Below are 72,089 nucleotides of genomic sequence, written 5' to 3'. Positions count from 1 at the left end.
ACATTTAGACATTTTAGCAGAGTTAAGGAGTCTGAAACAAATGTACCATACTTCTTTATTACGACTCAAGAGGAAAAGACCTTCCCTGGCTAAATAACCCAGCCCTGTTAATACGCCTGCGATACCACCCCTAATGATCTGTACCAAATCATCATCGACAGGAGCCAGTCCAGACGTAGGCCTTGGCCGTAGCAAAGGCGTAAGGCAGCTAAAGACGATTTTACGTTCCGTTACTGAGTTTGTTTATTAAACAACCAAATAACCAACGGTCCTTTTCATGGCCGCCCAATTCTTTCGAAAAGATATATTATTTAAATTGCCAAATTCATGTCAACCTCAAAAGCCCTTATTAACCCATGATGTACGTGTGTGAGTGCATGAGTGTAGGTCCATATTCTAAAATTCAAAACCAAGAGAAACTTACGTTTTGTGTATGGGTTATTCTGGTACAAATTTTACAACCCAACGCACAACACAATGCAACACTTTATAAAAGTTCACAGAATTCTACTGTATCTTTGTTCACTCGCTCTGTTTTCTTTTTTTAATTTCTTCACTTTCACATTTTTGTCTTCTTCTTCCTCGCTTTCTCCTTTTCTTCTTTCCTTCTCAGGTTTCTCTTTCTGCGCGTGTCTGGGTTCTTCATTTGGTGAGGGTACCTCTTCTTCTTCCAGTTCGGAATCCTTTCTTCTGCTTGCTCCTGTTGTTTCTTAGGGCATTCTGAAGAACAATGTCCTTTTTCTTGACAATGATAGGTATCTTGACTGTTGTCTCTGCCAGCAACTGTTTTGCTTTATTGACGGTCTGGACACTGAAGACCAATGTCCTTTCTGCTTACAGATATAGCAAGTATCTTGAGTTTTATCTCGCCAGGAGGGTGAGTAGTCTGTCGGCTTGTCGGAAGAAAACTTTCTTATGATACCACGCAAATCTCTGATCAGAAGTTCGATCTGTGTATGCCCCTCCATCGTCTTGCTCGATTTGAGGTTTAAATTAATATTGGAAGGGATGACACACACACACACACACTATATATATATATATATATATATATATATATATATATATATATATATATATATATATATATGGGTGGGTGGGTGTGTATATGTTGGTCTGACATGGATATAACGTGACCCATAGTGTTTAAAATGAGGTCATTTGACTTTTTTCAATGAAGATGAAACAATCGCATCATACCGCAGAGAACGGTATAGAATGTATAAGGTAAAAACGTGATTTATTGCCTCGTAGAGTAGCTGTAGTCCTCGCACAAATTCATGCCAGTGATTTTAAAGATGACACGAGTTGACCATAATCCCGGCCCAGAGTTTCAACACGCAACCTAAGTTCACCAACGTTAATAACCCCTGAAAACTACTATCAAATTCGAGAGACAGAAAAGGGCTCCTCAAGAAAATTTAGAACGACATATTACACGTACACGGTGACGTTTAATGATTGCAGGTCTAATGTACCACTGGAGAAAGCAGAGGGCTTCTTCACTGACGTGTGAGATTCTTTGTTAACCACACTGAAACGACAATATGAAGCCAAAAAAAGACGATCGCTTGAGACTTTCCATTCAACACGACATTTTGAAATCCACCGTTTGGATTCAGTTTAGCAATCCAGCGGAACTGACCCTTTCCAAAGTCATCGACAAGATTCAACACGTGCAGAAATCCAACGATAATTTCACATCATCGATGGCAAAGCGACATTGGTCATGAACAAAGTGTCTCTTCCCAAAGGGACAGGACGCAAAAGGTGTTATTGGTGGACGACCTTCCTAGCACCGAAACAATCCTCGTCCGAATTAACAATCCTCAAGACCACATGTGTTTAGCCCGTGCTATCGTGCTGGGACAAACGTATGCCGACAAGAACGGCACGTTAGAATGGAAAATAGCTTGGAAGACTATTCAACGGTCGGACCGAGCCAAACAACGAAGAGAAGCAGAACCCCTGTTACAGTAAGCCGGGGATATCCAAAGACAAACTCTGTGTCATTTCTGAAACGCAAACATTGCAAGACGTCTTGGCTCCACGCTACGCGTTGAAAGTGCATCCTCAAGAAGTGCTCGTCCTCTGCTATTTCGATGCAAAGATTTCAAAGACAGAAATACATTCACGTCTATAATCACTATGACCATTTCGATAGAATCACCAGTATCGCCGCATTCCTAGAATACGTTTATTACTGTGAGACATGTGACTACGGCTATGCCAACCGAGAGCGATGCAAGCATTGTGAATATAAATGTGAGGGATGTGTGACCTCTAAACTCTGTCTGGAACAAGGACAACAACGAGTGCATTGCCCTGCTTGTCAACGCACTTTCGTCAGCCCTGCCTGTTACCAACAACATCTGAAGACACAAGGTTCACAACAGAAAAGTGCTTGTCAACTGCTGAGATTGTGCCCTAGTTGTGAGCAAGGCATATGTACCAATAATGCCAAGGTATACGTATGTCGAGGAAAGAAAAGATGTCACATTTGTCACTAAATCGTGGACTTGAACAATATTACATTGTATCATACCATTCCAAACAAGAGGAGGAAAATGACCAGAAGAAAGGTAATTTCATCTTCTTCAATTTCGAATGCATGCAAGAGACCAGCACTCACATTACTAATGTCTGCGTGGCTCATAGCGTGTGAGAAGTGCATTCAAGAGCCTATATTTACACATTGCCCTCACTGCAGCAAGATTCATACAGGACGTGAAGAAATATTTCGGGGACAGAACACGCTAACCGATTTCGCCCAACAGATCTTAGACACAATCGAGTAGACCTGGAGCCAAGAGGACATCGAACTCCATACGAAAGTGATGGTTCGCAATTTTTCTGGATACGTTGGACAGTTCTTTAGAGATCCTATACGGATCATGCCACCGAACGTTCTAAAGTCACTTTGAACGGAGCCAAAATCATTTCCTTGCAAGTGGGACAAGTATACAGTTTAAAGATTCGATGAGATGCTTGGTAATTCATTTGAGTCTAATGCCTAAAACGTTTGGAATGACATAAATGGCCAATGTTTGTCCATGCAGGTGGGTCAAGCATCGTTTAGATATTATATGACTTACTTGGACATGTCTTTAAATCGAATGCATAAAACGTTTGGAATGACATAAATGGACAAAGGTTATTTTCCTCACTTTTTAAATATCGAATCCAATCAACACGCCGTTCTACCCCAACGGCCTGAAGCTCATCAATACAACCCCGACAACATGCTTACCGAACAACGAGAAGCTTTCTACGGTTGGTACCATGTTCAAGCATCGGATTCCTTCAACTTTCAGGAAGAAATGATAAAATATTGTCGTTCCGACTTGGACATTTTACGACGTTGCTGTGGTAAAGTTCGATAACTGTTTATGGAACACGGACGGGTCGATCCTTTGAAAGTAGCCTGCAACATTGTCAAAGCGTGTACCGACAACGAGTCATGCCCCAAAACACCCTGGCTGTCGTCGGTCCACAAACGACGAACTTTGTCAAACGTCAGTACTCTGTCAAAGCCCTACCATGGCTACATGTCTTGTGTGACAAGGAAGACAAATGCATCCAGCACATACGCAACGGAGGAGGCAAGAAGACCATCGGAACGTATTCAGTGGATGGCTGTGACTTAGAAAACCCCAAGATCGTGAACGAGTTCAACGGTTGCTTATTTCACGGTTGTCCAATCTGCTACCCTGAACGTGACACTAAAAATCTGTTTTTTCAACGGACCATGGAAGACTTGTACCAGGCCACTTAACAGCGACGCTTAAATTAGAACAGCAAGGATACCACGTAGTAGAAATATGGGAACACGAGTAAGATCACCGTTTGAAACGTGATCCGAGTTCAAACGCATCGTGGAAAGTTGCAAGTTGATATGCCCACTGAACCCGAGGGACAGTTTGTACGAAGGATGGACGAATGCCACATGTTTGCTGTATCAAGCCGACGAAGAGAAATGAGAATAAATCAAATACTTGGATATGTTTTCGTTGTATCATTATGTGTGCAAATACTGTCGCTTTACCACAAGTCACCCGCACTTGCTAACATAACACATCGACCTGGAGAACATTCGACAATACGAAGGCTTGGTCAAGTGCAAAGTCTTGCCTCTCACGGATTGGTACCATCATGTATTACCTCACCATTGCAAAGGAAAACTGATGTTTCCCTTGTGCCGTACTTGTACCGAGACGTGCAACCAAGACCAGCCTTGTTAGCACACCCATAAAGACCGCACTTTGACGGGAGCGTGGATCAGCATGGAATTGTGCAAAGCTCTGGAACTGGGATACCAACTGTTAGAAGTGTACGAAATTTACCACTTTCCCAAGACAAAAATACCACAAGGGCGACGAGACTCAAAAAGGCATTTTCGCAGACAACGTGGATGCCTTATTGAAACTAAAACAATAAACCAGTGGCTTTCCTCCCTGGCGCGACACTCCCGAAGATCAAAATAAATTCAAAGAGAAATAATGGGAGCAGGAAAGCATCACTTTAGACGACATCGAGAAGAACGCTGGAAGGCCATCGTTTGCCAAAGTGATGTTAAATTGCTTGTGGGGCAAAATGGCATAACGACCGTGTATATCTAAGTCGGAGTATTTGACAGAACTTTCCTGTTACTTCCAGATGATTCACGACAAAACCGAATACATGAAACACGTTTACGTCGTTTGTGACGAGTTAATCTAAGTTAATTACGACGAATAACTGGAATTTGTACAAGACGACCAATTTGGAAATGTCATCATTGCGGCTTACGTGACAGCCCATGCTCGCTTAAAATTGTACGAAGCTTTAGAAATGTTAGATGTTTGACACGGACAGTTGCATCTGCATCGATCGCACGGGTCAATGTCACCCAGGCATCAAAGGAGATCGTTTACCACCTCCACCAACACTACATTCGACAACTACTCCCGAGGCCCATCGGACACGTAAAGCCTTTTCCAAACCACCCTTTCGTTCCGTACAAAGTAGCATTAGCGAAGTTTGGGTGACTTATTAACAAATGAAGAAGGTGTTAGCAAGCATTTACAACGATCCATCCCATCCTGCAGTTCAGCAATGGTATTGTGCTGCCAAAACCCTTCTGAAAAGTCTCCGTGTATCTGAAGTGCAACGATGGTTACAGGAACAAACCACCTACACTTTACACAAACCTATTCGACGAAAGTTTTCCAGAAGTCGCACTCAAGTGGAGGGCATCGATCAACAATGGCAGGCCGATTTAGCCGATGTCTCTCGTTTTGCCACCTACAATCGTGACTACAACAATTTGTTTTGTGTCATCGACGTCTTTTCCAAATTTGCATGGGTCGTACCATTGACTTCCAAATCGAGAAGTGAATTAGTGCCAGCCCTCCAACTGGTGTTGAAACAAAGTGGTTGTCACCATCTTCGATGGCAAACCAACAAAGGCAGCGAATTTCTGAAACAAGTTTTCCAAAAAAAATTAAAGAAACGTAACATTCATTTTTTCACTACTGTGAATCTCGAAACCAAAGCAGGCATCGTGGAATGTTTTCATCACACTCTCAAGTATATCAACGTCTTACAGCACCAGTTTCAATCGTACAACCAATCTGACCATCGAAGCCTCCGACATGTACCCCAAGAAGTGACTCCCGCCAACGAAGTGGCCGTTTCTGAACTCCTGTTTCGTACGTCCCCGACGGTGGCTGTCCCCACGAAAAGTGGAGTGTTGGCAGTAGGAATTTAGGTGCGCATTGGCAAAACCATAAGCACTTTCGACAAAGGTTACTTACTCAACTGGACCACCGAATTATTTATTGTCCCTGGATGAGTGCATGGTCGTCATCCTGCCGTATTTGAATTGGAAGTCATGAACGGTGGAGTGTTAAAATGGACGTATTTTTTGGCCCGAGTTACAATGAGTGACTGAAAAAGAAAACGACGTGTACGACATCGAAAGCATTTTCCAACGAAGAACCCGTAAAGTGGGAACACGACGTGTCAAAGTGCATTGGAAAGGATATCCTCCCAGTTTTGATTTATGGATCGAAGTGACCATCATACCCATCCACACAGCCTCAGCTACCGCTACCACTGCAGTGACCACTCCTTCACCCAGTTTGTTCTGCGAGATCTACAAAAACAATCATTGTGTTTGTGGTGTGGTAAACGTGTGCCTAAAATGCAAATCGTCTTTTTCTGCCCAATTGTTGTAGAGTACTTTGTCATCGGTGCGGACATTGCAAATTTGAGTTTGCAACAATGCCACAAACCATTGTGCACCATTTTATTGAGCAGTTTTATCGGTTACCTTCTTCCTAATCCGTCGCTGAAATATTCCTCGAACGGGAATAATGGGAATCTTGAGTCCAGTATCAGTGTCAGCACCACTCCAACAACAGCTACCACATTTTGGGCGGAGACACTCCTCTGATTTCTAGTGACCCCTCGGACAGCAGAACTCTGGACTTATGAACAACAATAACCAATTTTACTTGAGGTTACCCAGTGACAGTTCCATGGTGGTGTTTCCCAACAATACTTTATGTTGTTAACCTCACGCCATCACATTTGATCACGAAGCCGATTGGGACGTGGCTTTAGTGTAAATAATTAATCCTACACAAATCCAAAACATCACTGAAACGCAAAATACTTCTGAGGTGAAATTAAGAACAAACAATTTGAACAATTCATGAATGAAATGGGCTTTCAAGTGGCACAAGACCAGCAAACAATCCATCATTCGGTATCTACACTGTGAAAATATCGGCAGGCTATTAATTTAATGGTCAACATTTGAGGGAGACTTTTGTTTTCAGGATCGAGTTAGCCTTTGACAAAGCGCTCTGAACAGAGTCGAAAAAGTGTCACCCTCAAGCACCATAAGGTGTATCGTCGCTTACTGATGAAATTTCAGGATACCAAAAGTTGTCCATCAGTTTTAAAATGACCTGTTTGACATTTTAGGTGGAGACACATATTTCTTAAGAGCAAATAAATCTAACTACTTTCGCTGACTAAATTTCGCGAAACCAAAATAATTTTTTTAAAGGCGTTGTATCATTTATATTAATTTTTATATATTTTGTTTTAATTTTATAGGACACGTCTTTCTTTCCAAATTGAGAAGAAATAGTATGTTCCATACATAATAAAAACAAAACAGATTCAACCCAATCACATAACTATTCACATATCCCTCGCTAGCCACAACACATTTACTTGTTACAAGCCAAGGGTCCTTACCTGACCGAGCGGTTGTCAAACCTTGGTGCGATTCTCGCTAGAAGTCATAAGTTTACCCCAACTTTCCAAACACGTCCATACAACTTCATTTGTAAATTGGAAGGCCCGACGTGTCCATTCTATACCTAAATTTTACTATAATTAATGTAAAACCACAGATAAAACAACCTGCTAAATATATATCAACCGCACATCTGCATGATTTAGCTTCGTCATGTTTCCGTACCGCCAACAGTTCACACCTTAGAAATTATGCGACTATCCCCTAATATTGGGAACTATTTTAACTCCACCATCTTAGGCCAGTCAATATATGCTTTCCAGGCACATTTCGCCAATATAACTGCATCACATTTGCCCCCATGGCGACATAAACCGTATCTGCCAAGTCCCTTCTTATTTATTCCCTTTTGATAATTTGCCGGTTTCCTACTGCAAATACTATCACTGCAGTCACACCATCAATGTACACCGCTAGATTTTAATATGGACTATCTTACGACAGGGACATTCAGTTGGTTTTGGCCGGAATCCACTACTAGTGAACAATGACATCATGGAAACTCAGTAACACTTCACTCCGTGACTAATATATTCGGGCTAGGAATTCAAATAATCACAAAAGTAATCACATGATTCTAAGAATTCCTTGAAACGGGGCGTTATAACCAAATGCCCATGCTCTAAATTTATTACATTACCCCCGCCTTTATAAAGATCATTTGACCTCGAGTGACACAAACGTCACACTTCTGTGGTCTAACCAAAATTTATGATTTTACCCCGAAATCAATCACCAAACCCTATTAATGATTCCCAAAGATAATTAAAACAAAACTCCGAATCAATGGACTTGTTCCTACTAGCCCCTCACTCCATATCCATAACAACTTTTTTTTCCTTTTTCTTTCTTTTCCTTTTTGAATCACTGCTTGCTTTTAAGTAATCTAAATGGCAACAAGAAACACAAATTAACCAAGCTGAATCCAACATCAAAATGTTCCACAAGTTATTCGGGTTTAAATTCTCTCAAAACAATTTTTGGAATTCGCTGCAGGAAAGACTTTTCTACACATAGGTCTCTAACAACAAGACAGTAAATATAACACAAGACAAGTTCTGTTTACCCAAAAATAGCTCACTTCTGGAGTTTGCGTTTCTACTAGGATGCATGTCTCCAAATAGACCTTGTTACGCATGTATACATAATTTTTTTTTCGGCTTAGTCTGTGTCAGACGATCTTATCTCCTTACAACTAACTCACTACTAATGAACCAATGCCACAGCGACCAAACATAGCAATAAGAAAACCTACTCCCAAAAGCAAATGTTTGGAACACCATCTTATAAACGATTCAACTGTAATGTAGTGTGCAATGCCATTACTTCATGCTGCTAATTAATTGACATGTGTTATGAATTGTCCATCAGAACTTCCCAAATGGACACTTTTCCATCCAAGCAGACAATTCAAACTACACATGATGGAAACCACACTGAATCATTATGGTTGTCAAGATGGTAGCGAACAATTTTTAATACACACAATACGAAGCAATTCTCAACTGGCAAGTCGCTAGCAGTTCAATGACAATAAAACACAGAAACCTTCCTGTGTACAACGAGGGTAGAGAATGCGTTTTTCAGAGAATAATGCGTCTCTTACGAACCTCAATACAAGTCAACCATGACTTCAACGCCCATCTGGCGCGACAGATATTGTCATCTACAGAACGCTAAACGTGAAACTGCCTTTTCAATCATCTATTCACCACTTGTACAAATTCTACAGGGTCAGACAAAAACAGTCCACTAACCTCCAAACAATTATCATAAAATCACCATCTTGTCTTAATAACGTAGTTCTGCTTAACTACAAGCACAACCCAAACAAATATATCTAATTTACCAAGCTATGGATTCAAGCAGCAAACAACTTCTAAAATTATTTTGAATTAACTCTGCACACGATCAATACATATATCTTATTTATAAAAACATTTAAAAAAAATAGATATCTGTGATCACACAATTAATTCACTACAATCAAACTATTTACACAGCTGACGGGCGCAGATCAATATAATTCTAACTGCGTGACATTCTCTTTCAAACCCGTTTCACCATTTGTCTTTTACCCAAGCAATTAACAATCACGTGGAACCGATTATTAACCTCCCATCAAAATCTATATCGCCTCTTCTGTCGGCTAGGCAAACGTGCCTGGTATCAAATTTTCATGTTTCCATGCTGAACGTTTTGCTCTAAATGACGTTTATTTTTATTATAAAAAAATCAATATATAGCAACGAAACTGAACTTTTGTAGGTTTTTCGATTTGGATCAACGTACTAAAACGTTTTAGCAATGCACCGAGAGCGCGTGCATTTTTGTTTTAAATGGGCACTGTCACCCAGAACAATTTCAAGGGACTGATTTTCACTGTCCATTACAAACAGTTTTTCGATGCTTCAAAGGAATATATTTTATGGCGACACGAGTCGCCCTTTGCAAACCCTGATACTAATGTACCCATTACAGCGCACTATGCACAATTAAAATTCCAACCCCCAATAGTCATTTTAATTACCAGGCGATCCCTGGAATATTCTCCTCTTATCACTCTCAACATCAATTAATGTTTCGAATCAGGCGCAAATAATTGTTGAAACCACGCTATTGTTATTGTCGTTATTGTTACTACCAAATCTGTTAAGAAATTTCAATACATTCAGTATTAAACTCATCGACTTAACACAATACAGCAGGATTAGTGTGTCATATAAATTTGTTTTTTAATGGTTATTAGTCACAAGTACGCACACCAATATATATAGTTTTCAGTTCGCTGAGAAAGGAGCAGGTCTGTCAAAACTGAAATTATGAGATTTTGATGAAACGAAAATAGAACGAGATAAACAATTATTTTGGTCAAATCTGTGTCTATATAACGTATACTATTTTAATGGGGGGAGGGTATTATCAAATACGCGTTTTTATTTACGGTTCTTCTCTTTTTAATTAAAAAGTATACATAAAAATTAATGAATCGGGAATGCACTGAATTTCATGGCCAATAATTCTGATATTATTAGATCATTGCAGCTTCGGTAGAAGAGTCAGTCCTTTTGCCCAATTATATTTTCCACGTGTCTATAAAGTGAAACACGCAGCTTCTCCCTCCCGTCTTGAATATCTGCGCCGCCCTCGTTGCATCATATCCTAGATAAAATATTCTTGACTGGACATATGCACTCAAATTAACATAGTTCTTAAGAGCAAATAAATCTAACTACTTTCGCTGACTAAATATTGCGAAACCAAAATAAATTTTTTAAATGCGCTATATCATTTTTATTATTTTTTTTTTTATTTTTTTATTTTTTTTCTACATTTTATAGGACACGTCTTTCTTTCCAGATTGCAAAGGAATAGTCTGTTCTATAGATAATAAAAACAAATCACTTTCAACCTAATCACATAACTATTCACATATCCCTCGCTAGCCACCAGACATTTACTTGTTACAGCCAAGGGTCCTTACTTGACTTAGCGATTGTCAAACCCAGGTGCGATTCTCGCTGTAAGTCATAAGTTTACCCCAACTTTTCAAAGACTTCCATACAACTTCAGTTGTAAAGTAGAAAGCCCGACGTGTCCATTATATACCTAAGTTTTACTCTAATTAATGTAAGACCACAGATAAAACAACCTGCCAAATATATATCAACCGCACATCTGCATGGTTTATATTCGTCATGTTTCCGTACCGCCGACCGTTCACGCCTTAGAAAATATACGAGTATCCCCTAACACTGGGAACTATTTTAACTCCGCCACCTTAGTCCAGTCAATATATGCTTGCCATGCACATTTCGCCAATATAACTACACCATATTTGCCCCTGATGGCGACATTTGCCAAGTCCCTTCTTATGTATTCCCTTGTGTAATTTGCCGGATTCCCACCGTAAATACTGTAACTGCAGTCACACAATCAATGTACACCACTAGATTTTAATATGGATTAACTTACGACAGGGGCATTCATTCGGTTTTGGCCTGAACTCACTACTAGTGAACCATCGTATCATGGAAACTCACTAACACTTCGCTCTGTGACGTTTGCTCCTAATAATTGGCTAATTATTTCGGGCTAGGGATATTTCCATTGCGCATAATTCCAATGATCTCACAAGTAATCTCAGAAGTCTTTAAAACGGGGCGCTATAACCAAATGCGCATGCTCTAAATTTATTACAGTAGCAAAGAAGGTGATACGAATTCTATAATGTGCATTGCGTTTTTCGTCTAATACGATATTCAACTTTTACTGGCAGATAGTCAAAATCTTTTGTGATATTTTACAAATTGAAATTTATGCCAAGATCGTCTGAGCCAATGCGTTATAATTAAATAATAGCTTAGGATGGATACATTGATATATTGAGATGGGTGGATATCTAAACGATGATGCATGTAAGGTAATAAACTGATTTAGTTTGACAAGGTACCGGCCACTGATTACGCCATCGGTGAACAATCAGCTGCAACATACAATTTCATTTATTCTCAGATCAAATCAGGGGTATTTGCTCTGACCGATTGGTGTCAAACCGTGGCGGGATTCCGCTAGAAGGCATACGTCTCCCATAATATAGAGACTTCCACACAACTTCTGTTGTAAATTAGAAAACCCAACGCGTCCATTCTATACAAAAATATTAATATAATCAATACAAGGCCACAGATCTCATAACTTTCCAACTGTCCATTAACCGCACATTCATGGCTTTTCTTCATCAACTTTCTGTACTTTTATAATTTCGCGCCGTAAAAACATAAAACTGTCGCCTAACGCAGAGGACTATTTTTACTACGCTTTTTAGGTCAGTCAAGTCATGAATTTGAGTCGCATTTTGCCTGTAAAATTGCATCACATTTGCCACCATGGCGACATAAACGGTATCTGTCAACGACGGAACGATCGCTTCTTGTTCATGCCATTGTGTAATTTGCCAGTCTCCAACCATAAATACTGTACCTGGAGTCACATGACCAAAGTACGCCACTAGATTGTAATAGGGAATATGGAACGACAGCTCTGACCTGAATTCCACCTAAAGTAAACCGTGGCATCATCTAAACTCACTGATATTATACTCCGTAACGTTTGCTATTAGTACTTGGCTAATTATTTCGAGCTAAGGAATATCTCTAATGGATAAAGTTCTCATAATTATACAAGTAATCAAAAAAATCTAAGAATTCCTTAAAACGGAGAGCTATAAACAAATGCGCATACTCCAAATTTATTATAATATTTTTGTGACGCTTCATTGTTGAGACTGGTGCCCCCAATATTACAGCAATGAATAAAAACGAATTATTGTTTCCAGTAAGCCGTTCATGTGCAAATATAGAATGACCTGGAGTTTGTAAATATATATATTCGTATACCTTTATTTTGATTACATCTACTTTTTTCTTGATTTCAGCACCTTACAATTTCGTTGAGATCTAATTGCGTCCCAGACCTCTGATATCGGTAAGGTCAGCTCATCTGATCAGTTTATACGGTCTTGGAAATGCAAATGAAATTCTCAAGAAATGTCCTTGTTCAAAACTTATGTAGGAATACAATAATATTTCCAGAGAAACGAATTAATCTTTTAGAGTCTAATTAATTTCAAGATAAATTAACAATAACAAGAAACTCAAAGATTCAATACGGGTCACAACAGTAGAAAACGTCTTGACATCAAGTATTTAGAAGCCCGGACTCTCAGATTTCTCTCTCTCTCTCTCTCTCTCTCTCTCTCTCTCTCTCTCTCTCTAAACGTCACTATTAATACTAAATATTTCGCAATTTTGGAAATGCCTAATTGCGAAATAGAGGATCACGTGATCATGTTTACATGTAAAAATCACATAGCTCCTGCATGTCCTTGATGAAAACCAATCAATTTCCTCCGATAAAAGGTTGTTTACTTGACCCTCAATCAAGGCCAGGAACAAAGCAAAAATAGAAACAACTTTATCTATTGTTAGGTATTTATAGAAAGATTCAGGTCAAACTGAATTTTCTGGAAAATATATAAAACCTTGTAAACGAAATTACATTACATTGACACGTAAAGAAAAAAAAAATATTTAAAAACCCATAAACAATCAAATCAAATCAAACACAAATTAAATTAAATATAAATTAAATCAAATATACGTAACAATTAATATGGGTGGAATCCGAGCTGAGTGTAACGCTACCCCGCGTTATATTGACATGTTAATGTCTTGAGTGCAATACGAACGAACATTTTAGCTAGTCATATGAATTATATCCAACAATTATAAATTAATACGAGTTGAATTAGCCTCGTACTTCCAAATTGTTTCAATGTCATAGATGGTCCATTCCACGTTGTTTATCTTGTTCAATAGTTAGAGTAATCAATTTATATTTATGTAAGGTTAAATATATATATATATATATATATATATATATATATATATATATATATATATATATATATATATATATATAGTTCAGAGTTTAGACTCTTACAGCACTTAACAAGACAAAAGTAAAGACAACTAACTTTCTATAATTTAACGAAGAATTAAAAAGTAGAAGTCCTAATAAAAAAAATGTCCTAATGAAACTGAGTTCGAATCCCGATGAAATCCAAAATGGGAGGCGATGACGTATGCTGTGGTAATTTTTAAATGGTCATATATATATCTGAGGTGGTAACTAATAAAATATGGTTTATGGATGTACAATTTAGCACATGTTTATTTCTTCAAGATGACCTATAAAACTCGTGATTCTGTTCATGCATATAAAAATGTCCAGTGTCATAAAAAACTAACTAAAATAAATGAATAGGCGGGCACGAGCAATCCTCTGATAATGATTTATGAGAAAAATTAAAAGGAATAACCATTAAGATGAGATATAATGTAGAATTAAAAGACACTACAGTGTGTCACGTGCCCAATATGCACTCTATTCCTTTCATCTGTCACATTTTAAATATATTTTCAACATGTATACGGTCTCTTCGATGCCAATCGGATCGGCATGGAGATAACATTTCGAATACACAGAGATTTAAATGAAGGTAATGCCTTAAAACTGACATAACTATTCAAATGCACATTGATTGGTACGAATGAAACTGTTTGGAATTACGAGTGTTGCATACTGCGGCAAGAACGTCAGTTTGGAATTAAGAATGATTCACATATTGAGAAAGAAAGACAGTTTGGAATTAGTAATCCTTCACGTATTGGGGAAGAAAGACAGATATGCTCAGGTCTTAACAGATATACGGTAACAAAGGATATTTGAAACCTGATTTACGCAACGGACAACAGTTCTATTCATTTTATTGTTGGTAATTACTAGGAGGTGTGCCAATAACGATGTAATGTACACACACGTCACGATTATAAAATAACCAAATAGTTATTCTTCGAATGGCCTCGCGTTATTTATTGCAGAAGGGTGCCATGAGCTGGTAGAGCGAAGGACTCGTCAACAATGTGTCCCTTTTTCGATACCCGACCAGGCCAGTCTGGATCTGCTGCCTCAGTATGTCCTTATGAAAGGCACATAACTACCGTTTACTCTTCACGATATAGCAAATAATGTGTTTTAAATTGTAAAAAGATAACAGCTAACAACATTGAAGAAATTTCGAAACATCGTAGACCGACTCTCTAGTAGTTTGCAGTCATGTTAGATAGAATTACGCATGTTCGTTTGAGACTGATCATGAACAGCTTGGCGTTACGTGACGAAAACTCTGAGCCAGATAGTTCTTTGATGATTTGTCGTTATAGATCTCAATAATTATCATCATTAGCCTACTGCCCATCTCACGATTAACACAATTAGCCTCCAGCAGAGTCTCACGCTTAGCACAATTAGCCTCCGGCCATGTCTCGCACAATTAGCCTCCAGCCCAGTCTCACGCTTAGCACAATTAGCCTCCAGCCCAATCTCACTATTTATCATCATTAGACTACTGCCCATCTCACGTTTAGCACAATTAGCCTCCAGCCCAGTCTCACGCTTAGCACAATTAGCCTCCAGCCCAATCTCACTATTTATCATCATTAGACTACTGCCCATCTCACGTTTAGCACAATTAGCCTTCAGCCCATTCTCACGCTTAGCACAATTAGCCTCCAGCCTAGTTTCACGTTTAGCACAACTAGTCTCCAGCCCAGTCTCAGGTCTAGCACAATTAGCCTCCATCCACATCTCACTATTTATCATCATTAGACTACTGCCCATCTCACGATTCACACAATTAGCCTCCAGCCGAGTCTCACGCTTAGCACAATTAGCCTCCAGCCCAGTCTCAGGTCTAGCACAATCAGCCTCCATCCCAGTCTCACGTCTAGCACAATTAGCCTCCAACCCAATCTCACTATTTATCATCATTAGACTAGTGCCCAATCTCACTATTTATCATCATTAGACTGCTTCCCAATCTCACTATTTAGCATCGCTAGACTACTGCCCAATCTCACTATTTAGCATGGTTAGACTACTGTCCACTCTCACTATTTAGCATGGTTAGACTACTACCCAATCTCACTATTTAGCGTCGTTAGACTACTGCCCAATCTCACTAATTTGCATCGTTAGACTACTGCCCAAAATCTCACTATTGAGAATCTTTAGACTATTGCCCAATCTCGCTACTGAGAATCGTTAGACTACTGCCCAATCTCACTAGTTAGCATCATTAGACTACTACTGCATATATGTACTACTACTAATGCTTCTGTCTTCACCAACACTACCAACATCAAATCAACGACGACAACGATAACTGGAACTTCAACCACCATAAAAGTAACAACTTTTTTAATACTACTACTGCTCTTGCCAAAACTACCACCGCCACAACAACAACGTCAACATAAATTAGTGTTACCACTACTACTACAATTACTCCTATCACCATTACCACAACAACAACGACAACTATTGTACAAGAACAACAATTAGTATAACTACTTCTACCTATCATATTGGGATTACTTCTACCAACATCAGTGTTACTACCATGTCACCTTCCTTTTTACAACATTGACAACAACACACAAAAATAAAAAATACCTCTACTACTACTATTATCACTACCACCAGCTCAACACCAAAAACAATTGCTACTATTGCTGCAATTCCAGAAGTTATTACCAATTGTGAACACACACACACACACACACACACATACAGGGAGAAATCAGGAATGGTCTGTTTTGTGCAAGTTGTGGTATGTTTTCGGTGCGATACAGCATAAAGGCAATTTAAAATCATTATATACAATGCAGCCTTACACGTCATATTGGCATTATTTCAGAACTAATTTGCAATCAATATGCATTCGAAATGTACAAAACCAATAAAGGGCTTTTAACTTCCCTACAGTTACAGCGCCGAACAAACTCTCTTATAAATCAAACTAAGAAAATGTTTGATGAAAAATTAGTTCAAGAGTTTAAAAAATTACTAAATCATTTCTTCATTTCGTAATAAACTGATTTCATTTTATGAAGGGCGAATGCCATATTGATTATTAATTATGATTTATATTATTTCGTTCTAAATTAAATGCGTACCAATAAATGGATGTGTATGGTAGTGTCATAGCTCCTACTATTACAGCTGTATTCCATACCTCTGACAACAACCTTCAAGATTCAGTACACTACACAAGACTGCTTCACGATTCTTCGAGCCAACTCGAACGTTGACAAAAAAGGCAGAAAAATGATCACATTTATCATCGCCATTATAGCGTTATTTCTATGGACAGTTAAGTATCTCTCTCTCTCTCTCTCTCTCTCTCTCTCTCCTTATGAAGATATCCAATGTACTTTAAACTCTGCATTAGGAAAATGGTGTACAAGCTGATATAAATCCTATAATGTCTAATCTTATAAAGATCTATTTTATTTTCATTTTGTCAAAATCTTTTCATCTTTTCACTGGCAATTTAAAACTATAACTTTAGATAGATAGATAGATAGATAGATAGATAGATAGATAGATAGATAATATATAGATAGATAGGTAGATAGATATATCGATAGATAGATAATAAATAGACAGATACATAAACGAATCTGTTCTCTAGTGGGGTTAGGATGGCATATTTATAGCGTAATGTGATAAATGAGACTCGTATTCAAAATGAGAAAAGAAAAATGGAAAGAAAAGGAAAGAAGCAAAATTAATTCTTTATAAAGACAAAGAAAAAGCTGGCTGGATCCTCCTCACTGAGATGCTTACAAAAGATCCATGTCACTCTGGCGATACTTTAAGTCAACAAAATTGATGGGTTTATCTCCTTTACGCCGCGATGTAATGTAGACACAATAAAATGTACCAGCTTTAACGTCATATATCATGCTTAATTGTCCATTATTAACAGAAGCACCCTTATTAAATCGAATTGGCAATATAATTTATAATTTTGCCTTAATACATAGAGAATATGAGTTATTGAATTTAACTTAATTAACATCTAGAGGTATAGATCGACAGAAACAGCCGTTTGTATTATATAGATTGATATAAATAACTGCTTGAGATATACAAATTCATAGATATGTAGATTAACACAGATGGACAGATACGTTAAACATACAATCATATGGATGGATAGAAAGATGAGTGTATATAGAACCAGCATTAAGCAAACTATTATATCTAACAAACCTTGACTGGATAGTATGATATAAAATTGACAGAAATGATACCGAACACAAAACGGCGGGCATAGTCCGGTCGCATCTCAGTGTTTTAATTTTTGGTGACCCTTGGAAGAAGAACCTAAACGGCAGCCCTAGAGTTCCAGCGTTATTTAGTAACATAGATAGCACAAGCGTCTCTAGGTGAAAATTAACCGAGTGGATGCCGAATGTACATGAGCCACGTTAACTGCACAATGTCTCTTAATTACTGGACTCCGCTGTTGTCCTTACACAGATATGCAACTTACCTCTGGTAAAATGATGAAGGTTGTCCTTACACAGGTATGCAACTTACCTCTTTTAAAAAAAATGAGGATGGTACCTATATACAATCGAAATTTCCATAATCCTCCTATCCCACTCCCATATCTCATGGTACATTATATATCAATTGCAAACTGAATCAACTGAGTTCCATGATCGACTTTAGTATGACATGTTTTACCCCATGGATTCCACACTTGGTTAAACGGTTGGTGTGACAGAACGTAGTTTGTTTCTATCTTTCTATTAAAAAAGACATAAATCATTCGTCTTGATATTACTATAATATAAGAAACAGTTTCTAGAGTAAGCTTGCCATGTTCAAAGTTCAATATCATGAATGCTACTCTGCAAATGAACCAAGGTTGCAGCTGAAAGGAGATGGTTAAAAAAGATAAATTTTCACTCAGAAAAAACTCTGAAGACGAATAGTCTCCCTTACATCACAATGCCATGTATACATAATACAATTTACAAGTTTTACTGTCACACATCCTAATGAATTGCTTCATGAGAATATAATAACTTATTTTCATAGAAACGCGATCTCGATTTGCTAGATCACATCGAGCTGTCAGAGTTCGAAAATATGATCTTTATAAAACCGTGTAACATTAGTTTTGTTCCTGTGCAGTAAGTGCTATTTCCTAATTGATTATGACTCAAAAGTATAGAAAATGGCTATTATTTCCCACAAACTTTGCTTTTGTGACCAGGACAGCGATATTTTAAAATTTGTCTATTTTCCAGACCATGACATATATATTCATTGCTGAGTAAACTTGGAGTTACTTCTAGAAATTTGTAGACCTTAATATTAATATAAATAGCAGTATACATTCAGTAGCCATAAGCCCATCGGATGAGTTTGGTTAAAGCTGCCTAAGTGCATAAATATCTGCATTTTTCTGAGATGGCATCAGGAAGGTGCAAGCATCCGGCATACGCACTTTGCTATGTATGCAGCCTATTTATCAACAAATGAACGAAAAAGTACTCCGTGGAAGCATCTGCTAAGATGTGCGAAGCATACAAGGCATATTTCGGCATGCCAGTCATGGACCAAGACAAACCGTGGGCACATCAATTCACCTTGCGAGCACTGCAAAAAACACTCTGGAAGGTAAGATGGACAATTGTTGCTCGGAATTTTATGTTCTAAAATTTATTAAAATTTTTTAAATCGTAAAAGATTTTAATTTTAAAATGTTTAACAATTTTTAATGTTATTGAAAATATATGTCATATATAAAAATGTCGTGAGAATCTCTAACACATTAGTCCTGGGTGAAATAAATGTATTTTTGCAGGATGGTACGGAGGGGAAAAGAAAGCCACGAAGTTCGCTATCCCACGAATTTGGTGGGAACCCACTGACCACTCAGGCAATTGGTACTTCTGCATGGTGGACCCTTACAAACGTCGGACAGGCAAGAGTGCACCTGCTATCACGTATTTGGACCTTCTTTTATTAATCGCCCCTGTGCCACACTGCCCTGAGCTCCCAGAGTGCAGCTGTCGTTACAAGGGAACAGCAAGTCAGAGAGCGAGGAAGACGTAGATCAAAATGACAATTTCATACGTCTAGGCTCAAGCAGTAGAATTTGTTGGATGAAAGTGTGCAAGTCGTAGATCCAAGGAAGCGTCACCAATTTTTTTTCCAGCTTTTTCACCCGTAAAGATGGTGTCTGATTCTACCACATTGTGATCAGTCTGTTGGAGGCAATCGGAATTGTCTGTAATAAGAATGAGTTGCGCATCTTCATTGACAGCTCATCCAAGAGCCTAAAAGCCGTGCTGCTCCATAATGGAAACAAGTACCCGTCTCTTCCCTTGGCTCTCTCGGTGCACCTCAAAGAGGATTGCAACAACATCAAGACCATGCTGGACGCCTTGAAGTATGATGAGTATGACTTGAATGTCATCGAATGCTTCAAAATTGTTTCATTCCTGACGGTCTCCAGGCGATTTTACCAAGTTTCCCTGCTATCTTTGCTTTGGGACTGCACTAACACAGTCGAGACTGGCCACAACGGAACGTGTCCTCTGTGGGGAGGAATAAAGTCAAGTGGGATCCACTGGTGGACCCCAGGATGGTGCTGATGCTACCACAGCACGTCAAATTGGGCCTTATGAAACAATTTGTCAGAGTTCTAGATAATAAGTCGGCAGCCTTCAAGTACCTTCAAGACTTCTTCCCTAAGCTGTTTGAAGCAAAGGTCAAAGCCGGTATCTTCGACCGACCACAGATAAAGAAGATTATGGAGTGCAATGAATTCCCCAAGAAGCTTACTTGTAAGGTGAAAGCGGCTTGGAACAGCTTTGTCGCAGTGGTTCGGGGCTTCCTGGGCAATCACAAGACCGAAAACTATGTGGAGCTGGTTGAGACTGGTGAATCTCGAAAAACTACTCACTGCTGAATCTTTTGTGGTCATTTTTGTATTAATTTACTATAAATACCTGTTAATGTTTATTCGTGTGTTGTTTTATCTGCCTTTATGTGAACGAAAAGACACAAATTCGTCTGTTTTCTCATTGGAAATAGGTAAATTTCAAAATATCACTGTCCTGGTTACAAAAGCAAAGTTTATGTTGGATAATAGCCATTTTCCATACCTTTTAGGAATAAGCAATTACGAATTAACACTTACTACCCAGAAACAAACATTGTGATACATATTGTGATAAGCCAAACGTGGAATCATTGCCCGGATTTTGCCGGTGCTGACGGAAAGACCTGATGAGGCAATCAAGATCTAATTTATATGCTATTTATATGTCAAGTAAGATTTCAGCATTGTTAATCACGCTTCTTCAGTTGTAACCCTGAAACATCGGAAAAAATTAGTTTCTGTTTCCTTTCAAACGATGGTTATACGGAATTTAAAATCGAAAGTAATTTTTTCTACTTCTATCAATTGACAACAAAACTCCTCCCCTTTCTAACGTAAAATATTGATAGGTGTTTAACAAATCAAATTATTAATGCAAATGATAACTAATAGTCAACATATTAACTTTGAAAAACTGAATTAAGTCCAGCTTTTATACAAGAAAGTACTTATTGATTCTCTACAATTGTTTTCATTCTCAGAATGAATTGCAATTAAAATATTGTTTTGGTTTAAAATATTAAATATGAACGATATTTAGTTTACAACCATTGCTCAACAGGCTCGTAAATTTCATTCTAAACTGCATTCGACGGATCAGATTTGGCGTTATGTGGCCTTTATGGCGGAATAAAAGAGACTTCCAACCTTAAACGGGTGACCCTGTACCCTAGTAAATGGCACGAACGAGCTGGATATTGAACCCAGGACGACAGAGGTGCAATCGTTATTTTCAAAGTTAATTTCTGTCAATCGTACTACCATGAATAATATTTCAGAGAAATTATCACTTGTGTAAATGCTTCACTTGTTGTTTACCTCTGATTTGTGTTAATGTTCTTATCTTGATTTGGGTATGGTCTCATTTATGGTGTATAATCTTGGTCATTAATAGCTGTTATAATACACTAGCTATATATTCACTATTAGTATATCACTGTATGCGACACTAGCTAATCACTGTAAGTATATCACTGTCTTCGACACTAGCTATAGAATCACTATTAGTATATCACTGTCTGCGACATAAGCTATATAATCAATATTAGCATAACAATGCGACACTAGCTATGGAATCAATATTAGTATATCACTGTCTGCGATACTAGCCATATAATCACTATTAGTATATCACTGTATGCGACACTAGCTATATAATCAATATTAGTATATCACTGTCTTCGACACTAGCTATATAATCACTATTAGTATACCACTGTCTGCGACACTAGCTATATAATCAATATAAGTATATCACTGTCTGCGATACTAGCTAAATAATCACTATTAGTATACCACTGTCTGCGACACTAGCTATATAAACACTATTAGTATATCACTGTCTGCTACACTAGCTATATAAACACTATTAGTATATCACTGTCTGCGACACTAGCTAGTCACTATTAGTATATCACAGTCTGCGATGCTAGCTATATAATCACTATTAGTATATCACTGTCTGCTACACTAGCTATAGAATCACTATTAGCATATCACTGTATGATATACTAGCTATAGAATAGCTATTAATGTGTCACTGTCTGCGACACTAGCTGTAGAATCAAGTATATCATGGTCTGCTATACTAACATGGGAATCAATAATATGAACATTATGCTTTATTTTTCAATATGTTTTCTTACAGGAGGTCAGAGCTGTCAGTTTTCTGGTATGTATAACGGATATCTAGATTCGAACCAAGTTCTGTACAATTAGATGCTTTTGAAACCTTGTGAGAGAGATTCGTAAACATATACATTGTGTCATAACTGCTTCTCAATAGATATATTTCAATAGCTTGAAACGCGGGACGCACTAGCGCACATTCAGTTGGAATTCAGAGGGAGAGAGAGAGATAGAGAGAGAAGAAGAGAGAGATAGAGAAAGAGAGAGAATATACTATTATTATGATAGCATTATCTAGGGGTTGGGGTGGGTAGAGTAGGTAATAAAACAAGATGCAACAAGATCACAAGGAAACTAAACCTGGAGATTCACTGCATTGCCTATGTTTATCATCGATAAGGGTGGGGGGGGGGGGCCATCATACTATCTTTGATATTTTGTCTTTCGTTCAATTTCCTGCCTGTGATGATAGCCATATATCTGCAAAGCTGAATGAATGTTCTACATAAGACATATTGCCAAAAACGAAATATTCACGGACAAAGAAGTGTCGCCACTTGCAATATTGTATCGAACACAAATTTAAGTATATTAGATTCTATATAAACATCTCAAATCCATGCTTCTATTTTTGCTCGCTTCAGATACATTTGACCCCTGTTCCTGTAGAAACCATAAACCATTTCCCTACATGTCTGACCGATGCCCCGATTGCAATTACCTTTCTAGCGACCGGAGCGACCTCTATGACTTGGACCATGATACTTGGTACGGCACAGAATTCAACATGACAACCAGATATGTGTCGCCTTATGGATGTGGCACCGGAACTCCAATCTGGATGAATGGTTTGACTTTGATCTACTTTTTTCTTAGTTAACATTAAATCTTGACCATATGCTCCTCATTTGTGACGGACATTATTTCAATTGACGCCCCCCCCCCCATAAGGCAAATAATATTGATAGTTTGATTTTAAGTCCCAATTTTGATTTAGTATTTAGTTCTGGTTTAATACCACTATTACCCTTCCCTATACGCTGATAACTCAAGTAGAAAGGGTTAGGTTAATAAAAGACATCATGGTTTTTCATTTCCAAATATTTTGAACAAAGAAAACAAAACATGTAATCCCAGCAATCTAATAAACTGAAATACAAACAGTCGAAATGAAGTCATCGACGTATGTAAGCTTCGACCTGAATACCGTTGTTAAAGTGACATTATATAATAAATTCCAAGCATTCAGTGTAGCCCAACGCCTCGGCGCAAACCTGCTTCAGGAAGACTTTACTACGGTGACAAACCCAAACAAGTTGTGAATCATTATTCACACACAACGCTACTGGCCGTCAAAGTGTTAACAGATTCTAAACGCAGTTTAATGACTTTACCTTTCATTACAAATCCTTTTACATTTTGTATCATTTGTAAAAGCATCAATGTATTTGCTAACTAAATTTCTGGAAAATAAATTTCTGGAAAATGTCAAATCCAGTAAATACTATTATATTATAATATAATATAATGGCATTAAAAATGTTAAAACTAACAGACAAACAATTAAATGTAACCAAATATAAATTAAATAAAATATGCATGACACTTCCCCCCATTAGAAAAAAGAAAGATTTATATAATAAAGCTTTCTTTTTGCCACAGATTAATTGCCTATGAAGTTGGGTTTTTTATATAAAAAAATAACATAAGATGAACTCTTACGAATTATACAAATTATACATGACAAAATACATTTCTATACACGGGAACGTGCATCTGCTATTTAAGAATATTTCCCTTGATGTGCCTGATGTCAATATTATATTCCTATAGCAACAAACTCTACCTTAGTAGTCTATGATTTTTTACTTCATCTTGCCGGCGAAAATATGGGGGTTGTGATCACTAAACACAATAATCGAGGAAGGAGCTGAACTAATGTAAACTTCAAAGTGTTGTAATGCCAAACTAAAAGCCAAACATTCCTTCTCGATTGCTGAATAACTGTTTTGGTGCTTATTTAATTTCTTAGAATAAAGCACACTGGATGATCAACACCATTTTCGTCTTCTTGAATCAATACTTCTCCAACTCAACATTATTTGCATCAACAGACAGTATAAATTATTGGCTGAATTTAGGAGCTTTAAGAACTGATGCACTTTTAAGTATGGCTTTCAACTTATAAGAAGTCTCCTGACATTCCTCAGTCCAAATAAACTTGTTTCTCTTGCTCAATAAATTTGTAAGGGATTCAACCCTTGACCCGATTGGACGGATTTCGACATCCCAAATTCAGCATAAAAATGTTTTTATCGAGTCTTTTACTATTGTTTTAGATTTAATGTTCCTCAAAATGATTGCCTCTGGAAACCTTGTTGACGTACACATTATGGTCAACAAGAATGGCTTAACTGACTTGGTCTTAGGTTAGGGACCAACACAGTTTACCATAATTCTGCTAATTAGTTCGTCAAATGGTGGAATTAGCTGCAGACGAGCCTTAGGTATTCTCTTTTTGGGTTTTCATACTATTTGACATGTATGACAAGATCTGCAGTATTTACAAACATCACTTTTAATTTTTGGCCAAAAGAAGTGAGTCAAGGTCTTGTGATATGTCTTTTTAATCCCTAATGACCAGCCAAAGGTGTTTCATAGGCCAGACTAGGCATTTCCTGTATGTAATATTCTGGAATTTGATAGTTAACTGACCACTTGTCACTAACAGGTACCTCGGGAGGTCTCCATTTTCTCATAAGAGTCCCATTTTGAATGAAATAACAGAGAGGCATTTCAGTGGCTTCAGTTTCTCTAATGGCCGGTTGAAACAAACAGGAGATCTCATGATTTTGTTTCCTGTTCAACGATAAGTACTTGTCGTTAGTCATCCTAATTAGAATAAATAAATTGAATAGTTAAAAGAGGATCACTGTGATTATTACTTTTTGACTGATCCAAACAAGGAGTGAAAGTGTCCTCATCAAAAGCCTGACCAATACATGTGTCAGCTAAACGAATACTTTCCCGATCAACGTCATTCTCAAGAGCTTTTTTGCCATAAATATGCACAACCTGGGTATAAATCAGAGGATTCTTTTTCAATAGGATCGACTTTCTGATATAATCAAGGCTTGTCAGTTTCAAGTGGATTAACCACAACCTTGTCTCCAGCTAAGTCGTTGCCTAGTAACAAATGAATGCCCTCAACGGGTAAAACAGGCACTGTTTCGACTGTCACTGGTCCTGAGACTTATTCTGATGACAATTTTACACAATGGAGAAGAACATTAACAACGCCGCACTCTACTGAATAAGAACACTTTCATTAGAAGAAGACTTATCACAAAAAGGCAAAGTACTTAATTATAAAAGACCCTGAGAAGCTCCTGTGTCACTTAACATATTAATATTGGATATTATTTGCCGAATCACCCAGGAGTGATATAGAACCCTTCGACATGAATGGTTCATAATTATCCATAATCAAATCAGACTGGGGTTTATTAGACCCAACACATGTATTGATTTCAATACATGACCGTGACCTCTTATAAATAAGATTATTTAGAATAGGTCTGTCTTGATTCTGATGCTTATTTTTCAATTTGTAGCAATCAGAAATAACGTGTCATTTCTTCTTGCAATAAGTACACGTAGGAAGAGACAAGGATGGTCGATCAAGCTTATCTGAAGCTTGATTTTTAAACGTTGTGCAATATTGAGATTTAGAAGGGCTTGTATTAGGTTGAAATACTTTTCTGCCAGACGACTGATGAGCGGAAGTCTTATTTGCAAAAGAAACTTTATGAGAAAAAAGAATACTCGTCAGCAGCACAAGCAGCATTTTCCAAGGTTTCGACTTCATGCTCATTAAGATAAATCCTAATGTCACTATAGATACAATTCTTAAACTCTTCAACCAATATGAGATGTCTGATACGTTCGTAATCTTTATTAACCTTTCTAGAAGAGTATCACCTATCAAATTGTCATGCTTTTCCCAATGCATATTCGACATAAGTCTAGTCAGTTGATTTTCCAGAATTCCTAAAACCTTGTCAATAAGACTCAGGGACTAACTCATAACCCATCCAGATACAGTCCTTAACCACATCATAGTCTGCGCTCTGTTATAGTGACAGTGGATTGTAAATATCACTAGCTTTACCAGTAAATACACATTGTAGTAATAGAGTCCAGTGCTCGCTAGGCCATTTCAACCTTTCAGCAGGTTTTTCAAAACGAAGAAAATATTGATCTACATCTTTCTCCAGAAAAGGAGGTACGTACTTGATATTTCTTAAAACATCAAACGTAGGGGAGTGTTTTCCCTTTGCCAGCTCTAAATCTGTTAACCTAATTTTAAATTCCCGTTGTTCCTTTTCTCTTTGCATTTGCATTTGCATTAGCCTATCTTGTTGTTCTTTCTCAATTTGCATTTGTATCTGCCTATCTTTCTCTCTCCTCTTTCATCGATTGTAACTGCATTTTGTTCTTTTTGTAACTGTCTCTCATCTTTCTCTTTCTGAAACTGCATTTTTCTTTCTTCCCTTTTTCTTTCCTAATTGTATCATTTCTATCTGAAACTGAACCAGTCTAATCTCTAATTTCCTAATTTTGTATCTTCGCTTCCATTTTCAAAATGTCCAACCACTCCTGGGTAAAATTAAAAATATTCTCTAGTTTTGATGAAATGGTGAAAAGAAAGCTTGCTGATTTCACTAAAGATTTCAAAAATGATAAATGATGCTATGGATTTAAAAGAACTCAAAATCTAGGGGAATTCAAATTTTAAAAGCCCAAGTTTTCTGAAATATTTTAGCTAAAATACATATATCCGAAGGACGAGCGTCCAGTTATCTTTGTAACGTTTAGGATCTTACAAAACGCAACAAGAAAAGAGTGAAGAGAACAAGCTTAGTGAAATTTAACAAATAATTTATTTCCCTATAAACACAAGATAAAATGAGAAAAAGAACTTACGGTTTTACGAATCAAATCTAAATATAATCCAAGAATAATCCAAGAATTAAAAAATAAAAGTCCTAGTAATATAACCTCTTAATGAAATTGAGTTCTAATGCCGATGAAATCCAAAAAGCAAGGCGATGACGTATGATGTGGCCAGTGTCGTAGTGATGTGTCAACGGTTCATTGTTGAATAGCAGAAAAAAATATTCCAGTGTTTAAATTTTTTGTAAATTTTGATAACTGTCATTGTCCAGGAATTAATTTAGAGCTCAAGTATTTCCAGGAAAAAGCTTGACTGCCTAAATTCATAACAGAAAACTGTTATACACTAAATTAAGACGCAAAACAGATTCCCGTATGAGGGTCACATAATCACTTTTTAGAAAAAACAGAAACTTTTTTTTACATGCCTAACATCACGACTCCCACTATGACCTCGATTTCACTTTATGAATCTTACACTAAGAAAGAAGAAAAGAAAAAAAAAAACAGTTGTTTACTTCGACTCTTACTGATTCTCAGTGAAGGTCAGGAACTAGGTCTGCATTAGATACAAAGTTTATATTATTAGTGTTCACGAAAAACAGTCAGGTCAAACATAACTAAAGTTCTCTAATATGAATTTCTGGAAAATGTCAAATCCAGTAAATAAATTACATTACAATAGCATGTAATGGAATAAAAGAAATTAAAACTGAGAAACAATGATGAAGTTAAATTAATATTATTTAAATCAAATATACATAGCAGAATATGTATTGTCTAAATATATACCTTCCAGAAATTAGTATATGATCTGACGTAGAGCATACCAACAATCGCAGTATCGCATTGTTTCCTGTTTCGTTTTACTGCATATTTCATTCTTTAATACACACAATTTAATATCACTCAGTTAATACATACACATTAATACCAGTCAGTTAATACAGACAAATTAATATGAGTCAGGTAATACACACAAATTGATATCAGTTTGTGAATACGCATAGATTAATATCAGTTAGTTAATACACATAAATTAATATCAATAAGTCCATGGAATTAAACATTCTAATTACTCGACAGGCAACATTCCCACGATTGGAGAAGGTGTAGTAAACAGGACAGCATGCGTGGCAAGATTCGAAAGCTTGTGTGCATCATCGTACAGTATCAAGGTAAAGCGCTGTGACTCGTCAAATATAGTGTATTGCTTGGAGAATCTTCCCAGTAGTTTTCAACAGCGATATTGTTTCGGTGAGTATTCTGCTTACTATTCCGTTTGAAGAAAAAAAAAGAAAACAGAGGTGAAAATATATATAAGTATATACGACGGGGCATTAGCGTCAAGTGGATTGGTTGATCCTGTGGGAAGTAAGTCGAAATCTCGACTTACTATGTCGGCATTTCGACTTAGCATCTCAACATTTCCACTTTCTATCTATAAATGTTTGACTTAGTATCTGGTAATTTCGAGTTATTATCTCGAACGTTTTACTAATATCTCGAAATATTGTATTGTCTCGAACGTCTGAGTTACTATCCTCAGATTTCGACTTATTATCGCGTTATTTTGAGTTATTAACCCGAAGGTTCGAGTTAATAATCGAAAGTTCGAGTTATAGTCTAATAATTTCATAAGGCGGCATATGTAAATATGATGTTCAGCAAGCAGGTCGTGGTGAAAGAAGCCACTTGTTGAGAATAAACATTAGCTTTTCTCTTCTGTTTAAAAAGTTTGCCATTCCTTCCCAAACAAAGTTGTGAGAAACTCTGACATTTCCTCTGTTTATTTCTTCCTTCATTTCTACACGTTTGCTCAAATACACCTTTATCATGTGTTTGTTATACCCTCGGGTGTTTTGGATTCTGTTTTGCATCTCAAAGTCAGTAATATGGTATACATGATGGAGGTAACAATGACTTGATTTTCATGGTTGGTTGATTTTTATGTGCCATTATTTTTTGGTTGTCCTCTATTATCTTCGACCATATTATATTAAAACGACGCAACTAGGTATGGATGCATCGGTAGGTTTCTCTGACTTCAGTTGTGTGCATGAGTGATTCAGCCATCGTATCCAGTTTGTATATTGACAAATGCACTAATTCGTTCTTGTTGGCGAAGGGAATTGTGTTTATGTATAAATATATTCTTAATATTATTTTTTTTTAAATCATTAGTCTCTCAGGACGAGAAGTTCTGCAGTCTTATTATGTTCCTTTCTGTCACTGGATAATAAACTATAAAATGTACTTACGAACGATACATAAAGTGTTTTTTTGTCCACCACACTTTTCTTCAGCTGTTAAGTTTCATCATCTGACTAAACTTTTGCACTGACAATTTTCCATTTGTCGTTGTCAACAATAACTGAGTAGTAATTAACCCATGAAATGCTTGTACTTTTAATGAATATATAATTACTGAAACAAAATCCGAGAAAGATTATAGCAGATAAATTCAGGAGTTTTTTATCCTTTGCACCAGAAAAACTGCTTAAGTTTCTTGCTCATGTAGGTATTCCAGAGATAATTTTTTAATGTAGTCAAAAAAACTGAAAAAGAAAAAAGTTTGCATTGACAGCTACTCCAACTCTTCCTTTTTTGTACATCCGCTACAGAGTTGATTGTATAATGTTATGATGTCCGTCAGTCCGCATGTCTGTTACCAATTTAGCATCCGCACAATAACTCCAACATGTATAGTTATCAAACTTTGTGAATTGCTTGCACTTAAGGTTAAAAAACCTAAAAAATTTGGGGTCAAAGATCAAAGGCCAAGGTCACGATATCTTAAAGAAGACAGATGGCTTCTGCACAATAGCATTGGTGTTCACATCATATACCTAGACCAAACTTTGTAGATTCCTTACACTTGGAGATAAGGAAAAAGTATATTGATTTTAGGGTCAGTCATATGTCTAGGTCACTGTGATTGGAAAAAAACAAATATTTTTTGTTTCATTAAAGTTAAGTTATCTGCATAGATGAATATTAAACAAGAGGCATAATATGGCATTTACTGTATTCTTATTCAAAGCGAGTTGCAAAAACCAAAGACTTATAAAAAATGGTACTGACAGGTGTCTCACAAGACGCTCAGCATTAAGAGGTTAGTGTTATGACAGGTCACCTTGGCATCTGGATCATTTGACTTGGTGGGACATAATGATACACGTCTTCCGCATGTTGCACCAGTGCTAGACATCACAATAAACTGCCGCATGGCGGACATCGTAGCGATATGACTGAAATATTTGTAAAGCTTTTTTTAAAAATCAAAATCAAACACAGACACACAAACACACACTCACACACACACACTCTCTCACACACGCACACACACCTTGTGGAAAGACAACAATACTAGACACCTAACGTTTATTTTTAGTAAAATAGTTTTTATTTAAATATTTATATTCCCTTATGACTTACAAGGCCAGCAATGTTATATGTCTATATTTTGTTGTGGTTAAATTAAATTAGCATTTGTTATTATTATTCTCAGAGTACCAAGGGTCGTCTTCAAAGCTGTGTTTAAAAGATTGTATTTCATGCAGACCTTTGTATATCAGTAGACGATTTTTTTGTAATGAGACAAAATATTTGTGATGTAAAGCCAATATGTGATATGCAATACTTAATTAGCATTGTATATAGTTTGTAATACTTTTAACATTGTCGCAAGTACGGTCGATAATCCGCTACGCTCCTTTACCAACCATGACCGTTTGTGTAGGGATTTCTCTATTTCTAGTGATAATGCATACGCATGCTGAAAGAATCGTTACAAGCGCGAATCAATATTTCTCGAAGTTATGACTAAATTTACCGTTCATACTGTTTGAATGAGCCAATCAAGTATCTCGCGAGTGATCCATGTTGTGCCCAGTTCTAAAGGATGTCTATCAGCACAAAGTACCACGAGATAATAATTCCCAATTAAGATATACTACCCCGAATATTCGAGATACTAAATCGAACTTTTGAGTTACTAAGTCGAACCATTGCGATACTAACTTGAAAATTGAGATACTAACTCATAATTTTAAGATACTAATTTCGACTTACTTGGCACAGGATAAATAAATACACTTGGCCATAATATTCCTGATGTATATATGTTAAATATTTGAGATCTAATTAGATATTCAAATCATTCATCAATAACGTATTTATTCTTGTCCAACCGATATCAATTATCCAACGTATGTGCAAAAATTGCACATTTGATTCGTTAATGTAATTGTTACATTCAGTGAAAATTGCTAAAAATAAATAACAACAATTAACTACAGCAGTATAATCATGGTTTAGGAAGGACGCTCAAATTTATCCTGATTAGAATATCAAATCTTTCTGACATAGGTCAAGATTATATAAAGGACTGTGTCCATTAAAATACGTTTTTATTTGGTAAAATGTATTGTGGGGAACAGGGGCGAAACGTTCGAATCAAGGTAAGAAGGGTGACTGATCGATCTTTGAATCTTTGTCCTTTAAGTTTTAAAACGTTTTCTCTTTCATATAAAAGGCATAGAAAAATATACACCTTTTCTCGTTTATGTAGAAGGCATGCAAACATATAAACTTTATGTAAAGGAAAATAGCATGGCAAACATAATAAATAATGAATCTTTGCTTCAATAGGACATCATTACCTGAAACCAGGATTTAAGACATTTTAATTTATAGATTTACATTACATATTATTACATGTTTTATATTGATAAGCATATCTTCTAGTGAAATGTGCTAAGGATATTGTTCTTTTGTGTAAATATTGTCTTTTATTGGTATAGCCATTTATGTATAGATGCAGATATTAACATTTCAAATCTACCAGGCATTCCATTCTAAATATTATTTTTCTAATTATAAACCAAGTGCAGAAATACAATTCCTGACATGTACATAAGTAAATTCGTGACATTGCTCACTAAGTAATTCATACATAAACTATTTTAGACATGACTGTTCATATCTGTAAAAATGCTGATTTGAAATATTTTCCACTAAATATAAATTAGCATTAGTATGTATATTATGTAGATAATACATAGATAGCAATGTGTACAATACAATTTTGGATTTATTTATAACAATTATCCTTAAACAAAATTCAAGTTTATCAAGTGGCATTGAGTTTAAAAAATGAGAAGAAAGAAAAATTTCTGGCGCAGGCGCTGTTGTCGTTTAGCCAATTATTTAATTTCGATATTTTATCATATATCTTCCCATATAATTCAAGACAAGCATAGACGGGTTGGATGTGGGAATGCAAGTTAGGATCACTGTAATGTACATTTGTTGGCCAATTAAGGAATGATAGCATAAATCTTTCTTATGTGTTGCTATACACAAACAACATTGACATCATAGCTATATTGATTGTAATTTATCAAATTTGTAATTTATTTCAGATTTTGATCCCAGTACATTCACTACAACGACCTCGACAACAACTGCAGCAAAGGTCCCAACTACTCGACCACCCATAACAGACGGAGAACGCATACCCATTGCTAATGGTATATTTAGACTCACAATAATACTCTCGTTATAGTTCCCCCAACATGTCAAACTTTCAACCAGGGCATGAGATTCTATGAATATGTTTTGTAATTGAAAACGAAACAATTGGCCCCATGCAGGCGCTTTTACTGGCCTTTAAATGAACTATAGTTTCTTGAACGAAATATCGACAAAAATTTACGTGAAGAAGTAAAAATGATTTTGACACTGAACTTCGTCTTTTGGGCATTTTAACCGTTGATTTTGGAATGTTCCACCAACTCCCTTTCAGTTGCAGCATCACATTTCAAGTTCGTTGTTTCGACAATTTGTAGTTGATTTTGGAGTGTTCCACCAACCCTCTTTCAGTTACAATACCACATTTTATGGTCATGACCGAGACAGTTGCCCACTTCACTTTAAGCAAGCCCCACCACCACCACTCCTACTGGTAGAACCCCTCAGACTGGTGTGGTTTGGTGCTGTTAAGGACATTAACAGATGTAGGTAATTTCGTGCCGAGACAATACGAAAACGTTGCCTTGATCAAATCTTATCGAAACGTACGATCGGAAACGAAACCCCTTCTGTCGTGACTTCAACAATATCCGTGTTAGAGTACGCTAACATCTTTCGACAAGGCCAGTCAAAACATGCCATCCATCCTAAACCAGATAATATGTCGCTTGGTATGATGTCACAATGAAAGAGCCGCTTATTGGAATGCATGCATTGGTACCAGGACAAACACTTTTCTTGACCGAGTTTATTTTCAGGATGGCATCGTAACAGTCGATTGCAGTCGATACTATTATTCAGAATCATTTATGCTAACAAAAAAGGCGGTGATCAATCAACTATCATCGATGAATACATTTGGTTAAATCAAATTAGAATTAACTTTTCCAACAATGATTTATATTTTAGTTAAGATTGATGATGGCCCCAAAATGACCACGTTGACGAACATTTAAAAACAAAATCTACATTTGACCATCCTTTCATAACTTATATCAATACATTGAAGGACAAATATTGTAATACAATTGCATTCCATCTATTGGCGAAGATTGTATTAGTTATAATTAGTTATCATATATGAAGTATCGCCACTGTTTCCAACAGTATGTCAAGTCTTTAGTCTTGACGACATTTTGCCGTTGTCATAGAGCTTTATCATTTCTACTGAATGTCTTGTATGTCATATCATATTGAAACATACAGAGAGAGAGAGAGAGAGAGAGAGAAAGAGAGAGAGAGAGAGAGAGAGAGAGAGAGAGAGAGAGAGATAGACTCTGTGCACAACATACTAGGAAAAGTCTCGAATATATGTAATGGCAACGTTTACTGCCCTCAAGCACTTGGTTGTGTTATAATTATGTTATAATTCTTTCACTGATGTCACATTGACTTGATGACATGGAATCTCCAATAGCAACTTAAGCAATAGTTTAATATCTTAATTGTTTAATAGTTTATTAACATGGAATAACTTCTTCGTTTTGTTTTCATTAACAAGTTATAGGAATAGTGTTAAAAACTCAAAGTGCATACTTGTTCCGTGTTATTTAAACACATTTAATGGTAGATACACATCGCATTTGATTATTGCAGATACTGGGGTACAGAGCTGGGTGAAAGCCGTACTTGCTGCACAGTCTGTTATTATTGTTGGACTAGTAGCGATTATCATTGTCATCTTCAGGTGGGTTGAATGAACTCAATATCTTGTATTTATATGATATACTTCATTATCATTGTCATCTTCAGGCAGGTTGAATGAAATCAATATCTTGTATTTACATAATATACTTCCTTGGCCAGGTATTATGGCAAATGCAAATATTTATGTTCCTTTAATTTTTATAAGTTATTTTCATTTAATCGACATATCTCTATAAAAGTTAATACGTTCCTTATGTTATATTATGTTTATGTTATAGCATTGCCAGTGTTTTTCCTTTCTCAGTTCTTGTTGTTGTTGTTGTTGTTGTTTTCTAGAAAGAAATACGTTTTAATCCAATTATAACTATAGAGGTGAATATTGGAAACGAACAGTTACTAATTTTCCAGACGTTTTCTGTTTTCTAGACAGAATAGTGCTTTCTGATGTTTAGCCAAGATACTGTGGATGATACATCTTATCGGAAACGGATCTTCATGCAAGGTAATATGAAATTAAATTTATGAAGTTTTCTTCTGGTTTTTTTTAGGCAGTTTCGAAAGAACCACAAACATTACAGAACGTTTCCTGAGCACAATATGCCGCCACATTACAAACAAGCAATCGATTTCAGCCGTTTGGGAAATAAAAAAGATGTGACAACCGTTGATAATGTGAAGCCAAGATATTAGCAAAGAGTAAACTGCTGGAAAAATCAGGAAAATGGCCACGAACCTTTCGGGATGGAAACTATTGCTTTGCTTTTTGTAAATGGTTTACGACCAAATGAAATTTGTTTTATAAAGAAATATAAAATAAATGTATCTAATGCTTGTCTTAATTTATGTAAGGGAACATAAACTGGGTTTTCTCAAGTAATTCATGGATAATATTGAGACGAGATAGAACATATTTACTTCGTTCAAATTTGTTACACCAGAGTAATTATATCGATATTTTTTACATGGTAGGATGGGGATATTCAATATAAATTAAACACCTTCCTAAAACTCGTAAAATGCCTAATCTCTTTTAACCACATTATCGCCTAGCTCCTGTAAAATCTTCGCACTGCATGTAGCACATCTCACGAACAAAGCGCATAAGACTCTTGTTGAACACAACAATTAAAATAGTAGGAGGTGTGAAGTTGTTCCCTGCATTTAATGTTGCTTGCAAATTCATCATACCTTTTTTGAATATGATTAATAACACGTTCTCGGGAAACATGACAGCCTCCTCCCCAGTAGTCATACTTTTAATTGACTTTTGGAAACTTTCATACTGTAGATGTTTAAGAAATCAGACATTATCCATAAAATCTCCAGAATAAAACACTGTATAAATCTTGAACTAAATGTATTTTCTCTTTTGGAACAAACCAACGCTTTAAATTCCAAAAACCTTCCCTATTCCTGTTTTTCGCTAGATGTATACACATACTAGTTTATTCATAACATATATTTATGTAAATTAATTTATATCGATTCAAAATGATAATAATGCTAACAAAATACAGACAGATTCATTAACATTGAGATAACTGTCAAAGCATTTCCTTTAACGGTTATGTTACATGTTGATCAATTTGGTCGTTGAAAATAGGCTTACTCTCTCATTTGGTGTAACTTAAATACACTATAAGACCATTTCTATATTTTGTTGTAGAATTCAGTTTATTTCAAATTTAGAACCTTTAAAAATAATATCAACTCAAAAAAAAACAATAAAGGGAGATATTTTCTGAAATAATTGTCAAACGAGTATATTTTCCTCGCATAGAACATGCATTTGACTCTAAATAATTTATACTTCTCCAAGTGAATTCAAATAGAATCGATTTAAGTTTCTAAAGGGGATAGGCTAACAGCAAATATCACCAACTTTCAATTTCTACCAGTAGAATTTTCAAAATTATTAATATAAAGCTACGAATCTATGAATCAATTATTTTTGCCAAGATAGTATCATCAATGGAATTTTCTTTTATTTAACGTTCATTTTATGTCATGGTGTATTTATTAATTAATACAGAAATCAAGTATCCTGCACAAGTGATTGTTGCTTTCTTAGGAAATAAACAAATAATGTGAACATTCTTATATATATATATATATATATATATATATATATATATATATATATATATATATATATATATATATATATATAAGCTAGATCTTTAGTGTGAAATTGTCAGATAGTGGCCATCCTGCAGCCATATCCCACATCTCACCACGTTGGCAGACGGCCGTAGCATTGTCTGCTAAGTTGAAGAGAACTGGGTAGCATCGAATTCCTACGGGAATTAAGAGTGGGTGTGATTGCCATTTCAATCCGAATTGAATTGAGTAATGTAGACTATAAACTTCAGTAATTGTGGAACAATCATGCTGGAAGGTAAAACAATAACTCCGGGAAAGCAATTCGTAAAGTGGCGGGAAAACTTAAAACATTATAAGGAAAGACAACGCTTCGTAAATATCAATGAGTTATTTGATCGATTGTTGCAGAATATTACGGCATTGCAATTGTAATTAAGTGCAGAAGCTTTTAGATGACAGACTGCCGGTGTGGCTTAGTCCCGAGTCTCTAGGAGAGAGACGGAATAGAAACTTGTGGAGAAGTCGCTTGTGAATTGATTGCTAGTCAGAGATCAGAGTCAAGGAGGAGGGGAAAAGAAGTCGAGGAGGAGCAATTGGAGAAGGAGCAGTGAAGGGGAAGGAGTTAGGAGGGACGTCCGAAGGAGATGAAAAATCAGGGAGATAGGAGACATACAGCTGATTTGAAAACAAGGACAGGTGGAAAAGCGATCTCACAATATAAATCAACGGATGCAATATGCTATCACTTGGTCGAGAAAAAGAAGAGAGAGTGGGAAATCATTATCATTTGAATATTGAATTGTATTAAATTATTATTCTTTTGAATTTCACATTTTGTGTTCTCAGTAATGTAACTGTCGGCATTGCTGACTGGGAGCTCGGAGCTTTGCCTCTTTCTATCACTAATTCCACTACCTACAAAATCGTGCCCTGGGTGGGACTTCTATGGTAATTTAAATAATATATTGGGAGCACCCCTCCCCAACCTTACCAAACACCACAGTGATGATACAGATTCTGTAACAATAAGGAGTTACAACGATACTAAATGATACAGATCATATATCAATTAGGAAATACAACGATACTAAATGATCATATATATATATTATGCCAATTAGGAGTCCCAAATAGACTTAATGATGACACATATATTATTTTAATTAGGAGTTACAACGATGCAAAGTGATGATACAGATATGATATTATGTCAGTTAGGAGTCATAGCGATACTAAATGATGATACAAACATTACGTCAATTATGAGTCACAACGATACAAATTGACGATAAAGATATGATATGATATGAATTAGGAGTCACACGATACAAATTGATGATAAAGATATGATATGATATGAATTAGGAGTCACACGATACTAATAGACGATACAGACCTTATGGAGACTGGATTCTAAAAACCAGACTATGAAATAATGGGCATAAAACGCGCACCAAGGGAGTAATTACAAAGCCATTAAAAAGGGAATAGTCAGGGAACATACCTCCCCTAAAATTAATTTCGCATATTAAATGTATGATCAGACAAGACTCACAATCAAGCAAAGGTGTCATTAATGTCAAGTAGCCTATCAATTTTGCTCAAAATGGGAGTCATGATACAGACATAATGTGTGATGGATGAAATTAAGTCATGTTGTAGACAGAAAAGTAAATGGGTGAGACACTAAACAATATAGAATGCTGACAAATTCAACTCAGTCAAGGGTTTATCATTGTCAAACTGTATACTAAATTTAGTAGACAGTCAGTTAAAATTAATCGATTTAACTGGCAGAAATGAAAGGATGCAAACTCCGTCAAATTCGTCCTGTATCTCCCGATAATTAAACTACATTCAAAAGTTTGCTTAAGTCCACTTAAAACTAAAGGCAGTTATTGTTCTCAAACGAATGAATCTGTACATGAGTGGTTATAAATCTGATAAGAAACGACGCAGTGTGTTAACAAGGAACTCGGTCAAGGTCGCATCAATAATATGCCGGATATCAAATTTTAACAAATGTTCCGATAATGGTTTTTGGCGAAATTGTGACTGAGTGGTTTTGACAGTCAATGACTATACTTTTGCCAAACAATTCCAAGAGAAACAATTGTATAACCACCCCATTTTTCAGCAATAATTCACTTCAGACTAATGTAAAAGCTATGACATGTAATGGAAGTCAGGTGAATAAGAACATGTAGGCATTAGAAGCATAAAACTGGGTCAATTGATGTCAAATCTTTTTAAAAGGATTCAGGGACATCTTCACACTGTCCCCCGCCCATTTATCCGTAACCTCATCTACAAATTGCAGGGTGTGGATTGGAAAATATGTTATATGTTATTCCTTTGCAAACCATCTGCGAGTGAAGTGTCAACGGTTGTATTAGGTTATTCCTGTGCAAACCATCTACGAGTGGAGTGTCAAAGTTTGTATTAGGTTATTCCTGTGTGAACCATCTGCGAGTGGAGTGTCAACATTTGTATTAGGTTATTCATGTGCAAACCATCTACAAGTGGAGTGTCAACGTTTGTATTAGGTTATTCCTGTGCAAAACTATATGCGAGTGGAGTGGCAACGTTTGTAATAGGTTATTCCTGTGCAAAAACTATATGCGAGTGGAGTGGCAACGTTTGTATTAGGTTATTCCTGTGCAAAACTATATGAGTGGAGTGTCAACGTTTGATTTAGGTTATTCCTGTGCAAAACTATATGCGAGTGGAGTGGCAACGTTTGTATTAGGTTATTCCTATGCAAAGCTATATGCGAGTGGAGTGGCAACGTTTGTATTAGGTTATTCCTGTGTGAACTATCTGCGAGTGGAGTTGCAACATTTGTATTAGGTTATTCCTGTGTGAACTATCTGCGAGTGGAATGTCAACATTTGTATTAGGTTATTCATGTGCAAACCATATCCGAGGGGAGTGTCAACGTTTGTATTAGGTTATTCCTGTGTACACCATCTATAAGTGGAGCGTGATTATAAGATCCTGCACATGGACTTTCTTGGAGATGGCCAAACAAACAACATATTCAACTACAATCACATTTCAAAATACCATAGCAGGATCAACTTCTACGGGAGGGGTTGAAGTGGACGGATTATCATTAGGATGTATGGGTTACTCTCACGAGGTGGCGGTTAAGGTGACATATTTTGCATTAGGACTTATGTGTCTGTGTCTTTTGAGAGGGGCTAAGCGCATAAGGTGTGGGATGTGTGATATACAGTAAAGGTGTGGATAATTGCTGTTTTAGCCTTGGCATTTGATTTAGATACGTTTCGTTACCCAGCCTAGCATGCTGTTGTTCTTTTTTAAAATTATAGTAGTTTAACATCATGTTCTAAAATGCCGACTAGTCAAGATGCATATACATGATTTCTAGAAACTATATATCCGACAGGTGCAGAGCTTGCACTTCTCAATCGACAATATGTGTTCCATTGTGTGAAATGTGACAAGACCAGATAAAGAAAATGTAACAAGACTATCTAGACCTTTTCTAGATGTATGTACAGAAAGCTGCACATGACTTTATAGAGCAAGAAACAATTCCAAACTTCACATGTGCAACACTTATCTGAACATTTGTCATTTACATTAAGTCAAGCAAATGGAACACAAAACTCATTGGGAAGTAGCTTGTGTAGAAATCCTTCATCTCACTCAAGTTTTGAATGTCGCTGGGAAACACAAGAACTCCATGACACAAATACTCGAGTAACAAGCACAATAACTCTAGGACAAAATGACAATAGTTATTACGAAGGAATTAAAATACAACAGCCAGTAAATCCCAGTTTGAATGTGTATGCAATGAGAATTCCAGAAAAATATTATTTTAAGGGTTGACGTCATCGACACAATTTGGATCGTTCTCAACGATCAGTATTATAAAGCACTAGAAACAATCTAGACATTTTCTGATTGACTACCATGTATCTCTCCCTCTCATCGTCTAGAAATGGAATTTCGCTAGAGCAAAAGGCTTTCCGTTAACTTTTCTCCAATTTTCGATTGCTTCTTCTGTGTTGAAAACTATAGCATCGACAACGAAAAGTATCTTGAAAGCATTATATGTTGTCATCGAATTAAAAGAAGGACTGAATTTGGTCTTTGTGCATTCCGATGTAGTATAGTACAACGAGGTAGAAAACCCAGCTGCACCGTTGCTAGGAGATATTTCACATCAAAATAGATTCTGCAACTAGTGCTCATACAAAAGAACTTGTATATCTCCATTCCATTATCTTCTCGCAGTGAATCTTGGTTTGAAAATGTGAATATTGATATACACGAGAATTCTTGGACAAAAGGTAGTATTCTTCAAAGGAAAAGTTGCATTAAAACTACATTTACGAAACATATTCTCGATTGAGGTGAAGTGTGTGTATTCCCTGTACAGAAGAGTTTGAGGACGTTCTTTTGTACTGTCTTACTGATTTCAATTAATTTGCCTCGCAAAAATTGCATGCTTCAAAGCATGCTGCCCTGTCAAAATAAAATGAATTTTCCAACATGCCATGGAAAATAAATATAATCCCAAACAAACGTTTACTCAGTGCTTGATAAATCTTCTCGAGATAAAAGTGAAGATTTATCTGCCAACTAAACAACACTGGGCCCCAAATTTGATGACAACGTAAAAAAGAAAGTGAGCTCTTATCATAGGGAAAGAGAACACAGGTCCCGAAACAAAGACACACGATTTGGTGTGACTATTAATGATGGTATCAATATACTATCAAGACTGTTGAGAGACAAGCAGCCAGAGAAAGAAGACATTTTATCATCATCGGAAAAAATGAAGAAAAAGAAGAAACAGAGCGGGCATATTTTTCTGAGACATAGGGATGATCCCGATATAGGTTGTTGGTGTGAAACAAATTTCCATACATTATCATCGACCTTACATCATAAAATGCAAATGTTTTCAACCGTTTCCTCATCCTAGTCCACCGCATCTGTCATCGTCGTACTTTTTGTACTTGCTGCCGCTAATAATGATAGTTTGAAGGGGGGAGGGCGAGGCAGGTTTACGTCATTAGGACTGTGCACAAAGTACTTCGCATAACGCTCGATCTATTTAAGATTTAGATGCACAATACTGTGTATCAGTAAACACAACATACAACCATTCTTTGCTCTTATCTTTGTTGTTTGAAAGATTGAGTCAAGGATAGTTAACAATGCGTGGTCATTTGTAATTATGTATGATATTCCTAATTAACTATATAATCTTTATATTATTTCACATGAGCTTCGATATGCGTGGTATTGGATAGCAAAGTTAAGTATTTTCTGGTCCATAACCCTTATCTAAACCGTCCCGTTGTTGTTGCGTTTGAAATCGTGTTCTCGATTGTGTCTTTGTTTGCTATAAACAAGTGTAGCTGACTTTAAAAATCCACATTCCATTATCAATTTTGGTTTTGGAATAGAATTACAATGGAATTGTAATTATGGGTATTAGTGTCAATCAGATAACATCCCATCCCCAAGTCTGTTTTGTTTGAATGTGGATGTTGTTGGAATGTCACGACAGCTGATGGACGGTAGATGGTGTTTGTTCTTCGTTCTCAATACTTTAACGGTTTCATCAGATGAGTGTACCACGTGTTAACCTACTAGACCGGCGTTAACCTCGAGGGCCATTTTCAGGGTGTCTGTGCTGGTGACACACGCTATGCATTGGTTAGTATGTGGGTTCAGATCAGCATCGGTATTGATTGTAGATGTCAGCACTAGTCAGTAGATGCAGGTGTAGGTCAATTGTTTAGGTGTTGTTCATTAATGTAGGTATCAGTTTTTCACATTCCTTTCTCTCCTGAGCCTTTAGTGTCAGTTTTGTAAACCAAACATTCAGTGAGAGGCCAATGTTATATTTGGTGTTTTGTTTGTTTGCTTGCTTTGTTTGTAAATTTGTTTTAAAAGTACCCCTACGGCATCATAATTTTCAATTCCCATTGAGACAATAGTGATATTTGTTTTGTTGCTTTGCATTGGATTTGTTGTGTTCTTGAGGCCAGAGTGCCACACTTTCCGTTTCATACAAGTATTTAAATGACGGCGTAGATACGCACTTAAAATAATCAGCGTCCTTTTTGGAATGCTGAAAATGTGTATGCATGTATGATTCATTGCTACTAATATTTTGGCATAGCCTGAACTTGTTCATCAGATATGGGATACACCTTTTACTTGGTAACACACACACACACACACACACACACACACACACACACACACAATTATATATGAAGCATGGATATGACATAGAAAACAACCAAAAACAATGAAAATTCTCATTTCCCATTAGTTATTGGTATTAGTTCAGCTGACTACTTAGCATCTACAGATCTATGTCCGGTTTGTCGCATGTATGTATGTATGTATGTATGTATGGATGTATGTATGTATGGATCTATGTATGTATGTATGTATGTATGTATGTATGTATGCATGTATGTATGTACGTATGTATGTATGTATGTATGTATGTATGTATGTATGTATGTATGTATGTATGTATGGATGGATGCATGGATGGATGTATGTATGTATGTCTGTATGTATGTATATATGTATGTATGGATGGATGGATGTATGTCTGTATGTATGTATGTATGGATGTATGTATGTATGGATCTATGTATGTATGTATGTATGGATGGATGGATGTATGTATGTATATATGTATGTATGTAAGTGTGTATGTGTGTCTGTATGTCTGCATGCATGCATAATTTGAAATGTTTCATAGGCACGCTTAATCAATCGTGTCCGTGAAGAAAAATTCGACAAAAGGAGATATGCGTCAGACTGTTAATTTATAAAGATCGACAAATCATTGGACGGACAGTTAGCACCGAGAGTAGATCTGTATTAATACGCAAATGTCCACAGTTATTTAGCGGTGTTAGCTTCATATCTTTACAATTGACAAGGACGTATTTGGTAAAGGTACAATGATAATCCAGACACGTCAGAATTATACCTGTTTCGAAAATGCAATTGCCGTTTACTTTTTCCATAAATAACCTAATTCATGGTCCTGAAAAATCCGATTGAATAAGAGCGATTAAGGGTTCAGTCAATTACGTGGTAACATCTAACAATGTCCATGTTGACACATCAGCAATGAATGCCGTACAAACTGTTCCAGCCATCTGTTTAGTGCAAACAAAATTAGAACACATGTTTAAGTTAGAACCATACATTCCTGGTAAAGTATTAAATGCAAATGCGAGTATAACATGTCGATTTACTCCGATACAACAAAGATATGCAAATAATAACTGAAATCCTATCTTTAACAACAAGGCAACGGAAAGACTATCTTACAAAATTATAACAATTAGATTGTATTGTATGTATATTATGCATCGTCACGTTGACAACATAACCCACCCAAAAAGAAAAGAAAACCAACAAAAAGAAACTCCGTATGATATATTTTTTCATTTGTTTAGGTCCAGTTAAAAATTAATTATTCGTTTGAACAACAGACCATCTCCTCTAACCATCCTCCTGTTACTACCAATTGTATTACTACTAATAATTAAAAACCATATATGTATTATTGTTACTAATACAACTAATACTACTACTACTTGCCCTACCACTAATAATGTGGCGCTACAACTAATTATTCCACCCCATGAACTATATATGTGTTCCTGCTACTACTACTCCTGCTGCCACTACAACTACCGCTACCAGTGCTGCTTCTACTGCTGCCACTACTTCTAAAACTACCACCACTACAACAACAACTAATAATAAGAAGAAGAACCATAATAACAACATTAAGACCACTACTACTGCTGCAACTACTACTACCAACATCACTAATAGTACTAGTATTACTAAGATTACTGCCACTGCCACTACTACTGCAAGCACCACTACCACTACTCATAATAATACTTCTACGACTACTACTAATACTACTACAACTAATATTACTACTACCGCTACTACTACTACTACTTCTGGGGCCCCGAGTGGCCGAGTGGTCTAAAGCGCTCTCCGTTACGGATCACTACCATCTCACCTCTGTCTGCATGGGTTCGAGTCTAGAATTCGGCCAATGTGGGTATGTGAGAAAGCTTGCCAGTAGCTTCTCGTGGGTCGGTGGTTCTTTCAGGGGTTTTCCCCGGGTTCTTCATCCACCATTAATACTGACCACCATGAATAGCCTACCGTTTGCTGAAAAATGGCGTTAAACCCAACAGCAACTACTACTACTTCTACTACGACTACTACCAGAACCACTACTACTGCAACTATTACGACTACCACTACTACTAGTACTGCGACTACTACAACAAGCAATACTACCACTCATAATATTGCTATCACTATTACTACGACTACAACTACCACTACCACTAATACTACTACTACTAATAATACTACTACTATATTAATACCACTACCACAACAACAACAATTACTACAACAACAACTACTACTACAACTAAAAATGATAACAAAATACCACTGCTACTACTAATACTACAGCCACTACTACTACCATCACTACTACTGCCACTACTACTACTGCTACTAGTATTACTAATAGTACTGCCTCTACTACCGCTTCTATTGCAAACGCTGCCGCTACTACTACTAATATTACTACTGCAACAACTACTACCTGCAATACTAGTGCTGATACCACTACACCCACTCTGACATTAAGGGATTTTCGTTCTTGGATATATATTTCTTGGTATAAGCTTTTCTAGGTACAGCTAATAATAAACACACCGACCGTCTTCATGAAAAAAAAATATCTATTCTGATATTTCCCAGAAAAGAATTTACCTATGCTGTTGGCAATATGTCAGACCAATCATTTTCAATACTTCTGCCTCGTTTCACTAGGCAAATTGACTACAATTTTTATCAAATTCTCGGTTATGCCACCCAGTTGTTTCATTCAGCTGAGTCCAGTACTAAATGTCAGAATGTTTTTTCAGTGTATCACAACATGGCTATTCGTCTGGACAGTTAAGTCTCTCTCTCTCTCTCTCTCTCTCTGGTTAAAAGCTTATGTCTTTAGTCCGTCCAGTTGTACACTCATACACTGTTCTTTGATAGTCAGAAATCATATTCCGATAGTCCATAATTCAAAATATAGTCTGTTAATCTTTAAATGGTTTGCATTACTTTCATTGATTTAACTTTTTATTATTTCTGACATAACATTTAAACGAATAATGTTTAATTTCTTTTGTGTAATATTTAATAACCTCCGTACATGGTAATCTATTGGTCGGGGTACCATCACAAAGATCATTTTTTGTAGAATTTGATGCAGGCACGTATGTAAACAATAATACTAACAAATTTGAATTATTAATATCAATTTCAATTTTTTTTTAATTTAAATAAATGTAAAATTAATAATATTAGTAGCGGTGGATGGAATTTGATGTGTGATATAAGTGAGACAGACAAAGAAAATATTCATGTTATAGATTCATGACACGTACGTAATAAAATAAGTATTCCCTTTTTCTTGTCAAGGACTTTAGTCCTTGAAAGTTATCAATTGAGCCTGAAAATATTATCTTATGTAACTTATATTATAAAACAAGCATTCTACATACATACATTATACATACATTATACTTTACACATTTAAGTTGGGGGCCCCGAGTCGCCGAGTGGTCTAAAGCGCTCACCGTTCCGGATCACTGCCATCTCAACTCTGTCTGCGTGGTTTGAGTCCAAGGCTCGGCTGGCGTGGGTACGTGTGAAAGCCTGCCAGTAGCTTCTCGCGGGTCGGTGGTTCTTCCCTGGGTTTTCCAGGGTTCTTCCTCCACCAGTTATACTGGCCGCCATGTATAGCCTATCGTGTGCTGAAAAATGGCGTTAAACCCTAGAACAACAAGACATTTAAGTTTTCAAATGATTATCTGCAATCTCCGACATTAATATTAGCATCGGACCACACTAGATGTAATCTCCGAATTAGCATCGGACCACACTAGATATAATCTCCGATTTTAATATTAGCATCGGACCACACTAGATGTAATCTCCGAATAAGCATCGGATCACACTAGATGTAATCTCCTACTTTAATATTAGCACCGGACCACACTAAATGCAATCTCCGACTTTAATATTCGCATCGGACCACACTAAATGTAATCTCCGACTTTAATATTCGCATCGGACCACACTAAATGCAATCTCCGACTTAATATTAGCATCGGACCACACTAGATGTAATCTCCGAATTAGCATCGGACCACACTAGATGTAATCTCCGACTTTAATATCAGCATCGGACCACACTAGATGAAACCTCCGACTTTAATATTAGCCTAGAACCACACTAAATGTAATATCCGACTTAGCATCGAACCACACTAGATGTAATCTCCGATTTTAATATTGGCATCGGACCACACTAAATGCAATCTCCGACTTTAATATTAGCATTGGACCACACTAAATGCAATCTCCGACTTTAATATTAGCATCGGACCACACTAAATGCAATCTCCGACTTTAATATTAGCATCGGACCACACTAGATATAATCTCTGACTTTGATATTAGCATCGGATCACGCTAGATGTAATCTCTGATTTTAATAGTAGCATTGGACCACACTAGATGTAATATCCGACTTTAATAGAAGTATTTGATGACACTAAATGTAATATCTGACTTTAATAGTAACACTGTATGACACTAGATGCTTAGCATTGGATGCCACTAGATGTGGTATCTGAATTAAACATTAGCATAGGACCACACAAGATGTAATATCTGACTTTAATGTTAGTATAGGACCACTCTGGCCTTTAGCTACCACAATTTCCATGATTCAGGCTTTTTTATTGGCGTTGAGTCAACTTGTTATTCAATCCCATCAATATATTTTGTAAATTCAATTCCGAAAACAAAGATACATAATAAGCTGGAAAAGGAAGTTTGATTTCAAAATGTTTTGCCTGAACGCTTTTTGATTACATATACATACAAAAGATAGAAACAGCAATGAATAACTCACAAAAAAATACAAGGTTGCTTAAATGACAGCCTTTCATACCGATGATAGAATCCAAAACATGAAATAACGAAATCATAAAAATAGAAAAATGGGTAAAACCATTATTAAACCTTCCAACTCACGAACACCATTGTCAAATATTGATAAACGGAGTGCATGTACCACGGGAGATAATCCAGTTATATACTGTAATGTATTCTTATAGAGTTATCAATCATATGCTGCATTATATTGCTGGTATTCAGCAACATCTGAGCTATCTGAGGTTTCTGATCCTACCATACAATACAATATCAAACAAGAAGAAAATAAAACTAGACAGTGAAATGTATTGAAGATAGGATTAATGTAATGAAAATAAAATTAAAAACACATAAGTATGGGAGTAAATTGTACAAAAACAAAACAACTAAACAGGACGTGGGTAAGTGCGAAATTTAAATACTATTTTGTTTTTATTGCATACTCTAGTGTGATAACTTTTATCTGTAATTAAATGGAGTATATATTAAACTGGACATGTAATTAGGAAAAAATCCGGTGGTATATCTAATACAATCTTAAAACCACTCTACTATCTAATACAAGCTTTATACCACGGCAAATTCTAATACAAGCTTTAGACCACTGTACAATCTAATACAAGCTTTAGACCACTGCACAATCTAATACAAGATTTGACTACTGTACACTATAATACAAGCTTTAGACAGAAGTCCAATCTAATACAAGCTTTACACCACTGCACAATCTAATACAAGCTTTAGACCACTGCACATTCTAATACAAGCTTTATACCACTGCACAATCTAATACAAGCCTTAGACCACTGCACATTCTAATACAAGCTTTACACCACTGCACAATCTAATACAAGCCTTAGACCACTGCACATTCTAATACAAGCTTTACACCACTGCACAATCTAATACAAGCTTTAGACCACTGCACATTCTAATACAAGCTTTACACCACTGCACAATCTAATACAAGCTTTAGACCACTGCACATTCTAATACAAGCTTTACACCACTGCACAATCTAATACAAGCTTTAGACCACTGCACATTCTAATACAAGCTTTACACCACTGCACAATCTAATACAAGCTTTATACCACGGCACATTCTAATACAAGCTTTATACCACTGCACGTTCTAATACAAGCTTTTGACTACTTTACACTATAATTACATGCTTTAGACAGATGTCCAATCTAATACAAGCTTTAGACCGCTGTACAATCTAATACAAGCTTTAGACCGCTGTACAATCTAATACAAGCCTTAGACCACTGCACATTCTAATACAAGCTTTACACCACTGCACAATCTAATACAAGCTTTAGACCACTGCACATTCTAATACAAGCTTTACACCACTGCACAATCTAATACAAGCTTTAGACCACTGCACATTCTAATACAAGCTTTACACCACTGCACAATCTAATACAAGCTTTAGACCACTGCACAATCTAATACAAGCTTTAGACCACTGCACAATCTAATACAAGCTTTACACCACTGCACATTCTAATACAAGCTTTACACCACTGCACAATCTAATACAAGCTTTAGACCACTGCACATTCTAATACAAGCTTTACACCACTGCACAATCTAATACAACCTTTAGACCACTGCACATTCTAATACAAGCTTTACACCACTGCACAATCTAATACAAGCTTTATACCACGGCACATTCTAATACAAGCTTTATACCACTGCACATTCTAATACAAGCTTTTGACTACTGTACACTATAATTACAAGCTTTAGACAGATGTCCAATCTAATACAAGCTTTAGACCGCTGTACAATCTAATACAAGCTTTAGACCGCTGTACAATCTAATACAAACTTTAGACAGCTGTACAATCTAATACAAACTTTAGACAGCTGTACAATCTAATACAAGCTTTAGACAGCTGTACTATCTAATACAAGCTTTATACCACGGCACATTCTAATACAAGCTTTATACCACTGCACATTCTAATACAAGCTTTTGACTACTGTACACTATAATTACAAGCTTTAGACAGATGTCCAATCTAATACAAGCTTTAGACCGCTGTACAATCTAATACAAGCTTTAGACCGCTGTACAATCTAATACAAACATTAGACCGCTGTACAATCTAATACAAACTTTAGACAGCTGTACAATCTAATACAAGTTTTAGACTGCTGTACTATCTAATACAAGCTTTATACCACTGAACATTCTAATACAAGCTTTTGACTACTGTACACTATAATTACAAGCTTTAGACAGATGTCCAATCTAATACAAGCTTTAGACCGCTGTACAATCTAATACAAACTTTAGACAGCTGTACAATCTAATACGAGCTTTAGACAGCTGTACAATCTAATACAAGCTTTAGACCGCTGTACAATCTAATACAAACTTTAGACCGCTGTACAATCTAATACAAACTTTAGACAGATGTCCAATCTAATACAAGCTTTAGACCGCTGTACAATCTAATACAAACTTTAGACAGCTGTACAATCTAATACAAGCTTTAGACAGCTGTACAATCTAATACAAACTTTAGACCGCTGTACAATCTAATACAAGCTTTAGACCGTTGTCCTATCTAAAACAAGTTTTTCATCGGTGTCCAATCTAATTAAAATCTTTAGACTATTGTATAATCTAATTAAAATCTTTAGACTATTGTATAATCTAATACAAGTTTTAGACTATTGTATAATCTAATACAAGTTTTAGACTATTGTATAATCTAATACAAGTTTTAGACTATTGTATAATCTAATTAAAATCTTTAGACTATTGTATAATCTAGTAAAAGTTTTAGACTAGTGTATAATCTAATACAAGTTTTAGACTATTGTATAATCTAATAAAAGTTTTAGACGTTGGATAAATGATTACCTATGTTCAGCATCGCCTGTCTAATCCTTCAAAAAGCAGAACTTGTACAATGCTTGATTTGGGTCTAAATCATCTTCTTTTTAAAAGATCGACAACGTCACTTTTGAACGTGTCAGCATTCGGAATGCACTGCAAGCGTGCTACTGCAACGGTATAAATGCAACATATGATTAAATAATTGGTTTCTCTTTCATTCTAAGATTTCCTCAAGTACTACTTCATCCAGGACCGAAATATTAAATTCAACATCTTTGCTCGCCTGAATCTGTTTATATTTTCTAAATTCAATCTCACCTTTCGTACATTAACTGTAGGTTAATCACAATGTCTCTCTCTCTCTCTCTCTCTCTCTGTATATATATATATATATATATATATATATATATATATATATATATATATATATATATATATATGTTTCGTTTTTCTTTTATTCCTTGCAGGCGTTCAAGGCTGTCAGTACTCAGGTACTTGATACGTTCTATTTTATATCTTTATCTGTACAACATTCTGATCACTCATCTGATAAGGTTGGGGGAGGGTGGTTCTTGAAAGAAACCAGACATATGAGTCCTTTGATAAAATTACAAATCTAGTCTGGTATGCCAATTACATAAATATTGATATATGTGCCATAAAAATGCCACTGTTCAAACAAATGGATAGAAAACTGTTCAGCCACATAACCTATTGTAACGTGAGGCTCCTTCAGCGTGTTTTGCATTTTATTTGTATCAGTTCTTTCAATTTATAAATAGACTATGTATGTGTACTTACACAGTCTTATTCGCTTAGACAAACGGTGTCATGTTCCACCCTGACTTTTGACTGTCACGTAAAGTAACTTTTACCGATACCACACCTTATAAACCTTCGGACTTACGACTGTCCAGTTAAGTAACTTTTACACGTAGATGATAAAAACGTTTCTTTCGTTTTTTATTTTACCTAAAAAACGCGTTTTTTACGGGTTTTTGTGCGTTTTTTATATTTGGTACTTGCATTTTTTTTATCATCGGCCATACAGGCGGTCCTCTGTCATACTCTAGATTACAAATATCGATCAATAACGAATCTACGATGCTAGCCTACGATACTTTACGTAAACATGCTACAACATAGTGCTGATATCTGGTAGTGTAGGCCAGGCGTGGTCACATCAGTCAGATGGTGATAACGACATTGAGCGAAAAAAAATTCAATGTTATCTGGACTACGGTTTAAAACTTTTGACATTTTTTCATATTTGTATCACTGAAATTAAAAACTTGTATGTAGCGTGTAAATAAGTAAAATATTGATTTTTGTGTTACCTAAAAACTACTTGAACGTTTTTTTCTTCCATTTATTATTTATTGAAAAAAAATGCGTTGTTTTACGTTTTTTATTTTAATTTTAACGTTTTTAACATCTATGCATTTTTTACTGATTCCACATCGTATAAACATTTATCTAGAACAAAAAGATTGTTCATATTTTTTGCGCTGACTTCGATAAAAGGAAAATCAAATATTGTTTCCCAGACAATGTGGTACATACAACAGATTTATTTATTCAAGCATTCATGTTTGTGTCTATGGAAGATGAGTTAGTGGTTCAATAGCTTGAGCCCATCATTAATTCGTTTCAGTCACATTCGACCCTTGTTCCACTGGGAACCATGTGCCATTTCCCTACATGTTCGACCGATGTCCGTCTTGTGAGTACGTCTCCAACGACCGCAGTGACCTTTTGGACCTCAATCATGATATTTGGTACAGCACGGATCTCAACATTACGACCAAATATGTTTCGCCTTATGGCTGTGGAACCCGAATCCCCATCTGGATGAATGGTTTTGTATATTTCTTTATTTCTTCTTTCAATACCTTTTTATTTATTTAAACATGTCGGTGCCATACTTTTAGATTTAATTTGTTAGATGTTTTACATTCTCGTAGTACTTGCTGGTGGCATACGTTTGCACTTTAATCCAGGACCGAAATCACTGAAAATACTATGGTTACCCCCCCCCCCCACGAAAAATGTGAAGAAAAAAAAAATCAAAGGTAGAAAAATACCAAAGTTGCCATTATTCCAAATCAAAATATTTGTACAATGACCAAATATAATTCGTTCATCTTTATCATCAACAATTAATTTAATTATTTTTTCTTGTGTCCTTTGTTGTAGAGTTTAACCCCGTTTTTCATGTATGTATGTATGTATGTATGTTGTTGTAGGGTTTAACGCCATTTTTTAGCACACGATAGGCTATACATGGCGGCCGGTATTAATGGTGGAGGAAGAACCCGGAAAACCCCGGAAAGATCCACCGACCCACGAGAAGCTACTGGCAAGTTTTCTTACATACCCATATTAGCTGAATTCGAGACTCGAACCCTTAACGGTGAGTGCTTTAGACCACTCGGCCACGCGGGGCCCCTGACCTTAGTATGCTTAATGTTAATCCGGCACTGCTGTAACCGATCCTCTTGATTGGAAGATAAGATTCGAACAAGAGATCTGTTGGGCAATAGTTTACATCCTCTCTCCACCAAGGTCGAGTAAATTTATTTCAACAGCTAATTGTGAATTCAAATTAGGAAGCAAATGACTCTCTACCCTGCTCGGTAGTGAGGGAAAGCACATGCTGAATCCACATTCCTATGTTTGTATGACGGGTTATTTCAAAGTAGATAGATAAGGCATCCTATGATTGTTACGAATTTATGCTCGTAAAATAAGCAACAGAATAGAGTGAAGACTACAAGCTTTGTAAAATTTAACAAATATTTTTTTTTCCCTAGAATACAAAATGAAAAAGGAGAAAAAAGAACTTACAGTATTGCGAATTAAATTCAGAACTAATCCAATAATTAAAGACGCAAGTCTTAGTAATAACAAGTCCTCAGTGAAACGCAGTTCAACTCCTGATGAGATTTAAAACTGAAGGCGATGACGTGTCTGTTATGGCTTTCGTAGTACGGATGTGTCAACAGTCTCTTGTTGAATCACATAAATATTATTCCAAGTTTGAATTCAGTATAAATTCCAATGAATTTCTTTATCAAATAAGTTTATCAGAGCAATTTTGTATTTCCAGGGAAAATAATCATTTAAATTCAATAATTTGAAGAAAAGAAAATTCAGCCCAGAATGGACACAACATAATACAATTTAATGTGCCAGATATTAAGGCATAACTTTTAAATTCCTCACAATCACGAGATAATATAATTCTCTGCTTGACCTCAGATCACATTAGCATTTTTTTAAACAACCATACCTAATGGAAAAAAAACTTCTCAAATCACTTAACGAGTCTTGTTTACTTACAAAACAATATCTTATAAAATTCAAACATATGTAAGTCTCTGTTTTATTTGTCTTTGATAAAATCCATGCCCTTTCTGCTTTCATGACCTCAGTTCACGCCAGTTCCAAATGAAGGTTTATAGAAAGCAACCTAAAAAAGCTCAGATCAGCTTTTCCATGTAGAACACATTTTGCCATTTTAAATATAAGTGATAAAAGATTTAACCATTCGATTAATGAATGAAAACTTCTAACGTTCCTTCGTAATTACGTAACCACAATACACATACTTTATATAGTTAAAGCAGGTTGATGGATTATGAACACAATTGATAAAACTGTTTTTATTATGAATGAAACAGACCATAAGTGAATGTAAATATGCTTTCTATATCTTGACATTGCGTAACTGTTTCTTTGGTGCATTTTGACTTTAGCTTTATCCAAAGGAAATATAACATGAGGGTCAAAATAAAAGTCGACGCATACATAAGTAAAATACAATGTTCTCAAATATCCCACAACGGAAGAAGTCAACATGGTTTCATATGAGCTTTAACCAGGGATATGATACAGAAATCATAGTGATCTATATTCAGTAACTTATTTATTCTGATAGTAATTTTATGAAGCTACCAAACACAAACATTGCATCCAATGTTTCAATCTAACTTATGGAAGAGTTTGAAAGTAAATTGTCACTCATTGTAGACGTAGTCGTCATCAAAGTCATATCACCCTTCGACCTTTTCCTTTAAATGTAAAACAAATTGTATATGATAAATAAGTCCAATGAATGATGCTTAAGCTAGGGACGGATTGAAGAGCCGAAAAGAAATACATTTGTTTTCCGATTAAAGCAAAACATGTTACAGGTTAAAATTTTAAGTACCTTTCATCATCAGCTCTTACATTTTTATGGTATAAAGGATTGATTTATGATACATCTAATCAGTCTAAAGAATATATAACTTAATTGATAATTTAAACTCTTGGACAGAATCAATCCCCATCATTGAAGATGGAGTGGTGGCTAGAAAAGCCTGTGCTGCAACTTTTACAAACACGTGTGAAATGGCCTACAGCCTCAAGGTAAAGCGATGTGACATGACTACCGTCATCTACTGCCTGGAAAACCTTCCCACTAGTGTCCAACAGCGCTATTGCTTCGGTGAGTATTCTTCTAAATACGCGGCTCGCGTTCTACTTAAAAGTACTAATTGCTGTGCATAACACGATATTTTATTTTCATAAGTGTTTGTTTGCACGTTTTAGGAAATAGGATGACACAGAAGGCAAATACTAAATTAAATACATGTCGACGAACCAAAATCCCATAAAATCAAAATGATTGTAACATAACGTATGTTTTGCAATTGTATTTATATAAGTTTGATTTCAAAATTGAATAAACATTTAAATTAATCAAAAAGCCTGTATACAACCGTTCTCATTTATGGAATTGTATAAGTAAACAAAACTTGTATTTATTTATAATCATACATTTGCTACCATCAGACCCTCAACTGAATATCATGAATGTCGAGACCAAATTATACATGCACTGTAACTGATGTCAACATGTTTAGACTGAGTTACACATGCACTGTAACTCAGGTCAACATATCGAGACCGATTTACACTTGTACTGTAACTCATGTCAGCATGTCCAGACCGAGTTATATATGTACAGTAACACGTGCCAGCAGGTCGTGAGTGATTTACACGTGCACTGTAACTCGTGTCACCATGTCGAGACTGACCTACAAATGTAATGTAACTCGTGTCAGCATGTCGACACCGCGTTACACAGGCACCGTAACTGGTGTCAAATGTCGAGGACACTGTAAACATGTAATGTAACTCGTGCCAGCATGCCGAGACGGATTTATACATGCAATGCAGCTTGGGTTAACATATCGAGACGTACTTAAAACTCGTGTCAGCATGTCGAGACGGGGTTACACATGCACTGTAACTGGTGTCAACATGTCGAGATCGATTTACACATGTCCTGTAACTTGTGCCTGCATGTCGAGACCGTTTTACACATGCAATGTAACTTGTGTCAGCATGATGAGACCGAATTACACACGCACTGTAACTCGTGTTAGCATGTCGAGACTGATTTACACATGCGACGAAACTTGTGCCAGTCACGCCTGATAGCATGCATCCATTATATAGTCACAAATTAGTTTCCAACTCATATTTTCTCATACATTTTATCAAGTAGTAATTATTAGACTATACATTTGATATTCTTATTGATACATTCCTTTTGGTAGAAACGTTAATTCTATTGTAGTCATTATAGAGGCGTTATTATTTGTATTTAACCCCGAATGGTCGAGTGGTCTAAAGCGGTGTTTCTTTCGGGATGTTCCCGGGTTCGTACTCCATCAGCTAAGCTGGCGGCCACGTATAGCTTATCTTCTGCTGAAATATTTCGTTAAGCCACATGACAACATTATTTTTTAGAAAACGTTATCTTTTCATCATTCTTGTAGATACAGTTTTGTTTTTGTAGAAATTGTATCTTAATGAATTTTTCGGATTGTATTCACAATGATTTAAGAAATATTTGAAAGTGTGGATTTATTACGATATGATGTATGTATAAATGAGTGTTTGCATGTGATAAGTGGGCGAGTGTTTGCATGTGAGACATGAGCGAGTGTTTGCATGTGATATATGTATGATTGAGTGTCTGCATGTGATATATAATGAATGACTGTTCAGGTCATTAAAAGGCCATTATATAAATGAATGAGTGTTGGTATATGAGATATACAATACTGAGTATTAGTAAATAATAACAAATTAAATGCATTTATAAATCCTCTTTTCCAGACTTTGATCCACAAACAATGACATCCACAACAACATCAACATCATCCAAATCACCAAACCCGCAGAACTCAATCCCACCCAGAGGACAGCACATAACCGTTAACACAGGTTTACCTTTCTGTTCACACCTTGCTTTTTAAATTGCTATTATTAAACACCTTGCTATTTAAATTGCTTCCCTTATACAACCTGCTAGTGATTAATTGTGCGAGAGATTTTATTCTGGTTTTGTTAAGAACATGCAACACTAAACAGATGAACAGTGATTGTAAATATTCGGTCTGAGAGGGTTTAATATGGCATAGATTGCGTTTCAGTTGGTATTTTTTCTTGGTGGGAGAGAGTATTTGAAACGAAAGCTAGGATGACAGTGTGTTTATTACTTATGCAGTCCGATTTTAATTCCTTTGCAGATGGAATTGAACTTTGGTAACGTTCAGCAATACAATGACTGTATCAGACTGGTTTACAGTCAAATACAATCGTTATCAATATCCTTATCAAGCAAAATGTACTCTCCCTGCCAGCCTGCTTGACAGTTTGTACTCCTCTCCCCTCCATCCTTCCTGACAGTTTATTCTCAGCCCACCCACCACGGACTCCCTGGCGGTCTATACTCACCAGCCCACACAACCTCCTTAACATGTTGTGCTCACACACTTCGTCAACTAATGGTGTTTTGTACTCTCTCTCTCTCTCTCTCTCTCTCTCTCTCTCTCTAACTCTACACATACACACACACACACACACGAACACACACTGCCAAACATCAACATCTTTGGCTGTTTATTACCCGGCCCCTGCCGACTACCCTGTCCTCTTCCGATTGTTAAACACAAAGGGCATGACTATAGTGTATTACAAAGGTATAAAAGTACCGTACTGTTGCTTGGGAGTCCGTACCATTGTCTTATTCATTGCTTGGGTATCCCTAACATTTCTTCATTTCTCGAGAGTCCCAAACATTTTATTCTTCATTGCTTGGGAATCCCTAACATTGACTTCTTCATTGTTTGGGATTCCCTAACTTTGTCTTCATTGCTTTGGAGTCCCTAACATTGTCTTCCTCATTGCTTTTCAAACCAAAGGGACGTTTGCGTTAACGAATATGTTTCCATGCATGTGTGCAGTTAGATTAAGCATTTCCAAACCACACTCCCTGCATGTTTTCAGATTTAATGGCAAATTTTCCATTTATATTTTTAAATTCTCTGGGAAGTATTAGAACTCGAAATAAAAAATACTGGATACAGATGCACAGTGTTTACCATGTATGTGTTACCCACAGGTTCAACCCCGTCATACAGAACGCAGTGTTTGCCATATATCATTTGCGAACAGTATCAACTCCTTCATCCAAATACGCAGTGTTTACCATATATAAGATGCCCACATGTACAACTCCTTCATTTTGGTACACAGTGTTTACAATGTATGTATGTGTTGCCCACATGTACAACTCCTTCATTTTGGTACACAGTGTTTACAATGTATGTATGTGTTGCCCACATGTACAACTCCTTCATTTTGGTACACAGTGTTTACACTGTATGTATGTGTTGCCCACATGTACAACTCCTCTATTTTGGTACACAGTGTTTACAATGTATGTACGTGTTGCCCACGTGTTCAACTCCTTCATCCAAGTACGCAGTGTTTACCATGTATGTTGCCCACAGGTTCAACTCCTTCATTTTGGTGCACAGTGTTTACCATGTATGTATGTGTTGCCCACAAGTTCAACCCCTTCATCCAGGTACGCAATGTTACCATGTATGTATGTGTTGCCTACAGGTTCAACCCCTTCATCCAGGTACGCATTTTTTTACCATGTATGAGTTGCCCACATGTTCAAGTATTTCATCCAGGTACTCAATGTTTACCATGTATACATTGCCCACAGATTCGACTCCTTCACCCGGGTACGAGAAACTGACCACTAGTAGGATCGTTCCTTTCATTAAAAACTTCCGTTTCATTTGCAAGGTGAAGATAAAAATGTTATGAAATATTAAGTCATCGTGACAACATTTTTCGTTAAGTCATCATGAAAATATTATTTTTGTAAGTCATCTTGACAATATTTTAAGTTAAGTCATCACGACAAATCATACATTAAGTCATAATGGCAATATTATACAGTATGTCACCATGACAATATTATACGTTAAGTCATCATAACAATAATATACGTTAAGTCATCATGACAATATTATATATCAGGTCATCACGACAATATTATACAATACGTCATCATGACAATATCATACATTAATTATTTATGACAATATTGTACATTAAGTCTTTATGACAATATCATACGTTATGACATGATGAAATACTTTGCGTTAATTCATCATGATAATATTATGCATTAAGTCATCATACAGTATTATATATTAAGTCTTCACCACAATATCATACATTAAATCATTTTACAATATTATAAGATAGGTCATCATGACAATAGTATGCATTAAGTCATCATGACAATATTATACATTAAATCATTTTACAATAGTATAAGTCATCATGACAATAGTATACATTATGTCATCACGACAATATAATACTTTAAGTTATCGTGACAACGTTATACATTACATCATCCTGACACTATTAAACATTAAGTCATCATGATAATAATAGACACTTAGTCATCAGACAATATTATTCATTAAATCATCATGACAATACTATATTTAAGTAATCATGATAATGCCATACATTAAGGTATCATGACAATATTATACATTAAGTCATCACGACATATCATATATTAAGTTATCGTATTAATATTAATATGACAAAATCATAAATCAAGTTATCATGACAATATCATACATTCATTAATCATTACATTATCATACAGTATGTCATCATGACAATATTACACAATAAGTCATCATGACAACATTATACATTATGACAATATTATACATTACGTCATTATGCCAATATTAGATATTAAGTCACCCTAACAATTTTATATATTTAGTCATCATGACAATATTATACATTACGTCAACAAGACAATATTGTATATTAAGTCAACATGACAATATAATACATTAGGTCATCATATAACACTATTATACATTAAATCATCATGACAATATTTATAGGTTACTGCATTTGTATGGGAAAATTTGAACGAGTTTTCGGAATGAATACTGCACGAACTTGTGAGTGCAGTATATCCTTCCGACAAAACGAGTTCATATTTTCCCATACAAATGCAGTAACCTTTTTATTATATGCTCAATTTTTTATTCAACCTAAGGTTAAATTATATAAACAAAATACACTACAAGAAACAACGTAAATGAATGAATGCCGTATTCCAAATTAAATACACAAGCGCAGATTTGACATTACAAAATGACATCATTATATGATATATGCGAGTTATCTTTCTTGATGTACGATATAACTGTCATTTGTCTTTCTTGGTCTGCGGGTGATTTTCTTCAAACTCTCTGTCTCTTTTTAATTATATATATATATATATATATATATATATATATATATATATATATATATATATATATATATATATATATATATGTGTGTGTGTGTGTGTGTGTGTGTGTGTGTGTGTGTGTGTGTGTGTGTTATCTTTATTGATGCACAAAATAGCTGTTGGTTATCTTTCTTGCTATATTAGATGTAAATATTTCGGTAATTTTTCTTGATGTACGTCAGGGGTGCACAACCTTTTTCGTCCAAGGGCCATATTGTGTTTACTAAGATGACTCGAGGGCCGCAAACACTAATTTGTTAAATATAATTGCTATTCACGGGCTAGATTTCTGTGTTGTTTTAATGTGCCCTAAGGGCCGGCAGAACGCTTTTCCGTGCCACATCCGTCTAATGGGCCTTGGGTTGTGCACCCCTTATATGTAGGATATTTGTCTCGATGTACGTGATGCACGTGGGTTACCTTCCTTCATGTACGAGATAGATGTGGGTTACCTTCCTTCATGTACGAGATGTATATGGTTTTTCTTTCTTACAGATGATAGACCACTTACCTGGGTAATAGTCGTGATTGTGAGCCTGACCGTTGTCGTCGTCGCTTTGGTAGTGCTGATTATTGTAATACTTCAGTGAGTTTTATTAACTGTTTTAAAATTACTCTTATTATTTCTAGATCTATTCGGGTAGTATCTTGTCTGTTTTTAGTGTCTTCATGGCGCATTATAACTTTAATATTTATATCGTGCAGATAAAATTAGTGTACAATGTCTTGCCAATGGCCCACCACTGTTTCCTATCAGATTACGCAGTACTACTGATTGCATTCGATTGAATATTTTTTATCAGGAGTCCAAAGTCTTTATCGCTTGAGCTACCACGTCTTTGATTAAGTACTACTTTAGTCATCGATAATGCAGAGTTGTTTTTCTTTTTCTTCTCCAGGTGACTCCTGTTTCAAAAATATTTTGTTTTATTTAATATTTTTAGTGCACCTTCATATCTGCAATACCTACTTTTCTCAATACGTCCAATCGTGCAAGCTGGTGAAGCATATACTATGTTCTAATTACGCCCCTTTCCAAATAAGACCTTATTTAGCAAATTTGATCGGATCATAGCGAGACAGTTTGATCTAAGTATGACAAGACAATTTGATCTAGTCATAGGAAGACAGTTTGATCTAAGAACTACAAACGAATTTGATCAAATCATGGTAAGATAGTTTGATCTAGGTATGACAATACAATTTGATATAATCAGAGCAAGACAGTTTGATCAAAGTATGACAAGCGAATTCGATTTAATCATAGAACGACAGCTTGATCTAAGCTTGACAAGTGAATTTGATTAAACCATAGCAAGACTGTTTGATAGAAGCACGACAATCGTATTTGATTAAATCATAGCAAGACGGTTTGATATAAGCATGACAAGCGTATTTGATTTAATCATCGCAAGAGAGTTTGATATAATCATGAACAGCGTATTTGAATAAATCAGAGCAAAACAGTTTGATATAAGCATGCCAAGCGTATTTGATTAAATCATAGCAAGACAGTTTGATATAAGCATGACAAGCGTATTTGATCAAATCATAGCAAGACAGTTGGATAGAAGCATTACAAGAGTATTTGATTAAATCATAGCAAGAGAGTTTGATATAAGCATGACAAGCGTGTTTGATTAAATCATAGCAAGACAGATTGCTATAAGCATGACAAAGCGTATTTGATCTGATCACAGCAATACAGTTTGATCTAAGCACGACAAGACAATATGATCTAATTATAGCAATACACTTTGATCTAAGTATGACAAGACAATTTGATCTAGTCAGAGCAAGACAGTTTGATACAAGCACGCAAGCGAATTTGATCTAATTATAGCAATACATTTTGATCTAAGTATGACAAGACAACTTGATATGGTCATAGCAAGACAGTTTTATCTAAGCACGGCAAACGAACTTGATCGAATCATAGCATGTGAGCTTGACCTAAGTATGACAAGACAATTTGATCTAATCATAACAAGACATTTTGATCTAAGCACGACAACGGAACTTGATTTTGTCATAGCAATACAGTTTGGTCTAAGTATGACAAGATAATTTGATATAGTCATAGGAAGACATTTTGATCTTAACGCAACAAACGAATTTGATCGAATCATGGTAATATAGTTTGATCTAGGCATGACAATACAATTTGATATAATCAGAGCAAGACAGTTTAATCAAAGCATGTCAAGCGAATATGATTTAATCATCTCAAAACAGTTTGGTCTAAGCATGGCAAGCGAATCTGATTAAGTCGTAGGAAGACAGCTTTATCTAAGCTTGACAAGTGTATTTGATTAAATCATAGCAAGACAGTTTGGTCTAAGCATGACAAGCAAATTTGATTTAATCGTGGAAAGAAAGCTTGATCTAAGCATGACAAGACAATTAGATCAGATCATAGCAAGACAATTTGATCTAAGCATGTGTAATGAATTTCGATTTAATCATAGCCAAACAGTCTGATCTAGGTTTGACAAGACAAGTTGATCTAATTATAGCAATTTAGTTTGCTCTTCGTATGAAAAGAAAATTTCATTAAATCGTTGCAGGACCGCATGATCTAAGCATGAAAAGCGAATTTGATTTAATCATAGCAATACAGTTTGATCTAAGCACGACAAGCGAATTTGATCAGATCATAACAAGACAGTTTGATCTAAGTATGACAAGACAATTTGATATAGTCATAGGAAGACAGTTTGATCGAATCACAACAAACGAATTTGATCGAATTATGGAAAGATATTTTGATGTAGGCATGACAATACAATATGATATATTCACAGCAAGACAGTTTAATCAAAGCTTGTCAAGCGAATTTGATTTAATCATATTCAAACAGTTGGGTCTAAGCATGGCAAGCGAATTTGATTAAGTCGTAGGAAGACAGCTTGATCTAAGCTTGACAAGTGTATTTGATCAAACCATAGCGAGACAGTTTGTTCTAAGCACGACAATCTAATTAGATCTAATTGTAGGAAGACAGTTTGATCAAAATTTCACAAGCGAATTTGATTTAATCATGGAAAGGCAGCTTCATCAAAGCATGACAAGACAATTCGATCTAATTATAGCAAGACACTTTGATCTATGCATGTGTAATCAATTTCGATTTAATCATAGCAAAACAGTCTGATCTAGGTATGACAAGACAAGTTGATCTAATTAAAGCAATACAATTTGTTCTACGTATGAAAAGACAATTTGATTTAATCGTAGCAGGACTGCTTGGTCTAAGCATGAAAAGCGAATTTGATTTAATCATAGCAATACAGTTACATCTAAGCACGATAAGCGAATTTGATCTAATTATAACAATACAGTTTGATCTAAGTATGACAAGACAATTTGATCTAGTCATAGGAAGACAATTGATATAAGTATGACAAGACAATTTGATATAGTCATAGCAAGACAGCTTTATCTAAGTATGACATGACAATTTCATCTAATCATAACAAGACAGTTGGATCTAAGCACGACAAGCGAATTTGATCAGATCATAGCTAGATTGTTTGATCTAAATATGACAAGACAATTTTATCTAGTCAGAGGAAGATAGTTTGATCTAAGCACAGCAAACGAACTTGATCGAATCAGGGTAAGATAGTTTGATCTAGGCATGACAATAGAATTTGATATAATCAGAGCAAAACAGTTTAATCAAAGCGTGTCAAGCGAATTTTATTTAATCATATCAAAACAGTTTTGTCTAAGCATGGTAAGCGAATTTGATTAAGTCGTAGCAAGACAGATTGATCTATGCTTGACAAGTGCATTTAATTAAATCATAGCTAGACAGTGTGGTCTAAGCATGACAAGCGAATTTGATTTAATCGTGGCAAGACAGCTTGATGTAAGCATGACAATCGAATCTGATTTATTCATAGCAATACAGTTTGATATAAGTATGACAAGACAATTAGATCTAATCATAGCAAGACAGTTTGATATATGCACGAAAAGCGAATTAGATCTAATCGTAGGAGAACAGTTGATCAAATTATGACAAGCGAATTCGGTTTAATCATAGCAAGACAGTTTGATCTAAGCATGTCTAGTGAATGTCTATTAAATCATAACAAAAAAGTCTGATCTAGGTATGACAAGATAATTTGATCTAATTATAGCAAAACAGTTTGCTCTACGTATGAAAAGACAATGTGATTTAATCGTAGCAGGGACGCTTGATCTAAGCCCGATAAGCGAATTGGATTTAATCATATAAATACAAGTTGATCTAACTGCAACAAGACAATTTGATCTAATTATAACAATAAACTTTGATCTAAGTATGACTAGACAATTTGATATAGTCATAGCAAAACAGTTTTATATGAGCACGGCAATCCAATTTGATCGGAACATAGCATGTTAGTTTGACCTTAGTATGACAAGACAATTTGATCTAATCATAACAAGACAGTTTGATCTAAGCACGACAAGGGATCTTGATTAGATCATAGCAAGACAGTTTGATCTAAATATGACAAGGTAATTTAATCTAGTCATAGGAAGACAGTTTGATCTAAGCACAACAAACGAATCTGATCGTATCATGGTAAGATAGTTTGATCTAGGCATGACAATACAATTTGATATAATCAGAGCAAGACAGTTTAATCAAAGCATGTCAAGTGAATTTGATCTGATCATATCAAAACAGTTTGGTCTAATCATGGCAAGCGAATTTGATTAAGTCGTAACAAGACAGCTTGATGCAAACATGACAAGCGAATTTGATTTAATTTTATCAAAATAGTTTGGTCCAAGCATAGCAAGCGATTTTAAGTCGTAGCAAGGCAGCTTGATCTAAGCTTGACAAGTGTATTTGATTAAATCAATGACAAACATGACAAGCGGACTTGATTTAATTTTATCAAAATAGTTTGGTCCAAGCATAGCAAGCGATATTAAGTCGTAGCAAGAGAGCTTGATCTAAGCTTGACAAGTGTATTTGATTAAATCAATGACAAACATGACAAGCGAATTTGATTTAATTTTATCAAAATAGTTTGGTCCAAGCATAGCAAGCGATTTTAAGTCGTAGCAAGACAGTTTGGTCTAAGCATAACAGGAAATTAGGTTTAAACGTGGCAAGACAGCTTGATCTAAGTACGACAAGTAAATCTGAATTATTTATAGCAATACAGTTTGATATAACTATGAAAAGATAATTATATCTAATCATAGCAAGACAGTTTGATCTAAGCACGACAATCGAATTTGGTTAGATCATATCAAGAGAGTTTGATATAAGTATGACAAGATAATTTGATCTAGTCATAGGCATACAGTTGTATCTAAGCACAACAAACAGATTTGATCGAATCATGGTAATATAGTTTGATCTAGGCTTGACAACACAATTTGATATAATCAGAGCAAGACAGTTTAATCAAAGAATGTCACGCGAATTTGATTTAATCATATCAAAACAGTTTGGTCTAAGCATGGCAAGCGAATTTAATTAAGTCGAAACAAGGCAGCTTGATCTAAGCTTGAGAAGTGTATTTTATTAAATCATAGCAAGACAGTTTGGTCTAAGCATGACAAGCGAATTTGATTTAATCGTGGCAAGACAGCTTGATCTAAACGTGACAAGCGAATCTGATTTATTCATATTATAACAGTTGGATATAAGTATGACAAGACAGTAGGATATAATCATAGCAAAACAGTTTGATGTATGCACGACAAGCGAATTAGATTAATCGTAGGTACACAGTTTGATCAAAGTATGACAAGCTAATTCGATTTAATCATAGCAAGACGGTTTGATATAAGCATGACAAGCGTATTTGATTAAATCATAGCAAGACAGTTTAATATAAGCATGACAAGCGAATTCGATTTAATCATAGTAAGACAGTTTGATATTAGCATGACATGCGTACTAGATTAAATCATAGCAAGACAATTTGATATAAGCATGACAAGCGTATTTAATTAAATCATAGGAAGACAGTTTGATCTAAGCACGATATGTGTATTTGATTTAATCATAGCAAGACAGTTAGATCAAATTATCACAAGCGAATTCGATTTAATCATAGCAAGACAGCTTGATCTAAGCTTGACAAGTGAATTAGATTAAATCATAGCTAGACAGTTTGATCTAAGCATGTCTAGTGAATTTCGATTGAATTAAAGCAAAACAGTCTGATCTAGGTATGACAAGACAATTTGATCTAATTGTATCAATACAGTTTGTTCTACGTATGAAAAGACAATTTCATTTAATCGTAGCATGACCGCTTGATCTAAGCATGACAAGCGAATTTTATTTTGATCCTAGCAATCCAGATTGATCTAAGTACGACAAGACAATTTAATCTAATTATAGCAACACACTTTTATCTAAGTTTGACAAGACACTTTGATCTAGTCATAGCAATACGGTTTGAACTAAGCACGACAAACAAATTTGATCTAATTATAGCAATATAGTTTGAAATAAGTATGACAAGACAATTTGATATAGTCATAGCAATACAGTTTTATCTAAGCACGGCAAACGAATTTGATCGAACCATAGCAAGGCAGTTTGATTTTAGTATGACAAGACGATTTGTTCTAATCATAACAAGACAGTTTGATCTAAGCACGACAAGCGAATTTGATCGGATCATAGCAAGACAGTTTGATCTAGGTATGATAAGATAATTTGTTCTAGTCATAGGAAGACAGTTTGATCTAAGCACAACAAACGAATTTGATCGAATCATTGTAAGATAGTTTATCTCTACATGACAATACAATTTGATATAATCAGAGCAAGACAGTTTAATCAAATCATGTCAAGCGAATTTGATTTAATCATATCAAAACAGCTGGGTCTAAGCTTGGCAAGCGAATTTGATTAAGTCGTAACAAGACAGCTTGATCTAAACATGAGAAGCGAATTCGATTTAATTTTTTCAAAACAACTTGGTCCAAGCATGCCAAATGACTTTGATTAAGCCGTAGCAAGAAAGTTTGATCTAAGCGTGACAAATGTATTTGATTAAATCATAGCATGACAGTTTGTTCTAAGCACGACTATCTAATTAGATCTAATCGTAGAAAGTTTGATCAAAATTTGACAAGCGAATTCGATTTAATCATAACAATGCAGTCCGATATAAGTGTGACAAGACAATTTGATCTAGTCATAGCAATACAGTTTGATCTAAGCATGACAATCGAATTTGATTTAATCAGAACAATAAATTTTAATCTAAGATTTGATTTAGACATGACAAGATAGTTTGACCTAAATAGTACAAGACAATTTGATCTAAGCATAACAAAATTGTTGGCTAGAAGCATACACGTAGTTTGATCTAAGCATAACAAAATTGTTGGCTAGAAGCATACACGTAGTTTGATCTAAGCATAACAAAATTGTTGGCTAGAAGCATACACGTAGTTTGATCTAAGCATAAGGGATAGTTTGATATAATAAAACCAAGTTAGTTTGATTTATTCAAGCCAATCCAGTTTGATCTAAGCATACGAATGTAGTTTGATCTAAGCTTAACAAGGTAACTTGATCTAAGAATAAGAAGCTTGTTTGATCTAAGCATAACAAGGTAACTTGATGTAATAAAAATAAGGTTGTTTGATTTAAGTGTAACAAGGTAACTTGATCTAATAAAAATAAGCTTGTTTGATCTAAGTATAACGAGGTAACTTGATCTAAGAGTAAGAAGCTTGTTTGATCTAAGCATAATACGGTAACTTGATCTAATAAAATAAGGTTGTTTGATTTATTCAAGCCAATCCAGTCTGATCTTAGCATACTAATGTAGTTTGATCTAAGCATAGGAAAGTAGTTTGATCTAAGAATAAGAAGCTTGTTTGATGTAAGCATAACAAGTTAACTTGATCTAATAAAAATAAGGTAGTTTTATCTAAGCATAATGAGGTTAGACGCATGTTTTCAGAAATGAAATAAAGTCAATCGGATATACGAGTAAATTGTAACAGATTACGTTTCATTATATGATGAAGTGATGCTCCATCATATTTCAAATTTATTTTATTCTTATTTGTTAATTTCATACTAGCTTTTACTCTATTATTAAGAGATTTGAGTTTCCAAGGCAGTACTTATTTCTATGTTTGATGTCGCTCTTTATGACACAAATGGAGTACACAAATATTAACACAAGTTAAATAGAAATTTACTATTATTATTAAGCTTTTGGTCACTTCACGATTGTAAATGCTATAAAGTTTCACAGATTTCCTATCGTATTAGACCTTTTCCCTTTATTGTCACGTGTTTAGCGTGGACGGGCGTCGTTATTGGTGCGAAGTGGTTTTGTTAACTCTTCAAGAACGATCTTGTAAGATGGGATTAAACAATATAAGTAATTAATGATATATTTTAAATACAATATTTTACAGGAGGCTAAGAAAGAACCATAGGGCACACAGACCACATTCCGGTATTTCTCCATCTTACAGAGAGGGGATTAGATCCAAATGGGGTACGGGTACCGCCACGAACCTAGAGTCCAAATATTAGTTAACAGGGAAAGCTGCTTGCCCCGACAGCCGCTAATTATATTATATTATATTATATTATATTATATTATATTATATTATATATATATATATATATATATATATATATATATATATATATATATATATATATATATATATCTATCTTTATATATATATATATATATATATATATATATATATATATATATATATATATATATATATATATATATATATATATATATACAGTATCATAATCATTGAATCATAGTTGATATTACATGTTTTCTTTGCTTTATATATACATTTGAATAGCTGTTTACAGCTTACAGCACGCGCACAAATACATGCTCACACAAACACACACACAACACACACAGACACACACAACACACATACTGACATTTTAGAGTCACAATACATACGGGGCAACGTATGTAAATATACCGATTCAAGAAATCCTTAAATTCAAGATGACTTCAGTGTGACTCGTACTTTAAAAAATACTATTCTTTCTGATTGCTTGGTAGAGAAAATTGTATAGATACCATTAGGTCATTGTATTCAAATTACCATATCCTGAAACAATTCAGCATTTACATTTTGATGTCAGCACTCCTAATGAAGTTCATCAAGCTGATATTTTTTTTACCGCATGATACTATTAAAACTGGAAGACGTCAATCACGTACACATGAGTAGGCATTAACTGTCGTTGACGTTGCAAGTATATATAAGGAAGCGGATCCATTATCAGCTAAAATAGCAACTGAAGTTCCTTCTGCTTTTGAGCGAATTTATCAACGAGGACCCTTACGGTGGCCACAACTATTACAAGTTAATCGTGGCAAGGAATTTTTTGGTGCAGTATCATCTTTGATGACAAAACAAAATGTCAAAATCAGACGAGGACATATTGCAATTCATCGTGATCAGGCAATTGTTGAACGACTTAATCGAAGACTTGCTGAGCGGTTATTTGGAAATCAATATGTGAAGTAAATAATTCATTTAGAAATATAGATGATCCCGCGAATGGGGTTCTAGATTACCAAGTGTGAATAATTAAGTGTAATTCAATAATGAAATTACTTGAACAACTACCATGGAAGCCGTTAATGCGATTACAGAAAAGACATATACCAATACAACGACATGAATTACTAGGTAATGTGGGTATACGATATTTATCTGAACCCGGTCAACTTGAATTCAGTAAAAAAAAAAAGAACGACTGGTCATATTTATAGTATTACGACACATACAATTTCTAGTGTTGTAAGATCCACGGGTAGACCTGGAATTTACAAGATTACATTCAACTACTCCTCAGCGTCGATTCGTACTCGAGCAATTACAAGTAATTCCTGAAAAGACACAATTACCACCACATTCACTTTTGTAAACTAGCACCTCAACGTCAATTACATTCAAGACCGGTCAGCATTACATTTTTATGGGTATGACCAAACTTACTGTCAATTCTGTCAACGGTAAATTATCTTTTATTATTATCTGAATACTGCCACAACATTAATGCTTTACAACTCGCACAATGAAACATTTGCTGTTGTTTCAATGTCATGATAAATTCAGCATAGAGATCAAGGTCGCGCTTTTTTATGACACCGTTTATAACTAAATTTCTTCCTTCTATATAATTGTCAATAAAATCGATGATACCAATAGTTTGTGTGAAGTCAACAATAAACCTCTGCACCTGAGTTATTCTTCTGAGTCGAGACACTGCCAGATAAACTAAATTTGATCATTCGATACTACCATCGACGATCCTAACATTTGCATCAGAGATGGTTCATCCTTGCGTCCATGGAGTTATTTCCAAAGTTAACGTGCTCTTTACATCACTAACAGGAACGAAAACAATATCATTTAATTGAACAATTTGCTCTCCTGACGATTCTGGTTTATCAACGTCGATATTCTGCCATCGCGTATCTGCTGCTCATTAACACAATGGTATGGGTAGATTTGAAAACTTTTCTTTATGCAACATAAATAACAGTTGTTGAAGTGTGTCATGAACTATCTTTCTACTAGCAACTGTCATTTGCAACTATCAAATCATATGGTCTCAATACATTCCAAATCTTGTCAATGAGAGTTTCAGAAATTATCTCACGCATTATTTCACATGGAATATTATTCCGTTGCTGTCTGGTTAAGTTCTTAAACTCTCTTAATTCTGGATCAAACGCTCCGTGATCATCAGTTATTTATTCATAATACTCTACAAAATTCCTCATCCATCCATGTGGAGACAATCCAACAAAAGGTCTTGGTTGACCATGTCACAATATATTATTAAAAGCAGTATGTTGTATTAACAACCAATCAAGAAATGTGTTTAGCGTACCTAGCGACGCTGTACATATTTCATCCCAAACAATATTCCTTGGAATATATTTTATTCCCATTCGTTCAGGAGACCATTTGTCTCCCTACCATCGAAAGAATGTATGATAAGTGCATGATTTAATATTTGTCTTTCTCATTTCTCTTGCGAGTATGTGAGTATTTATTAATACAGCTATTTCTGAACAATTGTTCAAGAATAATTTAATCACATGAGTTGTTTCACGACAACATCCACGCCTATTGAGATAAATTGTGTTATGGCTAGCTAAAGGATAACATGCTATGGTGCTGATGACAATTGTAATATTAGATTTTGTTGCTAATACATAACCTTAATTTCAACATCGGCGGATTCAGAATAATGAAATATATTTTCTTATTTTATTCTGCTTTCACCCCATGATGCACAAGTGCCTATATGCAGCTGTTCTAGTAATCATATATATTTGTATTGATATAAAATGAATCCGTACCGACAAAATGATAAACTCTATTTATTGTCGATAATAAATGTATCGAAACGTACACAAGCATTGAGGTTCTTAAATGAGTAAACTGAGGTGACTCACCATAAGTTACCTAGACTTATAAACGTATATACATTCCTTGTATCATCATTTATAAAAACTATTTCAGTATCGTCTATAATCAATCTTGTACAATATCGTTTATCATCATATGACCCTCCTTGGTAGATCTTCCAAAATATTGTTTATATATTTTATTATCAAAATCAGTTATATCGGGAATTTCGTCAACATAATATTTCTGTTGTTGTGGTAACCAAACG

At 35.5% G+C, this 72,089-nt stretch overlaps 2 protein-coding genes across 2 annotated transcripts; both read left to right on the top strand.

The window, feature by feature from the left end:
• The first annotated feature begins 16,991 nt into the window (after positions 1 to 16,991).
• Positions 16,992 to 37,601, top strand: LOC149800475 (pancreatic secretory granule membrane major glycoprotein GP2-like). Its single transcript, XM_089960104.1, has 7 exons — positions 16,992 to 17,090; positions 22,555 to 22,578; positions 23,180 to 23,383; positions 28,578 to 28,748; positions 32,918 to 33,025; positions 34,623 to 34,713; positions 35,222 to 37,601. The coding sequence occupies exons 1-7, from the start codon at positions 17,045 to 17,047 to the stop codon at positions 35,361 to 35,363; spliced, it is 786 nt and encodes a 261-aa protein (XP_089816230.1). The 5' UTR covers positions 16,992 to 17,044; the 3' UTR covers positions 35,364 to 37,601.
• Positions 37,602 to 45,677: 8,076 nt separating this feature from the next.
• LOC149800474 (uncharacterized) lies at positions 45,678 to 69,020 on the top strand. The gene is made up of 7 exons (XM_089957262.1): positions 45,678 to 45,803; positions 51,177 to 51,200; positions 52,364 to 52,567; positions 55,031 to 55,201; positions 56,884 to 56,991; positions 60,902 to 60,992; positions 68,819 to 69,020. The coding sequence occupies exons 1-7, from the start codon at positions 45,713 to 45,715 to the stop codon at positions 68,937 to 68,939; spliced, it is 810 nt and encodes a 269-aa protein (XP_089813388.1). The 5' UTR covers positions 45,678 to 45,712; the 3' UTR covers positions 68,940 to 69,020.
• Positions 69,021 to 72,089: the final 3,069 nt, after the last annotated feature.

This window comes from Sinohyriopsis cumingii, chromosome 5, assembly GCF_028554795.1.
Source record: "Sinohyriopsis cumingii isolate HCF-2022 chromosome 5, ASM2855479v2, whole genome shotgun sequence".
In the NCBI taxonomy this organism is placed as follows: domain Eukaryota; kingdom Metazoa; phylum Mollusca; class Bivalvia; order Unionida; family Unionidae; genus Sinohyriopsis; species Sinohyriopsis cumingii.
The sequence above is the reverse complement of the archived record's forward strand: the minus strand, read 5'-3'. Positions and strand labels throughout refer to the sequence as shown.

Bases quoted from the DNA above. Each gene is read 5' to 3' on its own strand.
- LOC149800474 (XM_089957262.1), top strand. From the start codon at position 45,713: ATGCCACCCAGTTGTTTCATTCAGCTGAGTCCAGTACTAAATGTCAGA. The intron at 45,804-51,176 runs TTAAGTCTCTCT...TATTCCTTGCAG, and splicing joins ATGGCTATTCGTCTGGACAG to GCGTTCAAGGCTGTCAGTAC. The intron at 56,992-60,901 runs GTTTACCTTTCT...TCTTTCTTACAG, and splicing joins GCACATAACCGTTAACACAG to ATGATAGACCACTTACCTGG.
- LOC149800475 (XM_089960104.1), top strand. From the start codon at position 17,045: ATGATCACATTTATCATCGCCATTATAGCGTTATTTCTATGGACAG. The intron at 23,384-28,577 runs GTTTGACTTTGA...ATTACTCGACAG, and splicing joins AACTCCAATCTGGATGAATG to GCAACATTCCCACGATTGGA. The intron at 34,714-35,221 runs GTGGGTTGAATG...GGTTTTTTTTAG, and splicing joins ATTATCATTGTCATCTTCAG to GCAGTTTCGAAAGAACCACA.